The 70,874-nt window shown below is 32.2% G+C and overlaps 10 protein-coding genes across 10 annotated transcripts in view; 4 read left to right on the top strand and 6 right to left on the bottom strand.

Moving 5' to 3' along the window:
- Positions 1–4,670, top strand: part of LOC109351362 (probable chlorophyll(ide) b reductase NYC1, chloroplastic) — a 4,870-nt gene extending 200 nt beyond the window's left edge. The window contains exons 1-10 of the mRNA XM_019592844.1: positions 1–310; positions 732–810; positions 922–1,057; positions 1,585–1,659; positions 1,788–1,983; positions 2,527–2,595; positions 2,686–2,825; positions 3,232–3,354; positions 3,521–3,713; positions 4,116–4,670. The exon at positions 1–310 is cut by the window's left edge and continues 200 nt beyond it. Of these exons, the coding sequence (XP_019448389.1) occupies positions 1–310; positions 732–810; positions 922–1,057; positions 1,585–1,659; positions 1,788–1,983; positions 2,527–2,595; positions 2,686–2,825; positions 3,232–3,354; positions 3,521–3,713; positions 4,116–4,307 (1,513 nt within the window). The 3' untranslated portion in view covers positions 4,308–4,670. The remainder of the gene's footprint in view (positions 311–731; positions 811–921; positions 1,058–1,584; positions 1,660–1,787; positions 1,984–2,526; positions 2,596–2,685; positions 2,826–3,231; positions 3,355–3,520; positions 3,714–4,115) is intronic.
- LOC109351361 (proline-rich receptor-like protein kinase PERK1) lies at positions 7,236–14,330 on the top strand. The gene is made up of 8 exons (XM_019592843.1): positions 7,236–7,538; positions 11,421–11,987; positions 12,086–12,172; positions 12,271–12,341; positions 12,580–12,656; positions 13,116–13,260; positions 13,347–13,508; positions 13,652–14,330. Exons 1-8 carry the CDS (start codon positions 7,277–7,279, stop codon positions 13,958–13,960), a joined length of 1,680 nt encoding a protein of 559 aa, XP_019448388.1. The 5' UTR covers positions 7,236–7,276; the 3' UTR covers positions 13,961–14,330.
- LOC109351360 (protein LIKE COV 1-like) lies at positions 15,380–18,636 on the bottom strand. The gene is made up of 7 exons (XM_019592842.1): positions 18,362–18,636; positions 17,944–17,996; positions 17,040–17,149; positions 16,761–16,928; positions 16,566–16,663; positions 16,163–16,289; positions 15,380–15,819 (listed from the first exon to the last, which is right to left on the bottom strand). Exons 1-7 carry the CDS (start codon positions 18,509–18,511, stop codon positions 15,722–15,724), a joined length of 804 nt encoding a protein of 267 aa, XP_019448387.1. The 5' UTR covers positions 18,512–18,636; the 3' UTR covers positions 15,380–15,721.
- On the top strand, positions 20,592–24,409 carry LOC109351358 (rho guanine nucleotide exchange factor 8-like). Its single transcript, XM_019592840.1, has 7 exons — positions 20,592–20,844; positions 21,232–21,348; positions 21,496–21,650; positions 21,945–22,019; positions 22,110–22,385; positions 22,804–23,121; positions 23,666–24,409. Exons 1-7 carry the CDS (start codon positions 20,592–20,594, stop codon positions 24,125–24,127), a joined length of 1,656 nt encoding a protein of 551 aa, XP_019448385.1. The 3' UTR covers positions 24,128–24,409.
- LOC109351359 (probable protein ABIL5) lies at positions 24,673–27,534 on the bottom strand. The gene is made up of 8 exons (XM_019592841.1): positions 27,235–27,534; positions 27,045–27,127; positions 26,403–26,550; positions 26,049–26,148; positions 25,879–25,915; positions 25,124–25,281; positions 24,950–25,014; positions 24,673–24,846 (listed from the first exon to the last, which is right to left on the bottom strand). The coding sequence occupies exons 1-8, from the start codon at positions 27,301–27,303 to the stop codon at positions 24,757–24,759; spliced, it is 750 nt and encodes a 249-aa protein (XP_019448386.1). The 5' UTR covers positions 27,304–27,534; the 3' UTR covers positions 24,673–24,756.
- On the bottom strand, positions 29,807–37,027 carry LOC109351357 (protein tesmin/TSO1-like CXC 5). Its single transcript, XM_019592838.1, has 9 exons — positions 36,334–37,027; positions 34,811–34,918; positions 34,048–34,226; positions 32,908–33,266; positions 32,339–32,439; positions 32,172–32,266; positions 31,439–31,858; positions 30,539–30,709; positions 29,807–30,304 (listed from the first exon to the last, which is right to left on the bottom strand). The coding sequence occupies exons 1-9, from the start codon at positions 36,558–36,560 to the stop codon at positions 30,120–30,122; spliced, it is 1,845 nt and encodes a 614-aa protein (XP_019448383.1). The 5' UTR covers positions 36,561–37,027; the 3' UTR covers positions 29,807–30,119.
- Positions 38,388–40,148, bottom strand: LOC109351356 (probable xyloglucan endotransglucosylase/hydrolase protein 26). Its single transcript, XM_019592837.1, has 4 exons — positions 39,935–40,148; positions 39,676–39,776; positions 39,341–39,534; positions 38,388–39,135 (listed from the first exon to the last, which is right to left on the bottom strand). The coding sequence occupies exons 1-4, from the start codon at positions 40,098–40,100 to the stop codon at positions 38,727–38,729; spliced, it is 870 nt and encodes a 289-aa protein (XP_019448382.1). The 5' UTR covers positions 40,101–40,148; the 3' UTR covers positions 38,388–38,726.
- LOC109351355 (aldehyde oxidase GLOX1-like) lies at positions 47,438–50,531 on the bottom strand. The gene is made up of 4 exons (XM_019592836.1): positions 49,995–50,531; positions 49,204–49,367; positions 48,649–49,015; positions 47,438–48,555 (listed from the first exon to the last, which is right to left on the bottom strand). Exons 1-4 carry the CDS (start codon positions 50,412–50,414, stop codon positions 47,731–47,733), a joined length of 1,776 nt encoding a protein of 591 aa, XP_019448381.1. The 5' UTR covers positions 50,415–50,531; the 3' UTR covers positions 47,438–47,730.
- Positions 50,911–53,817, top strand: LOC109350626 (30S ribosomal protein S1-like). Its single transcript, XM_019591851.1, has 2 exons — positions 50,911–51,102; positions 52,230–53,817. Exon 2 carries the CDS (start codon positions 52,273–52,275, stop codon positions 53,815–53,817), a length of 1,545 nt encoding a protein of 514 aa, XP_019447396.1. The 5' UTR covers positions 50,911–51,102; positions 52,230–52,272.
- On the bottom strand, positions 54,311–57,681 carry LOC109351354 (auxin-responsive protein IAA27-like). Its single transcript, XM_019592835.1, has 5 exons — positions 57,003–57,681; positions 56,175–56,398; positions 55,491–55,614; positions 55,328–55,389; positions 54,311–54,675 (listed from the first exon to the last, which is right to left on the bottom strand). Exons 1-5 carry the CDS (start codon positions 57,491–57,493, stop codon positions 54,638–54,640), a joined length of 939 nt encoding a protein of 312 aa, XP_019448380.1. The 5' UTR covers positions 57,494–57,681; the 3' UTR covers positions 54,311–54,637.

The following is a 70,874-nucleotide window of genomic DNA, read 5'->3' as shown; positions in this document are numbered from 1 at the left end:
TGAGAGTTTCAACCAACACAGAACAAGGTTACTCAGGAGCAGTTTTTTTGGACCCTCTACTAGTTCACCACCTAGGGTGCTTGGTTTTGGTCATAATTGTGAAGGGTTGTCAGTGAAACAGTTTAGGGCGTTTCGGAGTGAAGATGGGGGTGATTTAAAGGAGAAAAAGATTCGAACTTTGAAGAAAAATGAGGTGAATTCCAAAAGGGAAAGTGGGTTTTGGAATTCTCTCAAGTATATTTTGTTGCGTTCTAAATCAGATGATGTTTATCGCCATGCTCTGGTGAAGGTGGAGGAAGTGCTATCAGTTGTAAGTGCTTAACTGTTTATCCTATTCTATCATAATAGTTATCTATATAAAAACTCATATTTATTATTAAAGCGGGAGAGAGGTAAGTTGTTATTTTTACACTTGGATCGAGGATAAAAATGTTATATTATTATATCTAAATGATAAAAATGTTATATTATTGTGTTATATTATTATATCTAAATGATACAAATGTTACCTGTGTTATTTCAAGTTGTTTGTAATGTCCTTGCCTCTAAGGAGGATCCTAACTCGTATAAAGCATTTTTTCCCTATCTTGAGTTGTGTTGTTCAATATTCAATGTAGGTGAATGTTTGGAAATTATTAGTTTTGTGAGAGTAATTGTTAAAAGTTGTTTTGAAAAATAAAACAAGCTGATCCAAACACATACTAACTGTGTTTCTCTCTTGATAAAACAAGATTGCTATTCAAATTGGAAGATATATTGTGACCATGATGAGCACTGGGGTCATTCTTGCAATTGGGTTTCAGATGTCAGGTTGGCTTATATGAAACTTTCCTAACTCAAAATTTTGTATGGAAATGTATTTGTTCATATAAGCATTGGTTCCTTATTGAGATGCTAAATTCTATGTAAATTTTGTTGAAGGTGGAGATAGTCAAATGGATGCACTGATATGGTATAGCTGGCTTGGGGGTATTATAATTGGGACAATGATAGGTGCTAACATGGTGTTGGAGGAACATTGTCGTGCTGGTCCACGTAATGTTGTCATAACAGGGAGGTATGGAATCTTAATGCTCTTCTTCAAGAGAGATTCTTAGGTTATTCCGCGGCAAAAACAAAGGACTTCTCTTGATTTTGTACCACTGGATTGGTTAAAAATGTAATTTAAATGAGACACTATGATGGTTCACGTGGAAATAGCCTCTCTGTTTGTGTACGTAAGGCTACGTACATCTATCCTCCCTAGACCTGACTAGGCTGCCCTTTTACTATGATGGTTCACAAAAGTTCCACATTCGATCGCACAAAGCAACTAAAATCTCTCGCTATAGCGCTACAAAGTTTTCCTTCATTAATTGACTCCCATCATTTTGGGTACTTAACTTCATTTTATTATATTGATTCCCATCATTTTGGGTACTTAACTTAATTTTATTATATGTCTGCCTTGTTGTGGACCTGGTATCCATCAAATTGTGTCCGGTAGGAGAGAAATCAAGAGATTTTTCTTACTCCATGAGCATTTAAGAATTAAGTTCTTATGTGTGTATAACATTGTTGTTTCTTCTGAATTGTTTGTTACAGTACAAGAGGATTGGGGAAAGCCTTAGCACGGGAGTTTCTTCTTTCCGGAGATCGTGTAGTTGTTACCTCTCGCAGGTGTTATTCTGAACTATGAGAACTATTTATCAAGATCAAAATACTATACATATGTGTGTGTGTTGCTTTGATCTACTACATATTACTCACATAATGTCATTGCTCCCACTCAACTTTGGTGATGGCAGCCCCGAGTCTGTAGAAGCAACCATCAAAGAGCTCGAGGAAAACCTAAAGGAAGGCATTAACAATGCAGTTGGCTCATCTCTATCAAAGCTTTCTCATGCAAAAGTTGTTGGCATTGCCAGTGATGTTTGCGAGCCTCATGATGTGCAAAGACTGGGAAAATTTGCTGTCAATGAGCTTGGTCACATCGACATTTGGGTAAGAGTTGCGATTATCTTGCTGGTTTGAATCTTTGAGTTTCACAAATCAAAATTAGTGAAAAATGTTGGAGATGGAAAGAAAAATGTCTATTGTATTCTAAATGTGTTGAATTATTGAAATGTAACAATGACTGACTGTATATTGGTACGTCACTTGTGTCCGTTACTTTGTGTGCACAACAAGCTAGTGCTATCTTAACAAAGAGACATAACCATGGTTGTCAAACTATTGAAGTTAATTCTTGAACTATTACGAGTTGACGATCTTTGGATACAGAACTGAGTTAACCTGCATGAAAACTCTCTTATGTCAGAATTGTTGGTGTTCAAGTAAACTCTTGATTCTACTAGCAGGTTTATGAGGCTGAATTTACATATGATTTTGGCCTCAGAACACAATGTTTCACCTATTTTTGCTGGGAACTCGAGTTTAATTGCATTATGACATGTTTTATGTGGTTTAAAAAGTTAATTTTATATCTTCTTTATTATCTGATGCTTTATGACATGCTTTGCATTTATTATTTAAACACTTCAACAGATAAACAATGCTGGAACTAATAAAGGTTTCAGACCACTGCTTCAATTTAGTGATGAAGATATTAAACAGGTATTTGTTAATAAGCTTATTTGTTTTGTTAACATAAAGTGTTGGCAAGTTTAATATTCACTCATTCTTGGTATGTTTCTAATGTTGTAGATTGTATCAACAAATTTGGTTGGATCGATACTTTGCACTCGAGAAGCCATGCATATTATGAGAAACCAAGCCAAGGCAGGTCACATATTTAATATGGATGGTAATGGTTCTGGAGGTTCTAGCACACCTTTGACAGCTGTGTAAGTTATTATCTTGAGACTGTAATTTCTTCTCCTATGGAAAAAACAATGAAAATTCCACTGAGCTTTTTTCCAACTTTATTTACTCAAAGATGTGTGTTCTTCAAAATTCATGGTGGGTTGTGATACATAATTGTCGGGAAGTAGGTCCCACGTCGTCTGTCTCATTCTCTTAGGCATGGTTTAAATATCTGTTGGGTTATTCCTCTCAATGCCAAAATACCCTTTAATCATCGGTCAAAATACATGTTGAGAAGTAAGTCCCGGATTGTTTGCCTCATTTTCTTAGGCATGGTTTAAATACATGTTGAGCTATTGTTCTAATTGTCAATTGGTTTTGAGATGAAACCTTAACACTAATGATGCTTACTTGCTTACCATTCTTCGGTTTTTATATGACATGTAGATATGGTTCTACGAAGTGCGGGCTTAGACAACTTCAAGGATCTCTCTTGAAAGAGTGCAAGAAATCAAACGTCGGTATCCATACTGCATCTCCGGGAATGGTTCTTACAGATCTGCTTTTAAGGTACATCTTACAAGCCTGTTATTGTTTTCTAAACTGCTTTTAAGGTTCATTCAAATGTGACATAACCATTATCCCTTTCCCTTACTAACTTCCTTGTATTTCATATTAAATTCTCCTATGAAATGTGTATTGGTTCATGATTGTGTTAACTATTGCTTGTGCCCAGTGGTTCAACCGTCCAAAACAGGCAAATGTTTAACATCATCTGTGAGCTTCCCGAAACTGTTGCTAGAACATTAGTTCCGCGAATGCGGGTTGTTAAGGGAACAGGCAAAGCCATCAGTTACTTGACTCCTCCCAGAATCTTACTTGCTCTTGTTACTGCATGGTTACGACGCGGTCGCTGGTTTGATGATAAGGTATTCTATCGCCTTCGATATTTAGAAGTCACATTAGACTCTAACTAATAGGTTACAATATATTATGTTATATTGTTATTGATATAACATTCATCGCTCGATATAATATGTTGGTCTTAAGATGAAACACTAACATGGTATCAGAATCTGAGCCGAACTAACAAAATTAAACCTATTGATTTTCTTAATTACAACCATAAGGGTTGATGATAAGGAAGCAAAAGTGCATTACTTTACTTGGAAAACTAAAGACATAAAACTTTTGATTCTTTTAATACATAATTTCCAAGAAATCATATTTGTGAATCTTTATCCTCAACCCTCATGGAAGACGTTAAGTACAAACCTTTTGCATGCTGCATCTTGTTTACAGATAAATCATAACCATGTGCATATTTTCAGGGTAGAGCATTGTATGCAGCTGAGGCAGATCGACTGCGAAACTGGGCCGAAAATCGAGCCCGGTTTTCTTTCACTGATGCAATGGAAATGTACACAGAGAACACATGGTTATCAGTCTTCTCACTCTCGGTTGTTTGTGCCTTCATAATCCTTTCCAGCACAGGCAACACCAATTTGCCTGGAACTTGGTGAAATGTTATGTTGCTGCAAAACTGAAAATCTGAAATGAAAATCATGAATACAAAAACTGAATCTACAACATAAACAAAGTGGGTCTGTTTTTCCTACCATGTCCACATGAACAAATTTCTAAAGAAAATGTTTTAACACACTTAGTTATATGCAATCATGTGCTTAGACATTTGGTTATATATGCTCCAAAGTCTTATGTGTTCTTGTCTGGGCTCTTTGTATATGTTGTAAACTTGTAATGTAAAAGCATTCTCCATTCAGATGCTTAAAGCCATAGGATGTGTATTATTAATTTGTTGACCCTACAGAAAACAATGTCACATTCTTGTGCTATATATTTATTTAAACGGCTATGTTTCCAAGAAGAAGCAAATCTTGAACTAATCTAGTTCAGAGGGCGATAATAGTTAATAGTACATGAACATTAAAAAATTAAAAAACTCAGGTGCTCCAAGTAGTTAATAGTACATGAACATTTTTTATGTACCTTAAACAATTGTCTTTGGTTACTTACTACTTAAATAGTATCTAATATTTATACACAATCATTATAAATATTCATCATTCATGTGTATTGTTTTTCTCTAAAAAATCAATAATAATTAAACATATATAGTATATAATGTATAATATTGTATAAAATTTATATACTGATATATATATTTTGAAGATGATCATATAGAGGAGCATAATTTAATAATTGGCACGATAAAACTCGAACTCATACAATGAATTTCCCAAAAAGAACTCTTGGCATGCCAATTATTATCATAATACCCCTCAAGAAAGATAAAATACTACATAGTATATGGAGAAGGAAAGAACAAGACTACAAAATCATAATTATTGGGGAAAAATTCAAGACAACATTTATAGAGAAGATAGGAACATGAGATAGCCTATGATTATCATGATTTACTAGTTATTAAAATTACATGCTTCAAATTTTTATAAACATAAAATACATTAACCCTAACAATTAGAAATATCATGTTATACCTCTACTAGGAAATCAAGGGAAATTGTATTCTTACCTGTTGAAAGGAGAAGATAGATGTACTACAAAAGTTATGGTTATACCCTAAAAAAGTCTTCCACATAAAAGATAGTATAGTTTATTGTAAAACTTCATAATTTGTATCCAATAATACCCCACATATCTATTATATGTTTTATTTATAAACTCTACATACATTGTGGTGAAACAAGTTAGACTCGTTTTCAGTACTTGGGGTAAAAGTATTATGAAAAAACAAAATAAAATGTAATAACATTTATATCTTTTTATTTATGATAAGATTTCATTTTTACTCTTAAAAATAAAATTTCTATATCTAACACTGAAAATGAGTCTGATTCAATGTTAAATAGCTAATGTTTCCCACTTATTATGTGACTTTCTCTTGTGGAGTTTAGGGTGTGCTTAATGACTAATAGCTCATCAGTATTTAATTTTATTACTTTTAATTTTTAACTTTTTAAGTGGTTTTAATTTGTTTATGATATATGTGTCTAAAGTTATCTACTGGGAAGAAATACAAATTTGGAAGTGAATCATTTAATTCCAATCACTAAAAATAGTTTGACTATAATAAAAAATTATTTTAGGAACATCACCTCTTATCAAGTAAAATTTACTTTATAGATTTGCCATAATTATAAAGTAAATCTGAGAAATCTGATATAGAATATTATATTTTATATTATATATTTTTTATTTTTTAGTTATAATACTTTTACAAAAATACTACGTTGTTTAGAATGAAATAGTACAGGCTGGCAATGAAATAAAAATAAAATGTTAACCTCCAATTAATTATTACTGCAAACTTAAATTGGTAAAACTAGATGTAATAACTAATTGCAAATAAATACCTCAATAGTCCTCATAATCATCCAAATTGAACGACTCAATAAAATAAGGAAAGAATTATGTGTTTTGGTATATATTATATTTTTAGATTTACTGAAAAAATAATTTAATTAATCTCTTTGATCATGTTACTTTTTACTATTTTCCCTTATAATTTTTTTGACGTAACATACATAACAACAAAATACCACAATGTTCCAAAACTAGTGATTGGACAATGAGTTAGAATCACACCTATTAATATTCTATCATAACATTGGTTAATTGGAAAACTGACCAATTAGTTCTCATATTAGTATAATAATTATATTGAATATGCAATCAAGTTAATCAAAAATATTCATATTGGTTTATGTATAGAATACATCATAGATTAAAACCTTGAATGTTTTAATAGTTTATAACATGGTCAATAATTGCACCACTGCAACAATTATATAATTATAAATCTATATATTACAAAGAATAATATTTTACATATAAATTTATTATATTAATTACAATATATATAGTTTAACTGATATATGATTTAATTAGCGAATAGTCAATTAACGATCGTATTACTATGTCAGTCCTTCTATCGGCTTCATAACAGATTATATTAATAACATTACATTGAATAAAATATACACCTATAATTTAATTTATTATTTATCACTTAATTTATTACTTTAGCATAAAAGGTGATCTTTAATTGAATGAGCCACTCATGTATTTGTATTTGGTATAAATTATTTATAAATTGTGAAATTATAATATGAAAATAAATCAATTATCAAACTTAAATGAATGACGAAAGTAACACTTATTAAAAAAAACAATCACATATTTAAAAATAGATTAATTCCTTACTTATAGGTTAAAATATATAATACTTTTGTTATACAAAAAAATTAAATGTTTGGTATTTTTTTTATAGCTTTTGTATACGAAGATGTGTGGCTAGGTGAGGCCTTTTGTCCTTGCTGGTTCGGTGGTTGCATTGCTCTCTCTCTTTCTCTCTTCTTTCTAACACACAAATATACATCATATACTTTTCTACTCACACTTCTTAGTTCTTTTCATTATTATTATATTATTATTCATTTTAATAATAATGCCATTAGCTCCGGCTCACTCTTCTCCGCCACCGCCCGCCTCGACCACTCATCCGTCAAAACCTCCGCCATCTCCGTCATATACCCTACCGGCGGCCAGCGCGAGCGTATCCACCGGATTGGTGGTGGGAGTCCTGGTTGGGTCGGTGGTGTTGTTGTTGGCGTTGAGCACTATTATGTGCATTTGTTGCATGAAAAGGAAGAGAACACGCGATGAAGGGCAACACTATCCTCCTCTTACTCCACAATCCCAACACAAAGGTACTACATATATTTTTGTCATTTTATTTCATTCATTTTGAAAATGGGATTCTATTTTCACAATATTTTCTGCTTTTGTTGGGTTTTAAGTCTCATCATGCATGATCAACATGACTTTTTTTGTCCTTCCATGAATTAAGATTATCAAACTTCTAGTTTCCAATTCTTCACTTTCAAATCTTAATCTAGATGCAAGGACCATACTTTTTGGTCACTTGAAAGGGTTCTAGTTCATACTCTTAATGGAATGAGAGTTCAATAGCTTTGAAAGATAAAATTCCAGTCCAAAAGAAAAGAAAGTACTTCAATTTTTCTACCTGGTGATGACAATCAGACGGGACAGATACATGTAGTGTTTTCCCGTACCAAAAATCAGGGTAGCCGATTTTGGTGGATACCCAACATACTATAAGGTTAATTATATCTATATTGGTGGATGCATGTAGTGTTTCCCGTGCTTAAAATCATATTTATTTACGGTACTCATATGAGTAGCCCATATGGGTGAATACCCAATAGTCTTTTTAGGTTAATTATATTTATATATTTTGTAATAACTAATATATATAAAAATAATTATTACAACGAATAATAATATATGTATATGATAAATTTATACCATAGTTCCTTATTAAATGATAATAAAATAAATAATATATAACATTAAAGTAGTACAAAATTATAATATATATGAAATATATAATTAAAAAATAATTTTATAATTATGTGGGCGAGTATCATGATATCCATAAGTTATCGGTGTGAGTTTCTTTCACAAGTATTTTTGTGTTCATCCACAAAAATATTTTTGGCGTCCCTAATTCTACCCAATATAACTATACATGATCATGCATGCATTTATAATGATAATTATTAACTATACATAATGTATTTATAATGACAATTTTAACTATGTATAATTACGGATGTATTTATACTTATAATTATTAATTAGATATAATTTTATATTTATAAATAATTATTAATTATATATGATATCATTCAATCTGATTAAATGTTTTTATCGGTTAAACTCATTTAACCTCATATGGAACTGGTGATGGCAAAAATATTATTCTCATGAGTAGTGATAAAAATACTAGTAATTACTATCCAAAAAATAACTTATGGGTGAGAATGAGTACTAAAATACTTGCTTTGTGACTACCCGCTTATTTATAAATTTATTTTATAATTATATTATATATATATATATTATTTTATAATTATATTATCTATTTTATTATTTTATAATGAATTCTAATGATTGAAATATAATAATTAATTTAACATATACATAAAATTTATTACTCATGCAATACTTATTTTTATATATTTATTATTACAAAAAATATATAAATATATACTTAAACTTAGAAATTCAATAATACAAATATGGGCATGCAAAGGAGTAAATTCACCCTAACATGTTTCCCTCCCTATATGGAACCTCTTTTAGTATATTGTTTTTTTAAACATTGCTTAATACACGTTAAATAGAGTTATGGGTGAATATGTGCCTAGTTGGACCAAATAAGACATGTCATTTACTTAGTCTTAAACCTTTATTTGGATAATGAAAGAAAATAGAGGAGAACATGGAATGAACTAAAGTTGGAAGAAAGAAAATCATTAGAAAATGAAGTGATTTTTCAGCTATTTGGTTTGAAAGAAAAGTGAAAGAAAATGAGTGGAAGGAAAAATTTTGAATATATCAAATGAAGTATATACACTTATTACACATGATATAAAATATTTTTTAATAATTTGATTTGATATAATAAATATATTTTTATTAGTCATTATGTAAATATAAATTTTAATAAATTAATGAATATAATATTTTTATAATATCGATATAAAGATTTATAAACATTTAGTACATGATCCACAATTCATTTGTATTACTTTTATTTAATAGAGTCAGTGATAATTAAAAATAAATGGTAGATGATATAATAATAATGTTACTGTTATATTGCCAGTATATATATTTTCTCTAAATTAATTTACTTTTAAGTAATAAATTTTGAATAATGAACTTAATTTTTTTTTAAAATAGTCATAAAATACCTTAAAAAATATATTTAAAAAAATGAGTTTTCTCTCTAATAGTGGAGAAAAAAGTTTTATGTGGGTTTCATACACTTTTTTTTTTCCTTCTACTTTTTCTCCATAACCAAATAGAGAAAATTCTATAATCTCCCCATTTTCTCTCCCCTATTTTCTTTTCATCTATTTTCACTCAAACCAAACATTGTTAAATATATAAAACTATTTTTGGAACCTAAACCTTACCCTAGAGTTGAAGGCTAACCCTACTAAAAATGTCAATCGGACTAACTTTTGAATCCGATCTTAGACTCGATTAAATATATTATATTCCAATTTTAGATAAAGTTTTATCAATATTACTTATTATTATGGACATATAATTTGACATTAAATGATATATTTATGCATATATTTTGTTAATAATTTACACACATATATATATTCTCATATCAAGAGATAATTTATCTCATTCCGCCAGTAAAAGTATGAAATGTGTATTATTTTGTTTAATTTTAGAAATATTTTTATAGAAAATGATTAAATAGGACATATGTCATACTTTTACTGGCGGGATGAGATAATGTATCTACTTACACCAGGAGATACTTTATTCTTTATTTATATAATGAAAAAGTTAGAAAATCAATGACATATAAATGACACACATTATGATAATAGCAATAAATCATTTGTACAAAAAAGTCAATAATAACTAGCAAAAATAATTAAAAAGCAATATTAAAAATACGAGATTACGAATAGATATATTGTTGCAACAAAATGCACTTTTAGTTTAGGGTCAAAGAGATATCATTATCGTTACTCTATGACCATGTGATAGGTTGGACCGGCTCATGATTGCCCCTTACCTGATTAAACAATGAAACATCATGCTCACACCTAGATAGAGTAAGGGCCTTAATCTGTCTATGAAAAAAGACAGTGGATTTTTCCTTCAAAATTTTCAAATTTTGGTCCAAAACATTTCATACACGTTCAATAAAAAAAATTCAGTATAAACTATAGGACAGTTTAGTACCTATGAAGACAATTTCTACATGCATGAGATTTTGAGGAGAGCCTAGATGTTTCATTTTTCCAAAACGAAATGTGTCCCTTGTCTTAAAGGACCAACTTAGGCCTTTTAGTCTGCATGTTATGTTATGTGTGTGTATTCTTTTTTTTCGGATGAATCCCAATGATTCTTATGGTCTGTTAAAGGTGACATAACCATTGTCACCTGATACGTGGTTCTCTTTAGTACGAGTGCGAGTACGTAGTACATGGTATGTTACCCTGCCTAATACTGGTACACTTGGCGTATATTCAGTACGGTTTCTATAACTCTATGCGCAGTCATTTCTAGTGTTGCTTCATGTAGGTTTGAATCAACTTTTAGTTCACCATAAGAGAAATACCCAAGGATAAAATCATTTCTTGTTTGTTGTAACTTATTCATGTAAGTGAGTGTACATTACCAATTATTCTTCTTTTCTTTTACTTAGACCGTAGGAAAAAATCCGGCTCATTCCTTAAAGGGAACCAATTTGCAAAAGAACCACGAATTGGTACGAGAGAACCAATTTGTGGTTCTCTACCAAAATGATAGAATTGTGTTTGAATGGACAAAACTATCACCTATAATGAATCCAATTTTAATATAACTACTTGTTTTAGTTCATTCTCAGAAATTAAGTTACTCTTCATTTATTTTTATGGAGAAATGAATCCTTACTTTGTGTTTTGCTGCTAATGTTCATAGGTATTGGACTCTAATCCTGTTAGTATTATGATTCTTCTGATGCTGACTTTTTCCACAATTTATAGTTGATCAATTAGGCGTTCCCCTGCATCAATTGCAACGTAATGCTTCCGCTCTGTCAGATCATGGAATCCACCCGATGATGCCTAAGCCATCTCCTCTGACGTCTATTGCACCGAGTAGACAATCGTCCCTATCGTCACAATATAATTATGCGCAGCCTCCACCACCTCTACCCTTTATTCACAGCATCGGCTCTGGATCGAACTTTTCGGCTGCCGAATCACTCTCAAAGTCTTCTCAAGCTCTTTCATTGGGCTTTGTGAAGAGCACATTTTCATTTGAGGAGTTGATGTGTGCGACTGATGGCTTCTCTGATGCCAACCTCCTTGGATCGGGTGGGTTCGGGTATGTGCACAGAGGACTTCTTGCCAATGGCAAGGAGGTGGCTGTCAAGCAGCTTAAGTCTGGAAGCAGGCAAGGGGAGCGCGAATTTCAAGCCGAACTTGAGATAATTAGCCGCGTTCATCACAAACATCTTGTTTCTTTGGTGGGATACTGCATCACTGGGACTCAGAGGCTGCTTGTTTATGAATTCATTCCCAACAATACATTGGAATTCCATTTACATGGTAAATTTCTGGTTTTAGCTTTCAGTTGGCAAAAGTCATTCTAAAATTCAATGTACTTGGATTATTGGAACATTTTTTGATGGATCTTTGAATTGTAGGAAAAGGAAGACCTACAATGGATTGGCTTACGAGAATGCGAATTGCATTAGGATCTGCAAAAGGATTGGCCTATCTTCATGAGGATTGTATGTTCTGTTCATCCGATTTTGTTATTACTCCAGCTGTAAGTTTGTAACCAAATACTATCGACTTAAAAGTTCATCGTAATTGTCATTACTTCCAGGTCATCCTAAGATCATCCATCGCGATATCAAAGCTGCTAACATCCTTCTGGACTTCAAGTTTGAAGCAAAGGTATGTTCTGTTGTGTTGTGTGTCTTCTTATTATCATTTGCTGAGGTAATAAAAACAACCTGTCATCGTGTACTCGGTTTAGTCTGGCTAATGTTTTTAATCTGTCCGACCTCTACTATCCTTCGATGGTGTCCACGGTAGTGGTGGTAAAACCAATAGAATGTTATGAAAAGTTGTGACAGGTCAATGCATTTTCGAATTTAAGATTAATTCGGTATCAATTGTTCAATGTTGACAGGTTGCGGATTTTGGGCTTGCAAAGATTTCTTCTGAATCCAATACTCATGTTTCCACTCGAGTGATGGGGAATTTTGGGTAGGAAGAAACTTCCTTCTATCTATCTTCTCAAGAACCTTAGATATCTAAACAAAAGATAGTTCCTTCATTCCATTTTTAATAGATTAAGTCCTTAAGTGTGACTAAGCTATTCTTTAATGATATCTCCTGACCCAGAGAGATAGTACATCATAGCTCAGCCTCAAATATTCAAGTGAACTTTTGTGTTTTTTTGCTATGCGATTTGTTATTGTCGTCATTTTTTATGGGAGGTATTTCTGTCGACTAAGGTTGATAAGCAAAACAAGAACTATTTTGTTGTTTGGCACTTTATACATAGCTTCAATTTTAGCCTCATCAGTAATGCATCAATTGGTGCTTACAGGTATCTTTTCAGCTAAGGTTGATAAGCAAAACAAGAACTCTTTTGTTGTGTGGCACTATTTATATATAACTTCAGTTTTAGCCTCATCAGTCATGCATCAATTGCTCTTACAGGTATCTTGCTCCAGAATATGCTTCTACTGGAAAACTTACAGACAAATCTGATGTGTTTTCCTACGGAATCATGCTACTCGAGTTAATAACTGGAAAACGCCCGGTTGATAAAAATTATTCTTTCACAGACAGTTTGGTAGACTGGGTAAGGTTTATATGTTTCTTTTATTGAGATTAAACAAGTTGTTGTGGAGCAGCTATAATTAACTATATCCATCTTTATCATGACAGGCTAGACCTTTGCTCACACATTCTTTGGAAGAGAATGATTTCGATTCGCTGGTTGACCCAAGGCTCCAGAACGAGTTTGATCGTCACGAGATGGCTCGCATGGTGGCATGTGCTGCAGCTTGCGTATGTCATTCAGCGAAACGTCGACCAAGGATGAGCCAGGTAAAATAAAGCAGTTTGCTGTATGCTGTCAAGTATTAGCATGCCAAGCTCATATTTGATTCACTGGTTTACACAGGGCATTTTATTTTCCGGGTATGTTTGGAATGTAAAACATTTTTCGGATAAATAATGAAACAATGCAGGTTGTTCGTGCTCTGGAAGGAGACGTGTCTCTATCAGATCTTAGTGAAAAAATTGTACCTGGGAACACCACTCCATACAGTTCATATGATAGCTCAGATTATGACCCCTCACAATACAAGGAGGACATGAAAAAGTTCCGAAAAACAGCCCTCGAGGGAACTCATGAGTATGGTGCCAGCAGTGGGTACAGTGGGACAAGTGATTATGGTTTATATCCATCTGGATCAAGCAGTGAAGCGCAGAGCCGGCGAAACACTATGGAAATGAATAAATTGAATAGAAAAGGTTTCAGTCCTGGAAAATCTTGAACCCTGTCAACTTTTTACTTTATATAAAATCTATCTTTGGTTACTTTAACTGTCACATTGATTATTTGACTGACATGTTTGGAGTAACTTAGCAATTATTTTTTGTCACAATTGATCATCTTTTTAATTGTATTTATCAGGATCTACAACAAAATTATGAAGTTGGATTCTGTCATGTTTTGCTTACTTGCTTAAGCATTTGAAAGTGAATACATCCACATTGTTGTCCATTATTGCTCATGTGTCAATTTGCTAGTTGGAAATCAAAGATATGTTGGTTTTGTTAGTTTGTTAATATCACTATTCTTGCAAGACTTTCAATGTGTGAATCTCAAAAACAAACTTTCTTTTTTTTACCAAGTTATTTGTCAAAGAAGACAAGGGGCTGCACTTCATAAATACAGTATGTCCATTGTATCAGTTTTAAGGTAATGTTTGAAACACAGACACAACATGATATCCTATTGTGCTATCAAGTTCTAATGGATTCAAAATATTGTATTTTTTAATCTAGTATCTTCCTTACTGATCATGAAGTCAATGTGTTCGAATCTTAGAAATAATCTCTCCACTTATATAGGTATACATTTACTCTCTTCAAATTCCGCTAAATGGGAGACTCGTGCATTGGATAGTCTGTTATTTTGTTTTAAAATGCATCAAACACATAACATAACTCTATTTTGCCTTATTCTGATGTGTCTGAGACTCTATCAAAAGCAAGTTGTTATTCAATGTACATGGAACAAAAAAATTAAGATAATAAATTTGAAGTAAATGATTATACCATCATAATACAAATTATACTATTATGAATAAAGATGGTGGTTGAATAGATAAATTAGAATGAAGAAATGGTACAATAGTTCAAAAGGAAGGTTAGAGAATACCAGTATTTTACAGATTGGAATTCAATTTCTTGACTATTTACCCCCATTTTGGAGTAGCTGGAGTTTAGTAATGATTTTGGCATGTAGCAAAAATTTAACACCCAATATTAATGATAATTTAAGCAACCACTCTTACTCTCTAACATGGAACATTATTAAAAAAAATGAATCCAACGTAACAGCTTGATATTCTAGTAGTTGGGCCAATCATCAAAGTTGATAGGGATTTTTTCATTAAAATATATGATTATGAAAACAAGAATGTTTGGAAACTATAAGGTAAAGTTGGAACATTTTTAAAAAATATCCAAAACTTACCGATATATAGGAGTAGAAACGAGTCGAGTTCAATACCAAACTATTTTTACAGAAAAACAATATTATTCTTCCATAAGCTTTCTTAATGAACATAAGAAATCATGTAGAAGAACATAAAAAGACATTCAATATTTTCTTAAGATCTTTGGGATTAATTTAATTATCTGAGTGGTTAGCTGTTAATCATAACCACATACAATGATGCAAACACTAATCAATTGGCAATTAGTGGGTAACAACAAAATTGAATTGCTATATAACAAGTGGAGGAATCACTACATTACCAAAGGTAAAATAATTGAAACTCCAACGCAGATAAAAAGAATTTTGAATGCTTGTCATCACCCAAACTATATTTCCAAAAGAATGCTAAATTCTACCTTCTATTACAAATAAACCAATGTTACACATGCCATCAGAATCTAACTTTTCCAGCAAGCAAAATGTACATTCATTACTTGCATTCTCAACACACAGTGATTGCATTTTCATTCTGACAGCTCCATATGATACCAAGGTATATAGCAAGAACAACTGCTATAACCCTTCACTCTCAGCTTCTGTTCTGTCTGCTTATATCCCCAGGCGTGATGCGTGAATCAATCGTTTGTAGGGTCTGTGGCATTGACATGCCTCCAGAAACGACAATTTCTGCAAATTTTCAAAAAAAAAATTAAACTTGGCACATGTTAAAAGGACAAGATTTAGGTACAACTCCTTAGTACTTTTCTCCAAATATAATATGTGTCAAGTGTATATGCAACTAATATTACTAATTAGCCCCTAACCTTTCAATAGTCAACCACCAATTTGGAAGATCAAAAACATGTTTTTCCAATTTGACTGCACCGTTAGTCGAGGGAGCGACAGAGAAAGGAGACTTATAAAACAAACTACTTCCATAATATAACCATGGTGCAAACTAAATAAATAAGCCTCTTTGACTTCTCTATAATTGAAGAGTATGAATTACTGTAAAAACAGAATCACTCACCAATTCCTTCACGAACTGATAAGTTAGGCCTAATGACATCCTTGGTGTTGACAAGAAATATATCACCGATATAAAGATGGTTAGTTGGAACATAGACACAGCATAGCTCCTCACCTCCAGAATAGTTCTGTAAAATTTTAATTTTTTTTTAACTTCAGCATGTAATGTTTGGCGAAACATCAATAAACACAGATAACTACCCAATTATGTAACACAAGCAAGTATAGATTAGCATAATATCAACAAGCATGAAGCAATAATAGTGAAAAGTATTCCTGGCCAGATTGAGACAGCTCCATCAGAATGATAAACTAATAAAGTAGCGAACACCATTGGCATGTTTAAAATGAAACTCCAATTAAAGCAATCTCAAAAGCCACAAACACCGAAGTTTATTATAAACCTGAAGGACAACAGATGAGGTGATGAATCCAAATGCATATTCACCAATACGTGGATGCCGAATGATGGCTACTTCTTTAAAGGCATGTGTATTTTGATCTGTTAAAATGCACATGTCAGCATAAACTGTTATCACCCAATATTAAATTCATGCTGATATCACAATTAAGAGTGAGATGTTGGGAAACGCACACACCTGGTGAGATAGCAGCACTAATCTGCTTGGAGGCATTATAAATATGGCGAACAAGTGGCATTCGCTTGATAAACCACTCCCCAAGGCCCAGGACAGAGGCACCCAACCACGAAGACATGAAAACCCCGACCAAGAAGATGAAAGTTATGGAAGTTATGAATCCAAGACCTGACCAAGAAGTATTAGCAGATAATGTCAGAATGTTGAATGTCAACATGTTATACACAATTTGCACAAGTAAAGGTTAATAGTGAAATACCATAAAATAGAAGCCCTTACCAAAAATATCAATTCCGAGCTGAGCATAAATAGGGGAAAAGAATCCATCCACAAAATGAACGAACCACCATGTTATATAGAAGGTGATTGCAATTGGGAAGAGAATAACACTGCAAAAGAACAAGCAGCAAACAATCACCGTTTCACCATAGCAGATAAACAAAGGATCTCATAAAATTGAAAAGGCGAAAGCAACAATTGGTCCTAATAAATACAGGTAGGTAACCATGAAGCAGAAATGTAATTCTGCAAGCTTAGGAACGTACAAGCAGAGCCATAAAGATAAGTATAGGACATGAATAAGCATTCTTTGCAGCAAGTATTCTGCATAGAATGATCTTAAAGTTTATCTATTTCTAAATCGCCTTATCATTTTAAAACAAGTGATATGATAGCAATGACATCATTACATATTTTTTTGTCATAATTATGTATGAAATAGTCATAAACGGACTACAAATTAGTTAACTAGCTTCATCAAGTGATTTGAAGATTTATGTTCCAGATTCTAGAATCCAGGTTTTTTAAGCAACTATAATTTCCAAATAAATTAATAGTATTACTTTGAATATTAATTACTAGGGATATATCTCCTATCCAAAAACAGATAGGAAATAAAACCTTTCCATTATATAGTAACTATTATGCATTGTCCCTTTCAGGTCGTGACACATACACCATCCACCATCCATTTGTATTACGATGCAGTGACGGTGTAAAAATCTTACATTGTCATATTGTTCTCAATGTTTTTTTAAGAAAAATGTTGATATTTTAAGGAACATAAAGCATGTAAAAGATATATTTCTTCGGCAAACAAAAAAGCAAGACAATAAAATGACATAGTGTAGTAAAATCCATGGCTTGAATAGCAAAATATTTGATTGGGGAAAGAATAACACACCATCCTGTCATAAACTTTTTCGACGCCCAGCTCCTAACAACTTTGTAAAAAGTCTGCAAAATTAACAGAAACAAGAAATAGAAATTTGTCAGATAAATAATTACAAGGCAGAGATAATACTCATATGCAACTAAAAGAGTGAGATAAATTTTATTTGCTACACAAAATCAAGCAAACAGAAAGAAAAAGAACATTCACTTCCAAAAAGAAAAATTACCTAATTGGTTTATCTAGTCAAAAAGAAAACAAAAAAGTTCAATCCAGGTAAAAAAGGAAACATTGAAGTAAATCACTAAAACCAACACAACCCAATTCATATTAATCAAATTGGAAAAAAAGCGAAAACAAATTTAGAATGAGAATTGGCTTTCGTTACTCAATCAAAACCCTAATTTAGTTGAAGCAAGAGATGAGTCACCTCGTGGCCGGAATGGTGCGAGGAAGAGGGAGAAGACGAGTGATTAGAAGAGGTGGCCCCGCCGTCGACGGCGGAATCAGCGACGGAGATGAGAAGCTCTCGATCTCTGTCTATAGTGGCCATTGAGATTTGGGATTTTTCATCGCCCATTAAGCGACGTCGTTTTAAGATTCGAAACGCAAAGCTAACGTTTTTTTGCTTCTGCAACTGTGTTCTTTTGCTCCCTTCCAGAAACTGAAACTGCAATGTACTCTTCAAACTTCAATTTGTCTACTCTTTTCTTATTATTAATTAATTAATTAATTTGTTGTTTATTAATTGTTAATAATTGGTTTTATTTAAATCTTACCAAGTTATTTTTGCAAAAATAGTTATTATGGTACAAAGAATATAGTTATACATATTATTTCTAAACGGAAAGAAATTATTTATTAGATTTGACAATCAATTTTTATATTGAAGCTCACCGATAAAAGGGAGTCCAATGCTCGAAGATTTACTTAACATGGCATGACGAGTAGACATTCACAATCTTATCCTTACAAATGAAAAAAACTATTTTTAGAATTTAAACTCGTAATTTTTAAGTTGTAAGATAAACAATCTTAATGTTGTACATACACTAAATTATAGTTCAACTATGATAATATAACAAAATAATCACTATAATCAATAAAACATGTGTGGAGTGCAATAATTAATATCATACACTAAATTTGAAATGGAATAAAAGCTATAGTAGATCTATTTCATGAGAGTAAGTTTTTTTTTTGTATGAGAACAAAAACTATATAAGTGAAAATTAGTTGTGTAATTAAAAAAAACTTGAGGTGGCCATTAACTATAGGCTTTACTTAGCTGTTATCATCTTCATTAGAATAGTCCATTCTTTTTTACTCATATCTAACACTTAATTATTATTGTCCTTATCATCCCCACATTAATGTCATTGTTATCTTATGTTCATTAAATACTAAACATGATAAGAGTATATTATCCTCATATTATTTACTCTTTATCATTTTCATTATGATATCTTATCTTTATTCTATTATAATCATCAATCTAACCTAAAAAGTATTTAAAAACTCTTTTATGGATGTAAAGGATATTGAGCATTAATCATGACACATATGATCCACCTAGCAAAAAATAAATAAAAATAAGCTAGTTGTTGTTTTTATTTTTGTACCCATGGATTAATCTTAAATTGTATTTCAAAATTTGTTTCTTCTTTATATTCCTTAAATTATGTTGTTAGGATAATCATGAACAGAATTCAAATCTTAATATAATTTTAAAATAGGTGGAATAAGAAATTGTTCTCTTTTAATTTTTTTACAGATTTAATTAATTATGACTATAGAGATCGTATCACTATAAACATTTTCGAAAATAATTTTAGTTTTTAAATTGAGTTAGGGTATGTTCTCCTGAGATGGTGGTATATTAGTATTTGATAGTTAACATAATTTTAACTACATTCACTTGATATTATTATGATACTTCATTTATAATTTGAGTTTCGTGTACTTGATCGTCGATAAGGAGTTGCTTGTAACTCCTTAGCTAACCATGCTCTATTCTAATTATAGTCCAGCTCATTATGTGGCTCTCCACCAATTAATCCAAATTCCATGTCAACTTAACAAAAGAAACCATAACTATTCAAAGACAATTGTCTAAACTATAGTCTATGCTATTTTCTGCATGCATGCATTCATTCATTCTTCTTTTTTTCTTCATTCTGTTTTTATATTTTTGGCATCAAAACAGAAGTTTCTAAACTCAAGCAAATAGATGGTAGAGAAATAGAGTGAGAAAATCTATTGCTATAGTTAGAGGTGTAATGCCAAGGTATTAGTCTCACACCCATTCATTCATAAAACTAACATAACAGATTAACTACCCTTCCTTTTCTTTCAACCATTTTTTCTTCAAACTTCCATAATATTAAGAAACAACATTAAACTATTCTTGTTCTCTTAGACATCTATTCTAACATTCTTAAAAATCTCATTTTGATTAAAGGAGTTCTCTTTTCTTGTCCTTATTTCTGTTCTTTCTCTCATTGATCACATAGTACTTTTATTTGTTAACAAATCAATAAGAAGGGACATAACAAACATTGCTTCAAGGCCTGGTTCAATATCAAGGGTTATATATATATTTTTTTTTCCTTTGTTTTTATGTAAAACAAAGGTGGTACTGAAAGAAGGTATAATCAACAATGGTTAGAGCTTTTAATCACCAAATAAGCATGCAGAAGTCTAGGTCCTTTCATTTCAGGAAAATGTTTGAGATACCAGGGAAACATATTCAAGGTTTATTTGATAGGGATCATGAAGAAGGTGGTGAACCTGATAAGATTTACTCAAAAAGCTTTGAGTCAAGACATACAAGTGATTCTACATCAGAAGTTCAGCAAATTGGATATTCTCTTACTAATGAAATTCCTAGAATTCCTCCTAAGCCACCATCTGGTATGTCTCTCTTTTAAGTATTTATTTGGATTACATACATAATAGCTTATTGTTTAATAGATTATAATTGAATCAATTGTACTTTTCAATATTTGTTAAAGCTCGATTTCTGGAGGTAGGCCAGGAAAAATCACAAGGAAAACAATTAGGAAAGATTTAGAAATCAATGTTACTCAATAAATATGATTTACGATAGAACAATATGATATCGTTCGATCTATGTACAAACATGCTCTAACTCAAGTCAAGATTGTGCACGGAATTTAAAATGGCGATTAAATAAATATGATTACCTGGAAAATGATGAGATAAGATCATGATTAGGAGCTAGCAGTATATCATTGATAAAATTGAGTTGCTTAAAATTCTTTTTCTGCTTTTATGAAGAAATGGACATGATGAAGGATAGGTTTGCCAAGCTACTTTTAGGAGAAGACATGTCAGGTGCAGGGAATGGTGTTTCTTCAGCATTAGCTTTGTCAAATGCCATAACAAACTTAGCTGGTATGTACTATTTTTCAGAACTAGTGTTACAAGGGGTTTAATTTATGAAACAATAAGTGATTTTGCAGCCATATTAAGTCAAATATAAGCATAAAATTTCATAGTGTGAGTAACTGAAATATATATATTATGTGTGATTCAATGCAGCATCTGTTTTTGGAGAACAATCAAAGTTGGAGCCAATGACTTCAGAAAGGAAGGCCAGGTGGAGAAAAGAAATTGAGTGGCTTCTATCTGTGACTGATCACATTGTTGAATTTGTTCCATCACAACAGTTAGGGAAGGATGGAACAACTATGGAGGTGTGTAGGCTCATTATGTCTGGACCACATCTTCTGTCCTACGATGTGTGTCACTCCATGTGCCATAAGTTACGATTAGTTGAGAAAAATGTATATAAGTTTAAAGTTTAATTATTAAGTATTTTTCTGATCAATCACAACCTATGACACGTGGAGTAACACATACTCTGGGACAGAAGATGTGCTCCTCATTATGTCTCTCTTCCATATTTATAGCATTTCCATGATATAAGATAAAGTTTCAAAATTTTGTTTCATTTTGATCATACAATATAATGTTTTGACTTTATATAGATCATGACTACTCGGCAACGAAGTGATCTTCTAATGAACATCCCTGCGTTGCGCAAGCTCGATGCAATGCTCATTGTAAGTAGCTAAATCTTTTCTGAATCATTGTTCAAATGGCTTCATTTCAGCAACTTTGGAGTTTGGACTAACTATGTAGCAATGGAACAGGACACATTGGATAACTTTAGAGACCAGAATGAGTTTTGGTATGTCTCTAAAAATGATGAGGGTTCTGAGGGTAACACCAACACTCAAAGGAAGAGTGACAAGTGGTGGTTGCCGATCGTTAAAGTTCCACCAGCAGGGCTATCAGATGTAGCTGGAAAATGGATACAGTTTCAAAAGGATTCTGTTAACCAAGTACTTAAAGCAGCAATGGCAATAAATGCTCAAGTACTATCAGAGATGGAAATCCCTGAAAACTACATTGAGTCACTCCCTAAGGTAACATCATTAGACAAACAAAACCTTAGTTAGCATTTGGCAAACATGTCAAAACAGGATGGACCAAAAGTTATAGTTTTAGTCTGCGCTTCACGAGTTATATACACACGATGGAACAAAAACTAAAAAGTAGAACCATTAGGATCCGTTTGCGAGTTTAACTTTGGAGGGGAAGTAAATGAAATGGAAGGTTTCAGAGCTGTTACAAGTGTATTTCATGACTCTGAAACCTTTCATTTCCATTCCTTCTTATCCAAAACTCATCTCGCAAACATACCCTTAATGGAACCAATCAAACTATTTTGTTTGGTTCCATCTGTCCTATTTGTGTGCCAAAATCTACCTGATTGGCTTATTTATTTCATCAGAACACAAAACTTATAACTTGGGTTAATCTTGTTTTTCATGTCTTTGACAGAATGGTAGAGAAAGCCTTGGTGAACTAATATATAAGAACATTACTGTGGAATACTTTGATCCTGGGCAGTTTCTTTTAACAATGGACTTGTCCACAGAGCATAAGGTGCTTGACCTCAAGAACAGGATTGAAGCTTCCATAATGATATGGAAAAGGAAGATGAACAAGGATTGTAAGTCTACTTGGGGTTCAGCAGTGAGCTTGGAGAAGAGGGAGCTCTTTGAGGAGAGAGCTGAGACAATATTGCTCATGATCAAACACCAGTTCCCAGGGCTTCCACAATCTTCACTTGACATCAGCAAAATCCAATTTAACAAGGTGAAAACAGTATTGCATTGCAACTACTTTTTCAATAAATCTTGTATAGACAACACCAACTAAGCCTTATCCCACTAGCTGAGGATGTAATAGATATTTAGCTGTCGACTACCTAACACAACCTTCACCAATTATCCGAACTTAGGACTAGCTATGTATAACATCAAGCACAAATGCGCATGTTTTAAATGATACAATAAGCATTTGAACCTTGAACTTCATAGTTGTTTGTAACATGGTAGAAAGGGCGGCCCAATGCATAAGGCTCCCACTTAGTGGGGTCTAGGGAGGGTAGATGTACGTAACTTTAGGTCCAGAAGCGGAGAAACTGTTTTCAGGATTTGAACCCATGATCTTATGATCACTAAACAACAACCTTACCGTTGTGCCAATTTAGTAATAACAATTTAGAAATACAATAAAGTCCTTTCAATAGATATTTTAAAGTTATGTTAAGATTTTGATCATTAAGCAACAACCTTACCGTTGCTCATGCACGATTATGTGACTAATGAAATTTGATGGCTTCCAAAAATGTGCACAGGATGTAGGACAAGCCATTCTAGAGAGTTATTCAAGAGTAATAGAAAGTCTGGCTTACACAGTTATGTCAAGGATTGAGGATGTCTTATATGCTGATACAATGACTAAGAATCCATCACTGACAGTATCTAGTAGGATGTCATCATTGGATTCCTTACCGGCGGCCGAGGAGAGTTCTCCAACCTCTTCAGGGGAAGAGAAGGATAACTCATGTTCTCCAGAAGCACCTCCCTCAATGACTCTCTCAGATTTCATGGGTTGGAGTGAAACAACAACAACAACAACCAAGGGAGGGGGTGATTTAAAGAAGACTAACTCTACAGGAGACATAGATGATCACTTGAAAGAAAAAGATGAAAAGAGTATAAATAAATCACCTAAGTTCTCAACACCAAAGAAAGCTTACTATTTGGAGAAGCTTGAGTACTTGAATGCTTTAAAAAGTCCCATAGCTAGACATTAATATCAGACAACAAAACACAGATTTGAACATAGTTACAATGCAGATGTAAACTCTTGAGTACTCTTCTTCCTTCCTTCGACGGAAAGGGAAGTTTGTATGTAAGTATTTGGTCTTAAATGTTTCATAGCGAAACCGGCATGTGCATTATGTCACCCAGTCTCAGACTCTTAGGTTGTGACATTGCTGCACTGGTTGTAAATTCTTCAATCCTTTACTTTTGAAAATAGTGTAAGTTGATACTTCTGTCCAAATATCATTGTTGAAATCTTCACTCCTTTCATTTAGTGTTTACTTTGATGTTGGTTGCACTTGGAAGTTGGAACTTAGTCTTCAAAGTTTTCAAGTTCTATATGAACTTTCATATATGCTAAACCTGAATCCTTATGTCATAAAACATGATGATCTTTCCTACCAAATTAAAAAACAACTACTTCCAAAGTGCTTCAAAATACAAATGTTAGCTGATAACATTTGGTTCTAGAATTATACAATTAACATTGAACTTACAGCCGAAGGTCCCGCTTTTCGGTTACGCGCCCATGAGTAACAGAATGTGAGAATACTTATAGTAGTTAAAACCACAATGAGTGCTTAAGATTAGTATATGAAGCAATAGTCTCTCCAATTTTTCATTTGGTTCTTTTCGTACGCCGAATGAGCCATAAGATGTCACTGCCTTGCAACAAGGATCTTCTATGGTGTGTAACCTTCTGTGTACCCTACAATTACAAACAAATTGAGCCATCCACAATAAGAAATCTATGAAATATGCAGTGTGTATCAAGAATATGAAACAGGTTGAGTAGAGAAGACAAAACTCACTTGGAAATAAAATGTGGGATTTGAAACTTTTGTTAAGACTGATAAACCATCCCTAACAGGTAACACTATAGTTTAGGGTGGAAAGAAAATTATGTTAGAGATGCAATACAAAAGAAAGTTAAGCAGAAGAAAATAACATAATATTTTTTGTATTAGAAGAACATAATATGCTACCTTTGGCTAAATTGTTATGCTGGTAAATTGTATCAGTGGTTGGCTTGAAATTCTTAGCTAGATGTGGCTTCAGGGTGTCAATAAGAAGTGGCAATTCCTCGTGTGTTTCCACTACAGTTTTATCTTCTATTTTTGAAGGAGATTCAGCTTCAGAACCTCTGCATTGGATAAAAAATAATATGCACCAAACTTATTTCTAGAATGTCTTTCATTTTCTTATTCAAAATGCCAATATTAAGCATGGTCTTTCAAAGTGTTACTGAGTTTATGAGTGAACCATTCGTTATGTCCCACACGGGCACAAGTACCACTTAACAATAACAACCAAGCCTTTATTTCACTAGTTGGGGTCGACTACATGGACCGAACATGCTACAATGTTCTATAAGAAATCATGTTCATTGACAAAACATTAAGCTCCAAGTCTTTCTTTTTCATTTCCCATACGATTTTTCTGAGTCTGTCTCTTCCTCTAGGAATTGGACTATCTTCCATTTGATCTACTCTCCTAATGGGGTTTCTATGGTCTTTTCCATACATGTCCAAACCACCTAAATCACAGTTTTACTATCTTTTCTACAATAGGAGCTACTCCAACTTTCTCTCTGATGCATTCATTTCTAAGTATATGTTGTCTAGTGCCCATCATTCAACGCAACATTCTCACTTCACATCTTCTATCTATTATCTTATGGTTATTATAAATTTTGGCTTTATTAGATTCATGAGGGTATTAAGGATAATGAATGAAGTACCTTAATTTTTGACTGCTTGATCTCTCAAGGATTGGTGCTGATCATGGAAAGCAATTGAAAAATCAAATAAACAAGTTAGATAAATAGAAAAAAGTGTAATAGTACAATGTAAATGATTGCAAAATTGTTGCCCCTAACAAAAGAATGAAGGGGAGACATGAAATAGTTACGTGATGATAAATATCTTGCATGGAATCTTGGAAATTTCTCTTTCCATCTCATTTTTGTGAGGGCTAGCTTATCAGCATATTGTTCACATGACAGAGATCTCTGTCAAAAAGCACAATCTTTAGTAACTTTACAATTTGGCTAAAGCTTTTTTTAATAAGGTATACATTCACTTCACATTTTTTATGGTAGCTAATAATTTCTTATATTGTTACAAAATATGTCACTATGTCACTAACAAGATACTTTTTAAATAAAGATAAACTAATCAACATAATGTAAGAATTTAGAATAAAGGTATGTTGTCACAGATCCTATCTCATAGGTTGTCTCGTGCCAATGAAAATGATACTAACTAGCTTTAGGCACTGGATTCGTGACTGAGCCTCAGAAAATGCATTTGTTTGAGAAATAAGGCCTTCAAGGTTGGCTGAGACATTTCCAAGATGATCAACCACAGTTACCAATGCCCTGCATATGTATTCTTTTGTGTTCTCCATAACTCTGCATCATGCACCAAATTCCATTCTCTGTCATGATTTAACATGTCTAGAAACCAAACAAAATAAACAGGATAGAATCTAGGAAAACAATGAGGGATTAAAAAACAACAATAATTTATTGTTAGTATTTCACATTATATTTTGTTTGGCCAAAAGAAAACAATTTATTTCACTTCTTGGTATTGGTATTGTTCATCTTCCTTGCAACTACAGGCACACCAGTGACCTTAATCTAATGTAAGAAATAGTGAAAAAGGTAGTGTGAGGTGAGAACTTTTGCCATTTGCTGTGATAGAAAGTTTAAAGTTCTGTTTATGGAATCCGTAGAGGCTAAATGTATGTAGACTTACCCTATAAGCAAAGAGACTGTTTCCATAATTTGAACGCAGACAAAAACTATTTGATCAATACTTATAAAGTATGTGTAAGTAAAGGTGTGCAGAAAATAATGTTCATGAAATTGGTACAAGAGTGTGATGAGATTAGAAGACTTACTCTTTCTTCTCTTGGCTTTTCAAAAATGTTGTTTCACAGTAATCTGCAGCATAGTGAAGCTGAGACCTTAATTCTCTTAACTCCTACAAACACCATGAACAAAAAGATGGAACCTTTTTTCTCTGAAAAAACAATAGAATAGAATCCTAGAATAGTAGAAAGAGTACAACAACAAAGTATGGATATGAACCTGAAGAGAGTTGAGAAATCTCATGCTTTCTGGTTTTTCAAGTGAAGAAGACTCCACAATTACCTCCATGAAACAAGAATTCTTGTGAAGAAAGGGTTAGAGTTAGATTCTACAAAAGGTTTCTTTTGTACACTGTTTTATGAATGAGACTTTTTGGATGTATATGCTTTGTTTATAAGAGAGTGATGAAGAGGTTTTATGTTATGCCATTTTTAACATGTTAGTACAAACAAAACTCAACAAAAGCTGATTCTATAGTCCATAGTCCATGCCATAGCACACAAGATATAGTGGAAGATGACAAATTACAGTTTAAGTCCTGTGACAGTCTTGTACTCTTTGGTTGAGGTAAATGGTTTCGTCACATTTTACATTAATTTTATAAGACATTCTTTATGACCCGTTCAGATGATGAATTTGGTATGCAGTATATAAGGTAAATGAGAGAATTATGTAACTGAATCTTTTTTGTAAAAAAAATGATGATAATGGCTGACATTGATAGTAATATTACAACCATTTAAACATCGATAGAATGAATCCAAATCATCTATACCAAAAATTAAGTTTTTGACGTCTCTGTATCAACCTAATAGGATTTTGCCTAGTAATAAATAACACATCTCATTTAATTTTTCATTATTTTTTATACTAATACATTTTGATATTTAGCAAAACATCATTGGTCTTGGTGCAGAGGATTTGGATTCACAGAATTTAATGGTGTGTGGCTTAGAACAATGCTGAGTGAGATTATCATTTGAAACTCTTCTGATTAAGACAGAATATAGTTGATATTACTCTTGTTGTGTCTCAATCTGTCTCCAAAATAATTATGAGATAAAAACAAAATTAATAATGTAGAGCTTGTTTGGTTTGGTTTTATATAAACAGCACATACACATGTGACACAAAAGCTCACTTCTAAAGGATATCACACATTGAAGAAAATGATTATTTTAACTATGTAACTAAGTTGATAATGAATATCATGTTAGAGAAATAAAACATGTAATACTTGGTAGGTAGAGAATGATACATATCAGAATATGAGTTTTTTTCTATATTGAACATATTTTGTAGATAGAGCAAAATATGTTACAAGTTAAAAATGATGACATTTTAATACTGAAATAAAAGAAAACATAATAGAAACTCTCTATCTAAAATTTGGATAATTGTAATCGTGGTTACATTGTGTTTACTATAATTGTAGAAAATTGTCAGAAAATACTACTAATATAATTGTAATTGTGATTGTGATGTTGTTGTAAGGACTTCTAAAAATACAATATCTTGGTTAAAATTGTAATTGAAGAGTATAATTTAAAACATAAGAAAATTTAGAATATATCCGAACAATATTAATATATATGATTGAAAGATTAAGTAGGAGATGTGGGCTAGAAGGAAAGAAAGGAAAAATTGTAATCATACTTGCTTCTCACTACATTGACCAATATCAACTGAAAATTAGCAATGCATATGGGGTGCTTGGAAATGCTATTCTTAGAATACATCCAAATAGCATACTTGCTTCTCACTTATTTTATACCATTAATAATGCTTCATGTAGAACCTTTTTCTTTAATTTAGGATTTAATTATGAGTATACATGTAGAAGAGAAATTTCGAATTGGTCCGTACAATAAACTTTTAATTGCAATAATTAAATCATTTAAATGTCAAATGTTCAAATCTTGATATTGCCAATTTAGAGTTAGAGAGAACTCAATGGTGTTAAGCTTGACCCCGGACCTCATAGTTAATTCAGTTGTCTAGAAAAGTTACTTAACATTACAAAGTGAATAATTTAAAGAGAATCTAATGACATCTATTGCTAAAACTTTTTTCCTTAGATTGTGCATCAACCAACAACCAATACAACGCACGAATTAATGAGAAGGGCATGATCAAGACAAGAAGTTATTACATAATTAGATGTTACTATATGTAAGCTGAGCCCATTTGCAAAAGACAATACACATTGTGTTCAAAAAAAATTTGAAACTAGTAACTGTATCTCTTTACCATTTGTGTAAGGAACTAATCCTTTCGGGTTGCATGACTATCCCTCCTAACAAGTGTTGTTTACATGAGTTGAACTTTTGACATCTTAGTCATCCTGAGGATCTAACATAACCTTATACCACTAGACCAATACATTGTTCATTAAGATTTTATTCAAGTGTTGTTTACATGAGTAGAATTTACTTGTTTGCTTATATAACAAGCACTCAATAGCTATTTGTTCTCTTCTCATTAATGGATAACACAATGTGTTCATAAAATGTTAAAAGGCCTAGCCAGATTTGTTAATAAGATTGTGATTTAGTAAAATGCTTAAACTTCAATGCTTCATAGACCACTGACAATAAAAACCATGGAACATTTCATGTATAGTTTCCTAAATGAAGAATGTAATTAATGAGTATATAAATAAAGTATACAAAAGATCAGCTAAATCAGTGAAGAAAATTGTGAGGAATTTCAAGTCATGCTGTAAAATTGCAATTCATAAGAATATATTAATTAACAAAACCAAAAGATAAAGGAAATAAGGAAAATTTCCTGACTAAAAAAGGAATAGATTTTATATAAATTATTACAAGCAATGAAGCTGTTGATGAAATTACAACTCAACAATTTGAAAGCTTCGCAATCCCAAACATTAATTTATATGGGTATATATAATTACCATAGAACAAGAAAATCCATACAAGAAAAATTGAGCCTAGATGGATTAATGGTGAAGCCAATATGCTTGAAAGCCCCTTCATCAGAGAAGGGAAGAAAATGAAGAACTACAATGTTTTTAAATTAAATTGAAGTTCTAGCATAGCTTAAAAACCTTCTATTTATGTTTTTTTTATATCTTATGATTCTTATCTCTGCACATCCTTCTTAGTTTTGAACTTCAGGTCATCAATCATAGATGGTGAAGTTGCGGCCACAGGTGGAACAATAGCTTTGTTATCACCATTATGAGTGAGTGTCTCCCCATTCACCACTATGAGTGGGTCCTTTTGACTCTCTAATTCACTTCTACCAAATGAAGAATTCTTCATTTCTGAAATTGAGATAAAATAGAAATTGTACATTTTTAATAATAAAGTAGGCACAAAATACATGAGACATTGTTTGATGGGAGCTGAACAGAGACTGGTAATACTGATAAGGAAAACAACTGGTGCTCCATATAGTAAAAAGAGACAGCAAATTTTTGGATGCAAAGAAAAGCAGAAAAATAAGACTCTAATTGTTTTAGCTTATTGACTTAATTTTCACTAAGCCTTAATATTACCAGGGATAATAGATGCTGAAGTTGCGGCCACATGTGGAACAGCTTTGTCAACACCATTGCATCCGGCTCGCTGCTGATGCACTGTCTCAGTACTGGCAATTCTAGTGCTATTGTTGATTGAGTCTTTTTGACTCTCTGATTCACTTATGGCAAATGAAGAACACTTTGTCTCTGAAATTGGGAATATAAATTATAAATTAGATAAAGCACAAAATAAATGTGATATAGCTATACAATAATACATTTTCCACCGGAAAAAGAACTTCCCAACAGAGAAATTTTAATAACATTTCGGACTATGGCAATCACAAATTCCAGAACCAATTGAAATGATATAGACAAGCAAGGCATGCCAGACAATGCATTAGCAATTTAACGTCTGCTGGCTATCTACACTTTCTTAAATGAGAAAATCATTTATTTTCTTTCAGTGTGAAACTATCTTTAGACCATGCTCCATACAGCTCATCCATCCATTTTAGCAGTTAATAAAAAAGATTAGAACATTGGCAATCAACACCCTAAACTTCCATCAAATAAAAAAGATCAGAACTACCATCACTTCAACTTTTAACTTATTAACTTTGGCAATTAAGACCCTAAACTTTCACGAAGTCTTAAACTCTTAATAGCTACCGTGTTTGTGGGAAATAGATAGTTTTGGTATATGTTGTTTAAGCTCAAATTCTTGATAAGGAATCAATGGCAATTGAAAATTCATGTGTGGGGATGGTAACAAAGACATAAACCAATAGAAAGAAAAAGAAGCATTTTAGATGTTGAAAGCTAAGGCAAATAAATGACAAAATGGAAAGTTGAGTCTTTTTGACAAAGCCCCAACATTCAACAATGCTAATATGAATGTTTCCATATGTAAACTAGAGGAAAAAATTAACTTGCCATTTATTTCTCCCATATTGATAACCCCATTGAGAAAATCTCTGAACTTTGTTAATACGGTTCTTTCTTGCTCAGCATAGACCAATGTCATTCCTTGACCATAGGGAAATTGCGAAGATGTGCTGCAGGCATGGGACATTGACCCAACAGGGGAAGCAGCTGTCATGGACATTGTATCTTGCTCATCGCACATCAAAGCTAACGTCCCAGGAGACATTGGCCTCCCTTTCGAGATATCAGTGCCATCTGAACTGGAATTATCTGGGCTGATTTTATCTGTTTTGTTTGCACTCAAACAATCATCAGCCGAAGTTTTTCCAACTTCACCATCCATTTGACTTGGTAACTGCTCTTGAGTGGAAGAAGTAAGGGAAGTTTCTATTTGATCTTCTGTATGCCTCTCCATTGAAATTTTATGATCTGATCATATTTACAACAAAACTGGTATGAGAAAATTAATCATTGTACATTAACAAGGCAGAAATCACTTTGCACATAATTATAAACATCAAGTGAAGATTGGACTATTTATAATGCACACTCATTAAATGGAATTACTCAAATTTTGGGCCTGTTTGGGAAAACAAGAAAAGCAGAAAAGTTAGGGAAACAGAGAAAAAACTTTCTAGGTTAATACCAGTACATTCATAAAAGGAAAAGAATAAAAAAACATAATGAATCTTCAGAAACCAAAAACACAATTTATGATTGGCGATTTATGCTGTCGGTGTACCTGTAACCAGCTTTGCAGCTTGCCCAGATACTAGCACCAGAGCTGAGCAAAGCTCCTTCAGGTGCTGTTGTTGTATGATGTCTGCTAAAGGAGATCTTCAACAATAATCAAGTCAGTAACAAAATGTAATGAACTTTATTTCATTTCATGTATATAACAAACATTACCTGTACATAAATTTTGAAGGACCTAACATTGCGGTTCCAACATGAGCTCTTTGGATAGAAGACAAGGATGAGCTAGGTACTGGACCCCTGACATGGTTTACCTAGTGAAAATAAAAAAATGGATCATGATGATAGTCAGAAAGTGTATAAGCCAAGCCGTGAAAATGCTCATGCTATCATTTAATATAAAGTAGAAAACTGCAGCTACCAATGTGAACGACCTAGTTTACAGTGGAGCTACTAGACTAGTTATTAAGTCATGATGGTATTAAATATTAAAACAGAAATTCAGCCTCAGACTTAATTTGTCAATCTGTTGCCAATATAAAATTACAAAGTTGATACATAGGACCAAACCATAGAGAGCTAATTTAAATTCAGTAAACACTTAATTCAAAGTCAAATGAACTTTTTAACAAAGCATAATAATGCCAACTCCTAACAGGAAACTTGTTACGTGACTATGAATTAATTGCTATGTTAACTGGGATAACTGTTCTTCATTTTTCTGATTCCAGTAATTACCCAGCTCTAAATAAATCATGCTATGGCTTATGAGCAAGTTTTACCTGTTGTCCCAACTGGCTAATGGATGGATCCTTGGTTGTTGGTCCAACGAAGGGTCCCTGACGTCTTCTTTTCTTGACGGATCCTGGAGGCGATGAATAACCAGAAGGACCAATAGCTTCTGTTATGGCAGCAGCATTTGCTGACTGCTGAATATATGCCATGTTTTTATTTTGATCACCATGAAACAAAGCCTGTCTCTCTTCACTTCCTTCGAAATTCTTGCAGTCAATGCATTTACAATTTTCAGAACAAAGAACGTTGGCTTGGAAGCATTCACAGTACTTCTTGAGGCACCCAGATTTTTTGCAATGGCAACCCTTATTATGCTTTCCTAATATTAAAACTTCCCCAGCCTCCTACATTTATTTACAAATTCAGGAAGTCAACAATAGAAGGCCAGACATTTTTGCAGGGAATATTACCAAATCCAGAAACTTCTGCTTCTCATTAATATAGAGCACATACAATTTTACAAATGTGCTTCCCAGATATTCTAATAACAATCTCCTGTCCTTCCAGGATTTTATACCATGCAAGGAACAACTACTTAGGAAAACATTTATTATTGCATAGGCAAGAGATTACTTATCTGAGTTGCTTCTAATTAAAATTTAGCATTTATACTAGCTATCTATCCTTAAGTTGATAAATAAAAGCACATGTAAGACTCTAAAAAAAAAAGTTGGTTGCATCAACAAGAAAATTATTTTAGAAGTTAGAACATTCACAAAAGGAATAGTGATCAAATTTCAAAAAGAACAACCTTGTTTCTAGAAGAAGAAAAATCAGTTGTAAGAAAAACGGCCTAAATGCGTGAGTATTGAATGAAGCACTTAACTGAATAGGCAGTTCTTAATTGTGGAGACAAAATCATATGGAAAAAAGTGGCCACCAATTAATACTGAAAACATCACTTTACTTATGCATGAAGTCCCACAATTAACTGAGAAAAAATAATAGGACCAAATCTTGCATCATCGGCACAGAACTTACAATGAAACAAACTTGATATGCCCCAACAGATAAACAAACTAAAACTACTTTTAATCAATATAGGCATTATGTCTTAAACCATTCTCATCACCGACAAAATAAAAGACGATATATAACAACCTGTCACAAATTTTTTGATCTACATACCCTTGTATCATGTATCCCATGAGGGCTGCTCGCAACTTTTGGCCTAAATGCATTTGGATTGCGCTCTAAAGTAGCTTCAACAGCTTCTCGTCTAGCAGCTTCATTTTCAACATTGTTAAAACAATTTATGCAGTTGCAACCATCACAATATATTCCAGATGCAAAACATTCACAATATCTGCTCAAGATATTTTGGAAGTTAGCTTCATATAGCAGCAAATAAGTTGGAGACAATGACCTTTGCTTAAGGAAAACTATAACCCAGAGTAAAATATTTTCAAAGGATTCCCATTTAAATCTGGTTCGGAGAAAAATAAATTTTTGCACTCCCCTAATTTAGATAAAACTGAGCAAACTTTGGTCATAGGAACCAATGACTATCTTAAAACTGCTCACTAAAAATATAATAAGGAGAATGGTGATGGAGCCAGAATGAAAAGACTTTCTAATTTGTTTCCTGGTCAATAGAGTTATCTCATCTTCCAAACTATTTCCATTTTCCTTACAATTTCAGAAGCATTTGTACCCGAAAGTTAATCCCTTAAAAATGGAAGTCATCCCTAAAACATGTTAGTAGTATATTATGAAGAGCAATAAGACCATATAGTATGAAATCAAAGAAGGCTACTGGGGAAACAGTTTTACATTTCATGGTTGCAAATGTGAGAACAAATGTGCACACACATATGTGCTAAACTAATACATCTACAACACTTGTTCATGGAAACATGCACATGCAGAGAGTGAGAGATTTTTGCTTACAGCTTTAAGCATTTAGAGTGTTTACAATTGCACTGCTTTTTTTTCTTAGGAGTAATGTCTTTCACTTCGAAGTTAGGTCTCGATCTTGATTTTGGAGAATCTGGTTTCCTGGAAAAGAAAAAGAAAGTTGTTAGCTGAAGACCATAATGTAGCTTGAGCTTCTGCACGAAGACAATTGCAAGATGCCATACAGTCAAAGTGGATTTTTTTGTATGGTTAATTTGTGTGCAGATCCATAAACTCAAGTTTGTCAAAACATAAACATACTCAATATCACTTTACAAAGTTATAGTGTATCATTAATTATCAATAAAAAATATAAAGAATTGTCCTATCAGCAGTGACTTATGAAATGTCTGCTTTACTTCAAGCAGTGACTTATGAAATTCTATAAGCATTAGAATTGTTAAAAAATATAAAGAATACAGTGATGATCATTCAGATCATATGACAAAATTTTGTGTAAAAAAGCCAGACATAGCTTGATGTACAAGAAAGGGAAAATGTTAGTGATGTGAGCGTAGTATAAAGTATAAACTAGTAACAAAAAAGGGAAGTCTGATCTTGCAATTATATAACGGTACAACATAGAGTGAAGTAAACAGTATGCATAATAATCCTTGCTCCAAAAAGTAAATACGGTTAAAATAGCAATTTAATTGACAAATAGTTTAGTTTCAAAAGTAAATACAATTTAAAAGCTACTAAGTTAATCAGAATGCAAGAGCAAATTAAGAATCCTCACCCTACAATACATGAACATATCCCAACCACTGAAAGCTCAACCCAGAATGGAAATTACCATAAACAATCTTTTTACTTGTCTTTGCAAGAAAACTTTCAATAGTAAAGTTTCTAACTAATGTAAGCCTCGAAAAAATCATTTTAGAACTCCCGCATCTTTATCCCACATGAAGGCAATATTACAGCAGACTGAATAAGCCAATAACAAACATGTTCATCAGAGTGGAAGCCAAAAGGAAACAGAAATAATGATGTGCATGGAAAAATCATTAATTGCAAACCAATGCATCTTTTGTCCAAGACCTTGGACCTCAACTAACTTGAGTTGATTCAGGAAAAACCATTTAAAAGAGCAAATATTCTCAGAGCCTATGTTTTCCATTCACAAAGACTCAAACCCAAGACCTTGTTTAAAAGGGAACCGAGCTCCTTGTCACTCATACCAAAGCATTGGTTGCAAATCAATACATTGCACATGCACTCTAATATCACACATAAAAAAATCAAATCTTCCACACAAAACCATGATTATTATTTATTAGGATAAAGCCATATATATTAACAAAAATAATTAAAAGCAAGAAAAGGAAAAGGGGAACTTCACACGAACTTCCAACAATCTAAAAAGTCTAACTTTTGCATAGAAAATGAAGTATCTCCAATTCTCCATTCAGTACACGATCATGACAATCACTTCATAAATTAAAAATTCAAATCTACAAGCACGCAATAAATCATTTCAATTGAATAACTACAGTCACAAATTTTCAACAACTCACCCAACCCTCACAGAAGGATGAGGTAGCGGCCGCAGCACTGGCATCACATCCACCGGTTGCAGCATCAAAGACTGCAGCTGCGGTTGCGATTGGGAGGCTGTGAAATCAAGCTGCCTTGCCAGCTTCTTGGCCGGAACATCCAACGGCGTCGTTGCTGCCTCTGAAGCAACAACTTCAGATGGAATCACATTATTTGAAGTGCAATCACCCTCCTCACTCTCTTCCATCAGAGACAAAATTCAAAAATGGCAAATTGGAAGAACCGAATTTGAAAAACAAAAAATCCAACTTTCTCTTTCTCCTTTAAAACAATTCACTTCAAATTCGATGTGAATTCCAAGTCCCGCTTTCTCCTTCAAATTTATTTGAAGAATCCACTTCACACACGATTTTGATTATTCACGGGGAAAAAACAACCGCAACAATTTCACCAAAAAAAACCCCCTCAAACTCATTGAATCTCTTCTCCAAAACCCTAAAATGCAAACACAACACAGATATTATGATTTGCGAAGCTCAGAATACAAACACCGAGTTCAGAGAACATTCCACAGAATTCGAAGGTTCTAGAAACTTCTATCATAACACGGTGAAAATAGAGAATGAGAATGCAACAAGAAGGTCCTAGAAAAATAGAAGAAAAAAAAGAAGAAAGTGCGATTTGAGGAAGAAGAAGAAGAGTGAGACATTCACTCCCTCTTTATTCTAAGTTTTTTTGAAAATTCAATTCTGTGTGAATATTCAACGGTTGGATTTCGATGTTCTTCGATTGGATGGTAAGTGGTTAGAGAATCGATCGGACGGTCCTAATTCATTGAAGGGTTCACTGTTTTTCGGTTTGGGCAGTAGGATTGAAAGTGTAATTTGTCTAAGCACTTCTGTCTCAAAAAATGTATCACTTTGTCTGATTAATTAAAAAATATTTTATTATTAAATTTTAAACTTAAATATATATTTTTCAATCCATAAAATGAAGTATCATATAGAATAATACATTTAAGGTGTTTGAGGTTGAGTGTGTGATTAGTTGGGACTTGGGTGAACTTAGGCTATTTGAGACTGTTTTTCAGTTTGGGCCGTACGATTGAAAGTGTAATTTGTTTGAGCATTTCTGTCTCAAAAATATATTTTATTATTAAATTTTAAACTTAAATATATGTTCTTTAACCCATCAAATGAAGTATCGCACACAGTGTTTGAGGTTGAGTGTGTGATTAGTTGGGACTTGGTTGAATAGTGCTTAATTTGAATTCAGTTTGATAGTTTGTTAATAAGGGGCAAATTGATTAGTACAATATCAAATTGGGTGGTTACAAAAAGTATACAAAAATTAAAATGTAATATTTATGTATTATCAATATAAAGATTTACACATAATGGATATATTATTAACTATTTATTTATATATTTTTTGAAATATTAATGATAATTAGTTACGAATGGTAGATTATATAGTGACAATATATAAAACTCATATAATATCGATACATAGATCTTTTATCAAAGAATGATTGTATGCACATGGACCACTTGAGTGATATTTAGTCATCCGACAATAATTATGGTCTTAAGTTAAGATTTTATTAAAAGAGTTTTTTATATATTGAAACTAAATAGTAGATACTAGAAACAAAATTGAGAAATGTTATAAAATTGCTACTCAACCTTCTAATATCTGAATGATATAACTCATAAGTTAAAATATTTAGACTAATTTTCTAAACATCATTTCTATCTAACATTATTAGTATGCTAATGAGAAGATCAATACCTTAAGGTTTGTTTGTAGGAGAAGGGAATGTATGACCTTGGAAAGTGACATCCTCTTTGAAAGTTGGGTGAGAGAGAAGAATATATATAGAGAATAAAGTATTTCATGTAGCCACTAAAATCATGATATGTGTTCTATTTAAACATATTCTACAAAAATATTTCTAAAAATTAAAAAAATATTATACATGTCATAATTTTAGTCAATATATAAAAGATAACTTATCTAGATAGAATATTTTATTCATATATATATATATAACAGCCAACATTGGTAAAAAGTTAAGAACACAAGGATAAGGAATGGATATTAAAATAATTTAATGGCAATACACAAACAGTATTATTCAGTTCTTATAAGCAAGAATGAAATCACAAAATGACTGAAAGACCAACAAATGTGTGACAAAATCAATATAAAGAACAAAAAAAAAAATTTCTCACTTTTAAATCGAATTCTTCTCGTGTTGTTGGAAAACAGGATCGAATCTGAACCTTACATCTATATAAAACAAACATATGTTGAGATAAATGTAAGGTTGGGATTCGTTCAACACGACTCTCCTATTTTCCACGACCGGAGAGGATCCTTATCCGATTCAGTTTGCTTGCCATCCTTATATCTAGAATTGTTGCTTATAACATTCAGGAGGCAATTGTCCATTGAACCTTTTGGTATCTTTACAATAATCATAGATCATGTAATTGCTTCTAACCCAATTCAACTGTCCCAATGAGGCATACCCTAGTTGCTTGTACAAAGGAGAAGTCCACCAATTTGAAGGGATATTGGCAGCACATTGGTTAATGCTAGCTGGTCCATTAAATGGGCAAGCCCTTGCTCTAAATTGATTATATCTGGCTATGAATGGTGCACCACTCCAATTGATCTTAACTAATCCACCTCTAGTTGCCCAACCATCAGCATTCCACAAGCTTGTATAAAGACTCATTCCTTGTTGGTTAGGGTAAGCAATGCCGGCACTTTGGTAATTACGGAAAACTCGGATTGGAATGCTATCGACATACCACCTGATGTGAAAATAATAGAGTTTAATTTTCATACATTGTCGTCATTGTAAAGTTTAATTACATGTATAACGACTTTTTAGGTAGGTAATAGAAAAATCAAATATTTTTAACCATATGGCAATTACCATGGTATGATTCTTTGTTATGGAAGAATGAAAAATGAATGATTTTGTGGTGGTTGAGAATAATAGTTTTATGAACTTACACAATTTCAGTGGGGTTCCAATGGATGGTGTAATTGTGAAAATCAGCAGTTGGATCAAACCAGGGGTAAAATTGTTGCTCTCTACTTCCATTTCCTTGAGTAAAAACGTTTGTATGAATAATGTATGGTTGTCCTGAAATGTTGCCTAAGAACTCAAAATCTATCTCATCATGTTTGTTCCCTGTGGAGGATAGCTGCATACACATTTTGTGTATTGAAACATTAGCAAATTCCCTTATATATGGTGTCATTTTATATACTTATATACTCATATAAAGTTATTAATGAAAAAAATGTACTCTAATATAATGTTAATTGTTATGCATGGAACTTACATAGTAGGCTGTGACTGTTCCTGCAGAATTACCAGGTACTAGCTTGATTCGTGATTCGAAACTTCCGAATAGGTATGGTATCTTTGTTTGCGCTGCGGATCCTGAAATATAAAGGCAATACCATATGTAAGTTGTTAAATGCGAATTCTGGTGTAGTGAACTAATACATTGTTTAGATTAGTTATAAATCTTGTCCAAAACTACTAGTACATGAACATATATATCAATACATGCATGTTAAAGAATATAGATGTTGTACCTGAGTTTTGATCCAACACAAGAGAGAGATTATCAGCCTGAAGTGATGCATGTTGAAGACCCCATGTGAGGTACATGCTATCAGAAAAGGTAGCATCAACTAGGACAATGCTAGGTGCAATTGCAAAGATGAAAAATGCTACCAACATTTTTTCAAAATTTGCCATGTTAACAACTATGAACAACTTCTGCTTGTGTTTGATGTTGTATGGAATGGAAAACTTGGATGTTTTACCTCTTGGTTCTTGATGTCTTTATATAGCAGCAATATAATGTGACATTCTAAAGTTGAATTTTTTTTATATGATTTAAAATTTTAATTGGTTTCCTAGTGCATTGACCTTTTCATAGCATTTGACATCATCATGAAACTGGTTCTTAAAATTGAGAGCCTAAAGAAATTTGTATCTAATGTTAAAATATTTAGCTCCTAGATTACAAGAATTAGAATAATGACAGCATTTAATATGTCTTTCTTTCTCATCACCATATTTCAAATAACTCATACAGATCCCTTGTATTTATTAGTGTTGTACTAAATTAATCAAAATGTGTCACTTGATTGTGATTTTTTTTTTATAAAAACATAAATTAATATTTTATATTATTTTGAGAAATATTATCGGTTAGGGACATGAGGACAATCTCTTTTTGAAACAGAAGATCCTTATCCTCTTATAACAAGTAATTATAGTTTGTTGCGGTTTTGTTTTTCTTCAACTATTTATTCATTTGTTTTGGTTCTTTGACGAAATACAAACAAAGAGTCAACAAACAAGTTATATTAAAAAATGTATATATATGATTTTATACATCGTTGCTATCTCATCTATCATTTATATTTAGTTATCATTGACTCTCCAAAATAAACAAAAAATGTTGGACCATACTATAACCAGAGACCCTCAAACTATCACGGTATGGGAAGAGTGAGGACCACGAGTGAGACACCAAGTCTTGAACAAAAACTTTAAAACTTCAATTTTATGAGCATTCTCTACTTATAAACTTTTTTGCTTCTCCTCGCATATCTAATGTGAGACTTCAAACTTGAATAAATCCAATAAAAAGTAAGATGAATAAATGACATATAAATTTTTATACCGATAACGCCATTTACATACTTTATTAATACAATATTGATAAAAATAGTGTCTCTATCATTTTTGTTATTTATGATAAGTGATGTATACGTGGGGAAAATGGTGTAGGGCATGAAAGAAAATAAGGTTAATGTCATGACATAGCTGTAACGCGGAGAAGATAGTGTCGTGCATAAGAGTAGTCAATAGTAGCAGGAGTTCCGTGGAGGCATGAACAATCAAAGAACTAGTGTTCAGTGATTAACTTACCTTAAGAAATATGACTATTTTTATATTGTAGGAACGTGCAAGTCTTATCAAGGAAAATTATAAAATAAAGTTATCAAGGAAAATTAACAACACTTTCTTTTTTGTTTAACCTGCTCAGTTTGTACTTGCAATTCCACATCTAAATTAAAAGAAGAGCCACCAACGAAATTCATAACCTTCAAGTCCTAAAAAGTACCCTATTATATTAGTTTAGTATTAAAATGAAGTAAAATAATTAATGGTATATATTAGATTTAAATCTCTTGTATTAGTTACATCGTATCAATTATAATAAGTATCGATTAGAAACACATTATGGGTATGCTAGAACTTGTAATCATTGTTCTTAGCACTTTCGGTGATTGTAGACACAAATTGACAAAATCATGTTAACAATTTTTTTGTTATCTTCTCTTTTATTATATTTATTCTTGCCCTTCATACGATTGATTGTGGTTAACACTGCACAACGATTGCTTCCATGCACAACAACTAGTATTAGAGTCAATCACTATATGACTCTTAGCCCATAAGCCATATTATGGCAAAGGAGGGCGAAAGACGTATTGGCTAGACAAACTCTACCAAAGGCACTACATGAGAATAAACTAGATGAGTTTAAGGAGAAGGATACATGACAGAACCATGATGGGGACTACAATTGTATTGGATCCAAAACCCCAAAACCCCATTTATTGGATTGAGATCAAGGTGAAGATAGAGACTCATGTGTTGAGTGAGGTTGTGAGACAAGTTGTGACAATATCTTTCTAAATGTTGGAGAGGATGGTCTCATTTAAGATGAGAAGTTGAATATCCTTATGCTGTGTCCACGGCGTCATGGTGAATGATATTAATTGTTACCAGATCAACAAGAGTGTTGAACGACTTTGATGTAGGGTGTAATGCAGATATTGACTTAGATGCAAGGTGTAACACACAATATTGTGAAACCCGAGTCGTATATCAAACTGAAAGAGGTCTCATATTAGGTTTAATTGATTTAAATAGTTAAACAGTCTGGTTGGACCAGATGATTTTATATATTTTATCATTTTTATCTCTAAATATATAGTTATATATAAATACAAAATTTTATACAATTAATGATTATGTATGATTATCTTGAAATAATATCTTTCCATCTTTTCTGGACCGAAGTAAAACAAAACATTAGAGAAATTTATATCTTTTAAAATTTTAAGTGAACCATCCGATTCACTTCTCGGGTTATTCCGGTTCAACCGGTTTAACACAGTTGGAAGGGAATTTCTCCAGTTCAAAGCGGTTCAACCCCACATTCGGTTAAGACTACAAACCAGAGTCGTTTTCAAGTCCGGTCGAACCGATCGGACGGCCCGGTCTGGTTATCACTATACTGGTAAAACATGTATTGATAGAGATGAAGGGTGTGAAATTGATATTGGTTTAGATGCAAGAGTGTGACGTGAGCATTGGTTGTCACTGATGTAAGGTGTATGATATGAATATATTCCTTATGGTAAAGTATGAAAGTTCTTTTAATATATGATCGTTCAAGTAGATAATGGTGATATCGGTTGAGAATCTCTAAGGAAGCTCCAAGATTCAGTTTGACTGACTATTGAAGAGGGTGATTGTTAGTGAACTTTGGTGTAGACGTTCCATAATATAGAAAGGCATCCTAGTAACCGAGAGTTATATGACGTGTTCTATTAGATGACGGTATGTGAAGTTGCACTACAAGTTTGGAGAGTTGGGTTTTTGATAAGATTGAATACTTATGTTGAATGGGAGAAGACTCTTATGTGGAAGAGTTGTTAAAGAGAATTAGGAATTGCACAAAGTAGAGTGTGATATTCGCTAAGGTTGAGATTTTTGCGTAAATTTCATAAAAAACGAGATATTCGTTTATTTCAATCAAGATAGAGATTATCGAAGATGTTTGAAATATTTTATTATATTAGTCTTACATTGCCTAATATTGCAATGGAGCAAAGTAACAAATGTTATATATTGAACTCAAGGTTCTTGTTATTACTTGCACCAAACCAGTTATAAGTACCAATTAGTAACTGAAAGTGCAAAGTGTCAAGGATAGCACTAACAATTTTTTGCCTATGTTTTGATGAAGACAATGTTCTATTAAAGCTTGAATATGGCTCAATAATCAACATGTCTTATACTCATTTGGTCATATCTAGACTAGGATATAATTTGAGTCAATATTCTAAGTAGTTTGGGATGCGTGCCGTAATAAGTGGGTATAGATTAGGTAAACCTAGGTGCTAGTCTCTCAAGCCATCTTAATTGTCATATCAGATCCTTGAGACATATCATCTAGTTAATTGTATGTTCATGCATTAATCATACATGTTATATGTGCATATTAAGCATAATATAATTGCTAGAACATGTATATATGTTGTGCATAAAGTGCGAGAAGTTTACCTTTTGAAACAAGTACTTTAATGTGCCAATTAATCGATTAACGTGGTGACTTAATCGATTAATTCAAGTGCTTTTCTGTTAAATCAGTGCTTTCTGTTACAATTGTTTTCTGTGTCATTCTGTTGCACGGTTAATCGATTAACGGGTAGCATTAATCGATTAACAGGTCTGTTATTTGTTATAACTAATTTCTGTTTTAATCGTTTAAATGTTTGCAATGAATCTAGCTACCAAAACTACTTGCTATAAATAAGAGGCAACTTTCAGAAAACCGTAGCATTGCATTATATTGTATAGGGCTGATTTTAGAGAGCATTTTATATTTTGTTTACTGTTTTTGCAAGAAAGTTGCATGTGTGATAAGAGAGTTTTTATGCTGAATTGAGTTCTGAATTCTTGCATACTGTTTTACATATGCTCATTTTTATCTTGCTCACATGTTCATGCATTATATAGATTGACAGAGAGATTATTTGATTTCTGTTTGATTAACTCACATGATTCTTGATGGCTTGAGTGACTAGTGAATGAGTTAGTCTTTATATCTTTTCTTGTTATATTCCAAGCATTATTGTGCTTAGTATACCTTACTGTTTAATCTTTTTTCGTGTATTTTGGATTAATCTCTTGGTGTCATATCACCATAGAGATTGAGGTTCTTCACCAAGACTGAGAGGTCTTGATTTGAGGACAAGAATCTTGGCTAAGGTTGTTTCATGAGAAAGGTTTTCTCAGGCGAAGGGTAGAGTCAAACCAAAGATTTAGGGGTCCTAGATTTCAAAAAAGAAGTGTCCTATGTGCTTGTAATTGAATTGGTGTGTGTATTCATACTTTAAATCAATATTACCTGAACCCATTTAGGGGATTTGGCAGCTTGATTATAAGTTTTTGGTTCAATAGCAGTGGTGACAGAAAGAGTATGGTGTAGGTGTGTAGGTGAAAGGGAGTTATAGGACAAGACAATATGAAGGGTATGTTTAATGTTGGTGGGTGTGGTGGTTGGTGTAGCAGTCAGGAGTGCACAATGATAGTATTTGAGATAGTTAGGTGGGTGAAAAGCTCTATGTGGCCTTCTAATAGGAATGGGATTAGCATGGATGATAGTGGTGGATGGAATAGGTTGGACAAGTGTAGCTATGGGAATGTGTGGTGTAGTTGTAGGATTATGAATAATTTGTTGGGATGAGTCAGGTTCTGTCAAGAGTAGAGGAATAGTGTTGTCATGTATGGTAGGATGAGGTGGACTTATGGTTTGAACATTTTTGCAAAGGAAAATATGCTCATGAATCATTACATTTCTGGAAATAAAAATGTTTCTGGATGAGATTGCATATAATATAAATCCTTTTGACCCTACTTTATAGCCAAGAAAGATGCATTTTTGTGCTCTTGGGTCTACTTTGCTTCTATGATTCACAAGGGTGGAAGCATAAGCAAGGCACCCAAAGACTCTAAGATAGGTAAGGTTAGGTTAGGTTGCTTTCCAAGCAAGGCTTCATGAGAGGACTGCAAATGCAGAATATGAGTAGGCAATCTGTTAATCAGATGAACAGAATGCTTGATTGCATACCCCCAAAAAGAGTTAGGTAAGCCAATTTAGAAGATGAAGAATCTTGTTGTGTTTAGAATATGTCTATGCTTTCTTTCTACAATAGAGTTTTGTTGTGGTGTTTCTAGACAAGATTTTTGATGGATGACTCCGAGTTGGTCATAGAAGTTAGGCATAATAAATTCAGTGGTGTTTCCAGGTTGATCATCACTAGTAAGTTCATGGTTGATCTGATTGATCATGTACTCATAGGTACTGTCTATTTGAAGTGGTTGTTCTTGTTCATTGTAGTTCTTCTCTACAAGTCCTCATGTAGTCCTTCTTTATTTCACTTCTTGGTCTGCAAACATGCCGTTGATGGAGCCATTTTCTTGTTTTGACTTAAATTTGAAGTTGGGGGGAAACCATGTTTAAAATAATAGGTTTCTTTTCCACAAAAGCTACACATTTTATTGTTGTTGCTTGAGGCCGGTGCCTTCCCAATAATTCATGTCCAAGTATTTCCTTGGTATGCCTTTGTCATTTTGTTATTGTAGCCAAAATTACCTCTGTCTGGATTTTTATTTCCTTGGTTTCTCCAAGATTGACTTAAATTAATGGAACTAATAGTGTTCTCGCTGTCTCTATAGGGCATTCCATCATGTTGTCTCTCCTATTGCAGAACCATAGAAAACACTTTATTCATAGATGGTAGTGGCTCCATTTGGAGAATTTGTGTCTTTACTGTCATAGTGGTCATTGAGCCCCTTAAGAAAACACATTACATATTTAGATTCTCTATATCTCTTGATTATCATCATCAAATTGCAGCAGCATTTTATAGTGCAAGTGCATTTTATATTGAAAGTGCATCATGGCAATGGTTAAAGATTGTATATAGCAAATACAACAATTATCTATTTCCAAAATGGACACAAGACCAAAGACATCGGTTTTCTTGTATACATAGACAATATGAACAGTTTCAAAGTTGTTGTCTATATACACAATGGTCATAAATGACCATGGTTTTTAAACATTATCTTTATACAACAAAGTGGTAACGTTTCAAAACCGTTGCCTATGAAAACAACGGCCACATTTTTCTACTTTCCTTTTCGACCGTGGTTTTTAACCGTTACTGTTAACATTGAATATAAATCGTTGCCTATTTAAATATTAGACAATGGATTTAAAAAGGTGTTGCCAAACATAAAAAAATTATGACCTAAACAAAAGGCAACGCCTCGGACTAGCACAGTTAAAAAATCATTGCCTTTGACAAAGAGAACGATTTTCTGACTTTTAGCCACGGTTTTCAACAGTTGCTAATGGTAAAAAATGTTATAGTGACATATAACAAAATAGTATAAATATGCAATATAATCAATAAATGGAAATTATAATATAGAAATATTTTTAAAAGAAATTAACTTAATAAGATTTAATAATATATATTGACATCAAATGAATATTAATTTTTAACCATTCATACCTTCTTACCTTATTATAAAACTCAATGACTTTTCTAAAAACTACTAAAATATGTTTTTGTCCCTACAAATAGTAGTTGTTTTAAAATTCATCCATATAATTTATTTATTTTTTGAGTTTAGTCCCCAACATTAAGTTTTGGTCCTCGACATCAAGTTTGAATGGAAAACTCTAACATGCCTTAGATAGATCAAAAGATTTGATCCATGCTAGTGATATTTGATAGAATGGACAATCATATACTTGAATATATTATTTCCTTAATTATAAGATGATAAATAACATTAATTATATATAAAAAGGTGTACAAGTAGTAATAGCCATGTCACATAACTTTTGTTACTTTTAGAGGGCCAAAGGAATTAAAGGTGCTAAATTTATAAAACTCAGGGATGAAATTCTTTCAAAAAAAGGGATTAAAATTGCACATCTAGTAAAGGTAAGGGATTAGTATATATTTTTCAATCTAGTTAAGAAAGTACTACAAAAGTGATTATAAACTGTTAATAAGTTATAATATTTAAAAAAAGTATAGATTTAATGTATAGTTTGGGAAATGAGTCTTTCATTCCTTTTCTTACTTTATCTTTAATGTTATTTATGATCTTGCATAATGTTTCTCCTCCAAGATTGGACCAAAATTCTTTAGCAGTAAGAAGTAGAACAACTTAACATTTCCATTATAAACAAGGGTGTGACAAGAACAACATTCTTGTCCTATACATTTTTAAGATTAAAAATACAAGAAAAAAACATGTACAAAGAAAACTACTAAAAAAACCTATGTAACTAGAAATATCATATGTTGCAAATATGGTATTTCTCTCTCATCATATTGTATGGTATAATCATCATTATACATCCATGGATACTCCCAACAACATGTGATGTCTCTTCACTATTAGTATGAAAAACATTTTCCTCAAAATAGCTAATTATTGGGTGCGACAGGGTTAGAGACACCGATTTAAGACAATTGATCTTTATTCTTGACTAAGCCGCATTTTGAATGTTTACCCACATTCCTTGGCTTGGTACACCACGATGAACAACAAATAGTATGTAATACCCCGGTGGTGCAACCCCAGGGAACCTTGGGGCCATTGAACCAACCTTATAAATCCCTTTTATAGCTTGAGCAACATTACCACTATTAAGAACCACAAGCCTTTGATTCATAGAGAATCCATGAGTGGTGAAAGGTGGAGCATATATAGTTATCTTGATATCATTCTTGGTTATTTGACCCCCACTTGGTACTGAAAAATGTATCTCAAATCTTGCTTTGTATCTCAAATTCTTATCTGATGAGTCTTGTAGGATTTGGGGTCTGTAGTTATTAAGATTAGGGTCTAGATATGGAGGATAGAATGCTTCAACCCTAGTTTCAGTTGGGAACTTATCCACATCTCTGTAGGTGTTATGAGTGTTACTACCAGCAACCCAAATCTTACCACTAGGAAGCAATGCTGAGGTTGAATGATACATTCTCGCAATTCCGCTAGGGTTTAGAACCTTAAACCTTTGACCTTTCGGCTTATCTGGGTTATATAGAGCTGGTTCGAGGTTTGGTTCTTCAGCATCCCACCATCCAGCTGTACCTTTTTTTGCACCATTGATGAGCAAGATTTGTCCATCAGGAAGGTTCAAAGCATCACCCATGGTTCTCCTAGAAGGCATTACTTCAGTGTCCCAAACAGGTTTAGGGTCAGTGATAACCATTCTGGCACAATCTTGAAGGGCTGGTAGGTAAACTTTCTGACCCTCAGCTGTAATGAAAGCATCAGGAGTGTTACCACCACAAATTATCACCTCCACCTATTAGAACAAAAATAAGATTTCTATTACTTAATATAAAAAATATAATACAGGTATGCAGAACTTTAGGGTTATAATACTTTATAACACCACCTTGATGGTTTCAAGGGAAGTAGCCTTGTCGTCGTCAAGTCTTATAGGGAGGAGAGCGGATGAGCCAGACGCCGGATAGTTGCGCGAGCCGCCGGTTAAGACGGGGAAGGTGCGGACAATCTTGTTGGTGTTAGGGTTGAGGAGAAGAGAGCGATTGTTGGCGAACACAAAAACATTTTCATCAGGCATAAGGTGAGTAAAAGGGTAAAGATTATTCTCATCAAGGTCTGATGTCTCATACAAAAATGGGAAGAAGTAGGCTTTTGTAGATTTTTGACCTTCCTTCGGTATAAATTCATAGCTAAAAGCTCTTCTGCCTCCTATCATAATGAACTCTCCATTAGCAAGAATTTGTTGAGTTCCATACCTAAGACATACAAAAGAACAAATGAATGATGCATGGTTTTGAATATAAATACAATATTTATACAATGTCAGGATAAAGATTTACGGACAATCACTACATCATCTATCGTTCATTTAGATTATTATTTTTTGTGAAGAATCAATTATGATTAAATATGAATGACGAATGATGCAATGATAAGCCGTTACCATCTTGGTTCTTGCAATGCATCAATAGATTCTCTAAAATCACAATCTGGGCAACTATCACGAATGTATCTAAGTGATTTTGATCCATCATTCCAACCACCAGAAGATATAAGGGTACCATCAGGGGCAAGCCCTCCAGATGAACACCATGGGTCTACCGTAACCTGTACAAAATGGTTTTATTAATGTCATGACTCATGCATGCATTTAATCAATTCTTCATCACAATCTTGCACCCTTATGAGATGCCAAAAGAAGAAGAATAACACTACAATGACCAGCTAATAAGGAAAATCTTGTGTTTAATTACTCTTTTGAGACAACAAGGAGTACATACAACTTTTCACAATTCATATTATCACTACGCCAAAATTGCTAAACAATAGTACTTAAAATTGTCATCCAATCGTGTTTTAAGACGCTATTTATGTGAGCAAAGTAGAATGTAGGGTTAGATTTAACAACGCTTCATAAGCACTATAGAAAGTAGGCATTCAACCGCATGAGTGTGTGCTGAAGAAAATAGGCTTTAACAGCTCACACTTTAAGCCTTAATCATCATAATTTGGAGGATGACGACATTTGTCATATTTAATTTTTTCATCATCATGTCGTATCAAATGTTTTGTGTCTTTTGCATGGCTGAACATGTACTTAAATCTTAATTGGATGGGAAAATAACATTCAACCTTTCTTAAAGTTGAATCTTCTTTCTTATATTGGGAAACATTACATAACTTATTCAAAAAGAAAAAGAAAAACTATTGTTTGTGTAAAAAGATGACACAAACCTTGAGCGGTCTAACTTGATTTGTCTCAATATCATATTCCATTGCATGTGCAAAACAATCCTCTAATTGTTGTTTACTATTTGGATCTATATATGGAACACAAGGTACCCCTTCTGGATATCTCAGCCTAGAAGTTCGATAAACTGTGGCATCATACACAATAATCTTATTTGTAGGCATCAAAGTGATTTGCATGGCTGATACACCAGAATCAGGATTAATCACTTCCCATTCCCCTTTGAAATCTGTTTCAAAATCTGTGTTTTTGATCCCTAGAAAAGGGTTCTTTTGATCAAAAGCTCCAAAGATAGGGAATGGTACTGCCACTCTAGGAGATTTTATGTACCTTTTTCTTTTGGCATCTACAGAAACTAGGAATAAGAGGGTGAGAATCAAAAGAACCTTTTGCAAAGGTGACATTATTGTTTTTTTGATGAGGAAACCTTAAAGAAAAGACTTGATAAAATGACCAGACAACACACACAAACACTTAAGGATATTGTGTGTTCTTTTTGCTGTTCTTAGAAGAAGAGGTGAAGTTTCTGTCCAATGCTAGTCTTCACGTTTATGGCCATTGGTTGGTTAAGGTAATTTGCCAAAATAGTAAATGGTTTTAAGCCAAAGAAACATGGTAGTTTCTGTTTAGTGAATGAGCTTTGACAAGCCACTTCTTTCTTATTTCTCATAAAATATCAACCTCAATTTTCATGTACTGAAATGTATAACCATTTATATATTGAATAGGCAAAATATAATAATATTTTTATCTTTATTATTTATATTGAGATGATATTTTTACCTTTAAAATTAAAAGAGAAAAGAAATTCTCTTTTCTTTTTTCCCCTTCAAATTTAATTCCCAAACTCATATAATTAAATATGAGGGTCGAATTCATAAAAATAACTTGGTAAACAAGACAAGATAAGGACAAATAACAGTGCACATAGCACACAAGATAAGGATTTAAAGCCTTGCCATTCATTTCTCTCCCTCTATCTTCATGACCCATTTCCTGTTTTCCCATAAAGACTTCATTTTTACAATTCTACCGAACTTCTAAGACCAAAGTGTTCCTCTGCATTATTTTTGGCATTTTGAAGCTTCTGAGGTACCTATTATGCTTCAAACAATGATGAACTTTTTTGTTTTTCTATTCTACTTATCCCAGTAATCTGTTAAAATTGCTTATTTGAACCTTGGACTCGCTTTTTACTGTTATAAAACCTCCTCAAAATATTCTTTATTCCACTCTTGCAGCTTAATTTATTAATTTTGGAAAATGACTCTTGGGGTTTCATGTTCTCCTCAATTATCTGTATGAGTGTGGTGTTTCCATGAAATCAACTTTAAAAACTTCTTTTTTTGTTCATTCTGTAAGCTTAATTTGCATTTTAGATTATTTCATTTTCTGTGGGGTGGTTTAAAAATTTATTTAGTGGTTCATAGTATCATGTTATGTTACATTTTGTTGGATTACCAAAACCAAATATTGAAATTCAACAATTCTAAGATATGTAGATTTTAAGTAAGGTGAAAGAATTTGAGATTGTGCTCCAAACCCTTCTTCTTGAAATGTGCTAAACTTTTCTAGGGAATTGTATATGCATGTAGCAAGAACAATAATATGTATCTTGTATATAGAGAGTTTTAGCTAAGTATATATAACTTGTACACTATAGGAACTTCATGAAACATTTAGAACAAATAGAATCGGCATTAGAATGAAGGCAGTAAATAGGCATTAAGAAGCTATTGTGTAAAGTGTGGTAGTGAAGGGTGTTTTACTATGTACACATATCTTATGTCTAACTATGTTTCGATCTTTTCGAAAATAAACAGCACTTCTAAACACCATACATGAATGAAATGATGAGATGAAAAAGAACCAATTTTTTTATAAACGGTTTAAAAGGAAGATTATATCACCATAAACAGTTTTAATCAAGTTAGTTACCATTGACTTTCTTTGTCTTAGTAAAATTCGTGCATGATAGTTTTTCATTGAGTCAGGAGAATTGCAATGTAAGGAGGATGAATATTTAGTTATGATTAGCAAAAGGATGTGGCTATGCTAGATGTGCTTGTGCAGATATTGATGCTGATATATGGAGCATGTTACATAATTTGATTCATTTATTTGTAAAATTTATTAGTAAAATTATGCTTTTTAAACCAATCATGTGATTTATATCTGAAACTTACTTTTCACTGTATGTTATGTGAAAATGACACCAGATGAGCCATTCTGAAATATAACAGTTTCACAATTCAAGCCAACATGAACCCTGTAATTCCATGCTCTGTCAGCAACGTTTCACTTATTCCTGGAATCGCCTTTCCGACAAGGATGAATAATTCTTTAACAACACTCGGTTTATCAAAGAGCTCTGTAAAGTCTGTATCATCAACTCAGAGATGTCTCTTACCTTCATTTGTTGCCAGTGGAGTGTTTCCGAAGAACGAAAGGAGATTCTCTTTTCATAAAAAATCTAGGACCAGCATATCAGCCACAGGAACTGAAGTAGCAGTAGAGGAACCAGGTTCCACTGATGCGGGTGAAGTTTCTGGTGAAACTCCTTCAGATGATGTTGGAACAAGCGAGGATTCATCTCTGAAGTCTGATGCCAAATCTGCTCCAGCTAAAACCAACCGTTCAAGACCTGCAAGTGCAAGGAGAAGTGACATGCCTCCGGTAAAGAATGAGGATTTGATTCCTGGGGCAACTTTTGCCGGCAAAGTTAAATCTATCCAACCATTTGGTGCCTTCATTGATTTTGGAGCTTTCACAGATGGGCTTGTTCATGTTTCAATGTTGAGTGATGACTATGTTAAGGATGTTTCGACGGTTGTTTCTGTCGGACAAGAAGTGAAGGTGAAGCTGATTGAAGTGAACACTGAAACTCGGCGTATTTCTCTATCTATGCGTGAAAATGCAGACACTGGTAAGCAACGTACAGAGGCATCCACCAATGCAGAGAAAGGTGGACCTGGGAAGAGGAACACTTCAAAACCAGGTCCAAGGAAAGATGGTGGGAGGAAAAGCTCAAAATTTGTCATAGGGCAGGACCTGCAAGGTACAGTGAAGAATATGACTAGGAGTGGTGCCTTTATTTCTCTTCCCGATGGGGAGGAAGGATTTCTACCTATATCCGAGGAACCGGATGATGGATTTGGGAATGTTATGGGCAACACTTCGCTAGAGGTCGGTCAAGAAGTCAGTGTGCGTGTTTTGCGTATCTCAAGAGGACAAGCAACATTGACTATGAAGAAAGCGGAAGATGTTCCGAAAGTGGACTCAGTTGTTGGCCAAGGTGTTGTTCATGTTGCAACGAACCCTTTTTTATTGGCTTTTCGTAAGAATAAGGATATTGCTGAGTTTTTGGATGAGAGGGAGATAATTCAGAAAACAGTTGAAAAATCTTCAACCGCAGAAACTTTAGAAGTGACCAAGGGAACTGTCAAGGAAGATGAAACAGTATCGGATGTTCCTGATGCGAAAGATGGACCAGAAAGCACCGAGAACTTGGTAGATGATGCTCCTTCTTCAGTAAAACATACTGATGCAGATGATATTTCTGAGGAACATGCGGAAGCCAGTGCATTTGATGATTCCTCGACAGGCATTGTCGATGGTGAAAAAGCTTCAATCGGCAATCTCTCTAGCCCAATAGCAGCTATAGACGATGCTGCCGAGAAGGAAACAAAAGAGGTAGCTCCTGGAAGTTTGGCTCCTGAAGAGGATCTATCTACTGTGAATCCAATTATTGAGGAAGCCACTCAGACAGATGTGACAACAAGCTCTTTAGAAACAATAGTTTCTTGACAAATTAGTTGATGCATTTTTTGAATTACCAGTTTCATTAAGTTTTGAATCACAAGTTTCAGTAATTCTTGAACCATTGTTTCTGATTTAGATTATCATTCTGTGTTATAACAGTTGATGGGATAAGCTTCAATCTTTGCATATAGTATGCCAGGTATAATTAGAGTAATTCAATGGTGACTTGGTGTTATTCTTCCTGAAAATTCTGAAGATTTAAGTATTCTTAGTATCCATTTTTTAAGCATATGTAGAAAACTCTTACAATAACTTTTTTTTTATTAACACTTGGTTTAAGAAAGGATTAAATTGAGACAAATTATGGAAGAATATTGTATCAAAAAAAAGTTGTAAGAACTTATGAATGAACAAAATGACTTATGCTACTTTCATTGAACAAGCATTAATATGACATGTTTCTAAAAAGTGTGGAACACCAAACTTTTTTAAGAAACAACAAACTGCAAAGTATGGTATTAATTTCTTTTCCTTGACATGAAAATTAAAATGCTCACTCACATTAAATTTTAGAGATAAAGCATATTAGTAAAGAAATACAACATTCACATACAAACATAGCTTTAGCCTTATGAAGTCAACAATAACATTGTTTAAGAAAAGTGATGAGGAGACAAATCTAAGAAAACCTTAAATGTTTGCAACAATATATGTTGTGCCTAGTAAAACGTTTAGGACTCTCAAATCCCATATGTAGAAAATTATACATAAGCAAGGAAGAGATGCCCCAACTCCTACCCTGCTTTTGGTATCATATGATGTGCTTAAATGTGAGTATGGATCTTTCTGTATCAGCAGCATTGTGCTAGTTCCGACTTCTGCTCTTTTCCATGGCTCTTGGTGCTGCAAGAATCAGATTGAATATAAGATGCTAAATATTTCGACGTCTCCCGTATCCCGTAACTATCGATAGTATTCGGGACAAAAGTTAGTTACTAATCTTCAGGGGTGTGTTTTGTGATAGTTCGTCAATAAAAATATAACATGTGTAACATCAATTACGCCATCTTGTATTTTTATAAAGACCTTCAAAAGATGATATACATTTCTATTATTTTCATAAGATATTACGAAATCGTTTAGACAAAATGGAATTCTATATAGTGTAATACTATAATCATACGGGAGGAAAGAGGTGAAGGTTAGAGATAATCAATTCCATAAATAGCTCATGTAATGGCTATATAAACAATACTTTACACATAAAAACTCCTTACTCATTTCTACATCATCAGATTCATCTTCTGATTTAAACATTTTTTTTTGCTCAAACTTGCATGCAATCCAATGCCTTTACGCAATTCTTCTGTTGATCTCTTTAAGTGTTGTTTGACATTATCACATAGCATAATTCGAACAATTATGATGTTATAATCTATGCTTTATTTTATATCTAGTCCTTGAATTGAGAAAACACATCAATAGCCGAATAGGAAAACATAATCCCAGTTTGATAAAACTCGGTAGTAGAGGTTATAATAAGTGTTAGCCATACCTAGTCCAATTGCTTCAGAACTCTTCATTATCCTCAATCTCTTGCAAGAGTCGATGAACATCCTAATAAACCAATAAAAATAAGATCATTTCAGAATTAAATACTAATCAAAGAAATAAAACTAGAAAATGCACAACACGATGATGTATTAGAAAGCACTTACTCCCATGGAACATCTCCAACTAGCATCCAATCACCATCCTTGTCTTCATAGGTGAGCACATATTCCGAACCGTGGAGTAGATCCATCAATCTACTTTCACTCAACTTATGAGAGTCACATTGACCTGCACTCGTCGTTGATAAAAACATTAGAATCTATGTTAAAGTCACTCGTGTCCTTTCACCCTACACCTTAAGCTTTAAGCCAAGTTAGTTCACGAGTCATGACATGATATCAAGTTAACGAGCCTCTATGACCATGTGGTCTAGTGTTTGATCATTGATGCGCAAAGTTGATTTTCATTACATGGTAAAGATGGGATCGTGTGCGTTGTCCACGCTTCAAGCTCGATAGTCTCTTGCGTGTGGAGCATGTTGGACATAATAAGGCTATTTGTGTAATTTCATCTAAAAACTTAAACTTTCGGGAGAGGTCGCTTATGGCAATCTTTGTAACACAGAATGTTCCACTGGTAAGGAACTAATAGACCTATTCATATCACTCATATATATTTCCTCAGCTGATGGAACCGACTAACCTGAGCCTGTAATATTCAAAGACTTAGGATCTGGATTTAATCGTGACATAGATTTAAAAGTATGCCAGTTCTGTTCAGGATAAATTCTTTAATATGTCTCATCAAAATCACTTACTGCAATTTTCAAGTAGAAAAAAGAAACTCACTGATTGTAAAACAACTAAACATCTTTTCCAGTGCTGAAGATAGTTCCCTGTAAGTGCCGAAGTTTTTGAGATCCACTTTCCTCAAATAAGGAGCACCATCCATGCTAACTTTTACATAAAGGCAACCAGACTTGGTTTCTACATCATCATCATTCTTTTGAGGCTGAGTCGTCATTGAATTCTTCCGGAAAGAACAGATTGGTGGCCATCCTACAACTTGTTCCCTGATTCACATAAGAAGGCGCAATTAACAACATAATAGGGAACTTTATAGGAAACAAAATGAGATATAAAAATACAAGGTCTTAAACTAATACAGGTTCTTATCCTGGTGTATAGCAGAATCAAGAGAAAAACATGGCATCAGGGAGAACAAAAAAAGAACATTCAACAAGGAAATCGAGTTGTTACAAATTACAATAGCTTGAAGGAGTTCAATCCAAGTAAATTTTGGAGAACAAAAAAATAAATTCACCAAGGAAATTTTGGAGAACATTCACCATATATATTATGTTCACCCACATGACAAAAAAAAATTCACAGAACTCAAGAACCAACAACACAAGTAGACAAATAATTTATCAGGGAAAAACATAACATAGCAAAAACATTAGCACTATAATTTTCTTTTAACTTCCATCATTTTGTTAACATGCACACACATAAATAATAAAACTATAAAATGGGTGACAATAACAAAAAATTCAACCAACATCAACAACAAAATTAGACAAATAATTTGACAAGTAAAACATAATATGGCAATAAATAAATCAACACTACAAGCAAGAATAGAAAACTGATAAGGATAAAGGAAGAAGAATCAACTTTGCAGCAATAGCAGATATCTGAGGCTTCTTCTCATTCAATGGTTTTGAAGTATGAGAAACTTGATCTTTCAAAACAGATACTTTTTGTTGGTTACTACACTCAGCTCCAACAAGAACCTTAGCAGCAGTAACACTAACACCCCTAGGAGAAAACAAGTTACTATCTTTACCCAAACCCATTTCAGATCCACCATTTCCAGAGAGAACCCACTTGCCAGAACCACTATCAATGGCATCAGAGAAACCCCTTTTGGCACCAGACACAAAACACTTGTTGTGCATGGCTAAAGGGTACACAACAACATTATTCTCATCTCTCTCTGGTGACTCAGAACCAGGCAAGCCTAGTCTCAGTTCAGTTGCCTTAAGGTTTAAGCCACTGCTACATGTTGTGGTTTTAGCTCTTTGAGAAAATGTTTCAGAGGTTTTTTCCATTGTTAGAATCTCTGATGATAAGGCTGCATAGTTTTGCTCTAATGGCACAGACATCAAACTTTGCTACCTAACACTAGTACTGTTATACTCACTTATTATTCTCAAAAATGGAAAGAAAAAAAGGAAGAGAAGGACAAGATAGAGAGAGATTGAAGAATCAGAATTTAACAGTGGGAGAAAGGGTAAGTTGATGAAGTAAGAGAAGTTTCTGAGGTTTTGAGTTCAGTTTGTTCTGTTTTTCTATATAAACTATAAACTTACTAACAGCCACATCCTGTATTGGATTAGGAGTATGATACGAGTTAAGTATACAAGTAAAAAAGTCGAACTTAAAAGACTAGTTATTAAGGGAGATTCTTATCGTTTAAATATCATATTGAGTTTGTGTTTTCTCTGTTTTGCAATATATATGTTCTTAATATATCCTTTATGTAGTTCTTTCCATGACACAACTTTCAATAAAAGCATTTAAACACATGATGAAAGTATTTAAACACTTAAACACATGAAGAAAGCATAAATCAAAAATTAGTCTATTAGTTGGGACAACCACACCTTTTTGAAAAAATAAACTTAAAATCAAGATTTTAGATTTTTTTTTGTCACATATCATAATATTCATCCAACAAAAACTGAATTTAGTATAAGTTACACTTTATATTTAAACGTGTAAAATATCGATATTATAAGAGTTTTTTACACTAACTTCATATTTCATATTTATGATTAAGCTGAAACATTTACATGTTAACAACTTATCTATGCTTTTGGCCATGATAATGAAAATATAAGTGAGTGGATTAAGAAAAAATAAATAAGGGAATGTTAATTAAATGGAAAGTGATAATAGTAGTATGTTCTTGTGATTTGCAAAAGAGAATATGGAATTGTGTTTTTGCTTTATTCTTTACTTTTTTATTACAATAATGAAATTCTTTGAAGATTTTGTTATTCAGATTTTAAAAATGGTGTGAATCTTTTTTTGTTGGCAACCACTCCGACAAAACCACAGAAAGTCCCTGCCAAACTTTACTCATTTTATCATTTGTTTTTTTCTACTTTTATTTATGAAGAATATTGCATTCTTTTCAAGGGATTGTTTTCTTTATAACAATTTTGAATATCTAACATTAAACAATTAATATGTGTGTTAAGATTTATACTATTTTTTTTATTTAGGGTATGGTTCTAAACTCAACTACTATTCTAATAACACCTTAGATGGATATATAGATACACAAGGATTACAATAACATCCATGCTCTAGCCAACTTAAATAAGAGTGTAATCTATCAGTATAAGAATTTATCTATAATCAATATATTATTTATTATTCATTTTTATTATTTTTTAAAGTCAATAATGATTAAATATGAATGGTGGATGATGTAATGAGAATGTATAAAACTCTTACACATACATTTTTTCTCCTTAAATAATTGATTTTTTTTGTATAATAAATAGTATTATCTAATCTTTAGATAAGGAACTAATCTCTTTTAAAGTGTATGAATATTCCCTTCAATAAGTCTGGTTTTCAAGAATCGAACATTGACATTTTAGTACATATGAGAATCTACTTGCGTCTTATATCAGTATAACAACATCTTATTCCTTTTAAATAATTGATGTGATAAATGTTTATCAATTGTTACATCAATTTTTAGCTATATATGTATATATTTATTTTTTTTATTTTTTATTTTTGTGGCATAATTTATTTTTTAGAAGAAGAAAACACAACTCTAAAAGCATTTACCATCAAAAGTATTGCATATTTACATTTATAAATTGTAGCATGAATTGCATCAATTTTTTTTTATAAAGCTAACACATGGCATATGTACACATGCTTATAATGGAAGTGTATGTTAAAATCAGGGTTTAGTTGTGTACAAAATGAGTGAAATTAAATCAAAATAACATTATTATTAGAAAGGAAAAATGGTCCACCATTATATAATTTACTTACTTTTTTCCTTTTTCCTTTTTTATTTTGTACAATGTGCGCCAAAAGCTAAGATGCGCTGACAGTGTCTGGACAAAAGGTAACTGAGGCTAGAAAAAAGTATGCAAAGAATCACAGAAAATGATGGGACAAAAACAAACAGTGTCTCTCAAAAAGCCAAAATTTTCATTCCCCTTAGAATATAAAGTTTAATTTTTTCCTATACTCAACCTTATAAATAGGAAATTAATCTTGAGTGTGTGACTTCCAAGTTCTAACAAGTATTACTCATAAAAGTCGACTTTTAATGATATAATTAGGGATTTAGTAAGATTTTATATTACTATATCAACGTCTTGTTAGTTTAGTAGAACAATTAAAAATAAACACTCCTGATGATATTATTAATGTATATGCTGTTTTGCTTGGATTCAAGGGGGGAATTAAATCAAAGAAGATTTATGATAAGGGAAAAGATTTACCAAGAAAATAAAATAAATCACAAAATGAGGAGTGAAAAAAAGGATAAAAGGAAGAAATCTTTTTCTTGGGTGAAAAAGAAGTAACTATGGAAATTAGTTTTAGTATTTGATGCCTTGATTTGTTCTATGCATTTTTTCAGAAATTTGCACGATCATTTTGCTAAAGCCACTCACATGGAAAGGGATAGAACAAAAATGAAACGTAAATGTAAGAACTTTTATGTCACTATCACCAATTTAAAGGTTCAAAAAACACCAATCTTAAGTTTTTTAGAATACCAAGGTTAAGTTCTTTAGTACAAAGTGAACAAGTATTTATGTTAGATAAAGTGGTATGCAAAATACAAGGATGTGGGGTTTTAGGACTTGGATTATGATTTACTGCATTAATTTATACTGTCAACACATTATTCACCACTGATTTATCTTCAAAATGCATTATATCACTTAGTACATATATTTAGACCATAGTAGGTCACAAATAATGAGAGCATTTCAAAATTGTCTCCGAACCTAGTGACAGTGAACTTCCACTTGCAATTTTTAACACAAAAATGTAGATAATGTAGTTAGGCAAAGTGTAAACACCAACAAAATAAAAAAAAAATCTTGAACTTCCTATATGTTAGAATCTTATGATATACTATTTAGATGTGTGTATATTGTGTGCGTAAAAGATAAAAAAATAAGATATAATTTCTTTTTATTTGTTGTAAATATTTGATATAGGTGAAAGAGTGACTTGAACTATACTAGAGTTAACCTTGAACCAATGAAAATAAGTATCTAAAATGAGACTGTAATATTAAAGTCACGATATGTATAAGGAGAGAATAAATAATTAAGAGTAGTAGTGTGAGATAGAATGTGTTACTTCATATTATATCCTCTCAATATTTAGGGTAGGGAAGTGAGCTTCATACAAGGTGAAGGAAAGGGTGTGGGTATCATAAATGACATAATTTCCCTGCTAGCTATCTTTGGTTAGCCTTTTAATAGAGCGGGCGGATGTAAGGAATGGCAACAGGGTAGGTCGGGTTCGATTTTTATTGTCATCTCTATTACGTCCTACTAATGATCTTTAGGTGCCTCATATGGGTGCCTTAGCTTAACCTAAAAGCTTCCTTATGTAAAGGTGGGTTCCCATTGACTTGATGCTTGGATCTATTTTGGCGTTGAGTCATTTAGTCATGAGCATAAATTCCCACCTTTGGCCTTAGATGGGTCGGTTTGTGGGGTGTTCAAATTCAAATTGATCCAAAAATAAAATTAAAAATTTGTCTAACATAAACTGAAATCGAATGTTATTAGATCGACTTTTTAAAACTTAATGGGTCTGATTTAGTTTTGGTTCCAACTGTAGGAACTGAACCGATTCAAAGCAGACTATATATATAATACAATCACAATGAATGGAGAAATCAATACTAATTTTCTAGTATGTCCAATTGTTTCTTTCTTTTAATGAGAAAATCTTTTTACTAACATAATGTCTTTATTCATTACCTTGACCTTAATTATATTGTGGTCTTTGATATAGATTTTTTTTTTTAAATACTATAGTTGTTTGTTTGTTTACATTTAACATGGTGCTATTATAAAGTTGTGGACTTGTGACATTATTTCTTTATAGTGTATGTAGATAATATTGTGACAAAGTTGTGGCAATATTAACATAAATACATGTAAATCTGTGACTTTAAAGTGTATTAAACATAATAATTTAGTCATGTATATGAGTTTTAAAGTAGGTGTAATACCATTTTTGATATAAAAAACTAATCCAAAACCACATATAATTAATATTTGATGTAAACAAATCAAACTAGGTCAAACCGCAAGTTAATTATACGTTAGATCTGGTGATTTTTTGCCTAAAAATTTATCCGACAACAAAAATCCCAATTTTGGTTCAACGGGATAAAACACAAAATACTCAAATTATGAAACTCAATTGCACTTATTCTCTTTTCTTTTCTTACAGTTAGTGTCTGCCATTTATAGCAATAGTTTTAGATTAGAGAAAGAAGTTGTTTTGGTAAATTACATTTGTCTTTCTTTACTGAAAAAACAAGAGCACGAGGTTAATACTTCTTTCCATCTTCAAAGATTGATGCTTAATGTTATCTACAAAAATTAAGAAAGAAATAAATGGTATAAAATTTTGGGATGTTTTACTAAAATATTCATATTATTTTCCATAATTAATCACATTAATCATTTTCCAACATAAATTATATATCAAATTCTCATAAACTATTCGTCAATGAATATGTATTAGAATTCATGATATTGAAATCATTGAACTCAAGATTAATACTTTAATTAATGATATTTGAGAACTAATTTGGATGTAAAAATATGATAAGATAAATAAATGGTATAGTTAGAAAAATATAATTGAGTATTGAATTTTGAAAATATAAAATATATGAAACAAAAAGAAAAGATAAAAAATGTATATATCGACAGTTCAATAAGTTTTTACATTGTTGTTGCATTATCTATTATTTATACTTAATTATTATTGATATTTAAATAAAAGTTATATAAATGAACAATCGATGATATATTGAGTGTGTATAAATTTTTACACTGACAGTATATAAATATTACATTCAAGATAAAATGCAAAAACATATGGAAAGAAAGAAATATATTTTTCTCGTTAAACACAGTGTTATGAGGATCGAACGTGATCGAGCAGTCCGAACTCTGACCAGACTTGAAAATGACTTTTGTTTGAAATCTTAACCAAATGAAGGGTTGAACCGCTTTGAACCAAAGAAATTACAGTCTGACAGTGTTAAACCTGGTTAAATTATATTAACTTGGAAAGTGAACTGATTTACTTAAAAAAGTGGAACACTAGTCTAATGTTTTCTTTTACTTTAGTTCAAAAAAGATGAAGACATATTACATCAATGTAGTTATACATAATCATTAATTATATGAAACTTTACATGTATAGCTAATTATTAATTAATTATATATAAAATCATCCCGTTCACTTACAATTTAATTGTTTAAATCGATTAAACCTAATAATACGATAAATATCTTCTCATTTAATGTTCACTTCAAACTTGGTTAAAGGACTTAACTATCATGAAAACACTGAAGAAGAGAATCCCAAGAAAGGAGCCACATCCTCAAGTGATTCCCACTATTAAAATTAATTGTTTCTTAATTGAAGTTGGTGGCCCCAAGAACATAGTAGTGGTAACAGCATTGATATTGAGCAGTGCATCAACCTCTATTTTTATTCCCTTCCTCAAAGCAAGATTATGATGGCCACTCCACTATCTTTAATATATTGTATTTAAGACCCTTTCTTCAACTATCCCAATCAATATGTCCTATGTTTGATGGTTCTGTGTGGGAAATTTATGGTTTAATGTGGCAATTTGTGGGCCAAATATGCTATGTACTTTTGCTACATTTATGCTACATTTATGCTACACTGCTCACTAGATAATAAGATAAGCCTCAGCTTTTAACACCCCACTTATGAGGATCCTAATCTTTTTTCTCTATACTCAAAGCATGGCATCAATTTTGTGCATCAAGTAGTGGGCTTAACTACTAGTCTTCATCAATCATTATTATGATGTACCTTTTATTTGCTAGTGCTAATGGTTATTTTCTATTTAGGCCTTGTTCGAATCTCTACAACCTTCAGCACTTTCAAATACCATACTATTATTTACAACATATATTGTATATAAGTAAAGTATGTTGATCCTAGTAGAAATGTATATATAAAATGGATTTTACTTCGATTTTTTTTATCATAAGAAATATAACCTTACTCCATGAGATACTAGTGGTTAGGAGTGAGCAGGACCTGACCCTACTCGATCACCTGGTATAGCCCGATCATGATCGGACCTGAGTAGGGTCGCATCTCATCGAGTCTAGAGTTGGCTTCATGTTCAAAAATTAGACCTGGACAATATTTAGGTCGGATAGTGACCAAACATAACTTGACGCGACCTGTTTGATGATCACTCAATCATCATGTTTGTATTTGTCTCTATTCAAATGTGTACATAATATTGACACATTTTTTTCCGAAAGTATTATCGATTCTCTAATGTTTTCATCATATATACATGATTAATAATATATATATATATATGTATCATTTTATATGTCAAATTATATAATCATAATAACAAATACTATTGAGAAGACTTTATCAAAAATGAGTATAAGGATTATATTTAATCCGGTCTACGGTCAAGATCACGTTTAAAGACTGACTTAATCGATGTTTAAGGTTGGGTTAACTTTCAATCTATGTCCAGTTTCAAAAATGATCCGATCAATATTTAAGATCGTGTAAGAGACTCATGCTCAACCCGTACCAACCGGACTCATGCTCAACCCGTACCAACCGGACTCATGCTCAACACTACAAGTGGTACATCAAATAAGAACAAACTCAGTCCTCCAATTTTACCCAAGATCTAATATATCTAAGTTTGATTATCTAAGTTATTATATCAGAAAAAATATCTAATGTCCACCCTTAAATTGTTATATACAAGTGAAATGTTTATGTCATTATCGGAAATCTTAGGTATATGTTGTTGCATCACAATTCTTTCTGTTTCACATATTAAGAATTACTAATGAAACATGTTTCTCAGTTTATCAGAGGTTCAGAATATGGTACATGATTGTAGTATTTGTGGGGTAATAAAAGTTCTCATTCAGTACACTAATTTACAATAATTAAATATCTTTCAACTCCATCAAAATCTTTCAATCCTCATTTGGCTTTTCTTCAATAAAATTAACCGCTGTGAAACATAACTCTCAAGAGAAAATGATTAAGGAGACTAATGATCAATATTTTGCATGTTTGATCACTCTTTTACCTTTCAAATTCAACCATATATCTTACAAAATACTGATCAAGTGGTGTAAGGTCTCAGTGGATCTTCAGGTAGATTTAAATATCAAATATTTGATTCCTAGAAACGACACTTGTTGAAAGAAATAAACACGTACCTCATAAATAATTAGTTTCTTAATCATAACATGAGAGATATCTTTGGTTATACAAAAAAAATTGACGGATAGTTTAAGTTTAATTTTATATTATAAGTAACATTGGGGCAAAATCCAACCAAAAAGAGTAGTGAGGAAAGGACAAGACATGGCAACACCAAAAAAGTAAGTGAAAAAAGAATTACAGTCACAAAACAGGGACTTTAATAATGTCTAACTCCAACATGTGAAATGGGTGTCATAATCAGACCAAAGACTTTATGGTAAGGGAAAGTGTAGGAGACAACATGAATCTTCAAAACAATCTAAGATTGGATTATACATGAAGTGGAGTACCAACCACTTTTTTATATATATTATTATATAGTCCTAAATGGACAATTATAGTCCTGTTTGAATAATACCACAGTCTGCAAATTTGACACACTTGATCAGAGAAACATGGACCTACCATTTCAGTTGCTTGTACTAGATTCTCCACATTGAAACAACCAAAGAAGAAAAAATATCATACATAGTCATGTATATATATATAGTTACATACATGGATTAAGATTTAATGAATGTGAGATTAGATTCGACCAAATTTGAATTTGAGTTGTCCAATCTTTACCCAATAATTCTAATTTGATAAGAACATCTATTGGTTTATAATCACACCAAATTCATTTACTTAAATTCGATCTCAGTAAAATTGGTTCAAAATATGATTCTGAATCTGAGTCTCCAATCTTATTCAAATGACTTAAATTTGTTAATCACACCTACTGGTTGTTGCGTTTATTAAGTGTGTCTAATCCATTTTCTGTGTATCGCCGGCCTTAAATATAGTAACATTATTATTATTATAAACATTTGATAGTGTTGTCGACTGCCTAATGCAAACTTCATCTTTTATCCGAACTTATGAACTAATTATGTATAGCATCAAACACAAGTATGCAGGTTTGAACATATTAACATTCATGCTCACAAATTTTCAACTTAGTTGCTTGTGTGAAAATACAATGGTAATCCAGGTTAATTGAGCTTAAGGTAGGTAGAGTAAACCATTTTCTCTCCATGTTCAATCAGTGATCACATCCATACTTTTCATTTGCCTAATCTTATTTTCAATCAGATGAGAGGGGTGTGCTGAATCATCATATTCTTAACTAAGTTAAAAGAATAATAATGTAAAAAAAATGTAGAAATTTGCAGTGAAAGGATGATAAGACTGCATACATACATATACATATACATGCATATTCATATACATATACATGCATATTCATATACATATATATATATATAGTGAGAGAGAGAGAGAGGTTATATAAAGACTACTACTACAAAGTAACAAAATCAACAGCCATGATTGTCAAACCTTTTTGCAGAAACTAGATGCAACCATATATTGCATTTGCATGATTACTACAAAAGGAACTAGGACTAAGAAAATGTTACAAATAAGGTCACTTATGGGTAGATATGGATCAGTCATTATAGTAATGAACCATAGCATGCATATTTAACTAGCTGTGAGGAAATCAAAATCACTTTTTGGAGCTGAAATCAACAATGATTCCAATTTTGAAATCATTGTTTCAACACAAGGGAGCTTATAAGTTATAATTTTTTAGTGCAATCCAAGCACACCACTACAAAATGGAAAGCCTATTCATGCTCTTTTTTTTCCTATAGAAGAGAGTCATATCAAAGGTTCATAAGACAAGGATTGAAGCTTTTTCATGTAGCAAAGCTATGCAGTAGTGGGATACTAATGCAAAAAGCTTGCAAGTAATTTAATGCATTCCAACTTGCATAGCATTGCAACCATTAAGGGGCCCTTCATCAAAGATGCATTATTGATACTCAAGGGGACCTGCACCTAACCCCCATGTACTATGATTCAACTTCAAACTTATATAATGCCATAAGTTCAGCTCTTTTTTCTCAGAAAAAGAAGGCATTTTTTATCAGTAACAAAATTTAGTAATGATTTGGTTGTTTGTTCTTGTTTTTATAGGATCTTCTCTTGAATATTATAATATGTGAATGACATGTTGATGTGACAATCAAAGTAGTAAAATATCTATTTACTAGGGAGTGAGTGTATGTAGGAGAAGACTTTAACCTCAAATTTACTTATGTACTGTACTTTGACTAAAATATTACAGTTTTGATGTATCTTAAAAATTCGTCAATGATATTGTCGAGTATCTTTCTTTTTTTCCTGAAAAATACAACATTCGTTAACTCCATTGAAGTTTTTACTAGATACAAATATTTTAATAAAGTCGTCTATGTTATTTAAGTTTTTCATTTTATTTTTTTAATTTATTTATGTGTCTTAAAAACTCGTGAATGACATTGTCGAGTATCTTTCTTTTTTTTCCCGAAAAATGAATTTTTATTATATAGAAATATTTTAATAAAGTCGTCTATGTTATTGGAGATTTTCATTTTATTTTTTTAATTTCTCCAAGCAAACTCGGGTACAAGAGAGACGTTTTTCCACTTTATCATATTTTAATAAACTCGTCTACTGCAATAGAATTTTTCATTTTTTTACTTCCCCTAAAGCTCAGGAGTTTTTGATTTACACTAAAATCGGCAATGTAATTGTTGAGTTTTTAAAATAAAATGGAGTTGACAAGTGTTGTATTTTTTATGAAAAAAAAAAAGAAAGATACACGGCAATGTCATTGCCGAGTTTTTAAAAACTATACATCAAGACTGTAATATTTCAGTAAAGATGTACCATATTGGTAAATTTGTCCGACTTTAACTAATGATAAAATTTTAATTAGTCAGGTTGATATAAATTTTAGAATATAGGTTGGTGGAAATTGACTTTGGGGACAAGAACTGATAATGTGCATAGAAAATTACAAATGCATATGGTTCCTACCATACTCATCACACAAAATGTTATCTATATAACAATATACAAGGAAAAAGGAGTGGAAAAAAGAGTAACAAGTGGAACTAATCATTTTATCATTTAAAATATGATATCTGGAAAAGAAGTGGGAGAGAAACATGCTTCCACTACAATTATCTAAACAAGGATAAATACATGTTTCAAAATATTGGTCAAACAACACACTCAGTAGTTTTAATTACATGTATAATTTATATTGATGTATACCATTTCTATGTCTCTATCACTTAAGTTCACTTTTACATATTTATCATCTTATGATGGGTATACTTTGAAGATAATTTATTCTTACAACTATCTTTAATAATATTGAGAACAAATAATTAAGACTTGTGAAGCACATGTCCCCACTAAACCCAACATGTGTCAGGTTATTAATCTTGAACCCTTAATTATGTTTAAGAAACTAAATTGTGTACTACACACCAATTATGCTAAATTTCACCTCATAACAAAGGTGATAGTTTTAAGGCCTAAAAAGGTACTCAAAGGAGCCTCAATTTGTTCAAAGTTTAATGTTTTATTTGGCTTGACAAGAGAAAATAAGAAGTGAGAAAGAAAAAGGTGAGAAAGAAAAAGGTGAGAAAGAGAAAGAAGTGAGAAAGAAAAAGGTGAGAAAGAGAAAGATAAGAAATAAAGTAGATTTTTGTGATATTTGCTATAAGAGAATACGAAGAGAAAATGAATATAATGTATTTTCTTTTTTTGTCTTTTGTTTGGTTAGATAGAAAATGAGAAGAGATGGACGATGTTATAGTTCAAATGACAAAAATACTTGTAAAATAAAGAAGAGAGAGGAAAATGTTGTTTTGTTATTAATTAAAAATAAATGTTATAATTTTAAATTATAGATTTGATTATATACTATACTATACTTTTATTATTATTAATTATTAATAAACTTGAATGTTAATTTATAGTTAATTATTTCAACAACTCTTTTAATTATTCTAACTTTTTATCATATATATATATATATATATGTATGAAGTACATTAAATTAAGTATATATAATGTGCGATAACCCAAATATATATACCGTCAATTTAAGTTTATTAATTTTTGTAAGTTTTATAGATTGAATATTATATAGAATATAATTTTTTGAAGGTGATGTTATATATGTATTTTTACTTTTAATTTAGTAATATATATTGCCAATGACAAATGAGATAGCCTCAAATTTGTAAAAATGACATAATGAGTGTCATTTCTCCTTACTTTCTTTTCAAAGTTGATGAGAAATTTTTTTGAGTAGGACCCACTAGTTTTTCTTCTATCTACTCTATTTCTCTCATCAACCAAATGAAGTAAAATATGAATTTCTCTCTTCTTTCTTTCCTATGTTAAAACCTCAGTGGATCGTGATATTAAATTGTTCTATTTAGGAATGGGAAAAAACTAATACTTGTAGGTAAAATCTACACGAGTACACACGGGTCACAAACGGATATCACAGGCTTCATAAATGGGTTTTTAAAATACTCATAGTACATATGGGCAATCACATATGTTATGGTACTCGTGCAGATGGATATCCGCTATATTTGTAATTACAGTATTATCCTTAATTAAAATATATTATCTAACTGCACTTACTTAGTCATTGACTTACAAGACTATTCCCTTTCCTAAAATCCCTAATCCTTCCTTTTCCCATCCATCAACACCCTTTCTTATTCCTTCCCTAATCCTTAATCTCTCACTTAAGCACAAGTATCTAGCTCACAGATATTATAAGTGAGCATGTACCTAAAGACAACCCAAATTTATATCAACAACTAAATTTTCATTAGAAAATTTGTTGGTAAGAGATGTTGAATTTGAATTTTTTAATTATTGTTATAAAAAAATATATACTTTTTCTTGTAGTATATCACTCCACCAATGAATCTTTTCTAACATAGCAGTACAACATCATTATATGTAGAAAATATGATTTATATCAACAATATCAGTACAATATCATTTATTTTTTGTGATAAAATAATAGTAACAAAGATATTTACAATTTCATATCTTGTAAAGAAAATATGTCGATTAAAAGTAGGAAATTATAAATCCAATAATATAAGAAATCTGTGGATATTTATTGTATTTGTAGATACTCAGAAATACGCGCCAAAAAACTCATTCATGGACAACCACACGGTAGCTAGTACTTGTGTCTACCTGTACCCATTTTCATGGTAAATATCTTTGTTACTATTATTTTATCGCAAAAAATAAATGATATTTGTAATGGCAAGCATTGGTAAATGCTTTAACCTTTACACACCCAAGTGTGTACAAAAAACTGTCAAGCAAATTATGAAATGGCAACAACAATAATATTTTAACAATTATATTTGCTTCACTACTTATTATCATCATAACTTCTATTGCAATAAATAAAAAAGTTTAATGTTTACATATTGTTAGTATAAAGATTTATACACATCCAATATATTATTTGAATCATTTTTTTCATGAAAAACATCTTCAACTTTGGTTGGGGGTACCCATGATTTACATATCTTCTTTAACATGTTTATTTAATAAGTACTGTTTTGGAGATCTTCAAGCTTCACTTTATCTAATTTATCACAGAAATGATAGAGGTTCAAAAGAATGTAAATGTGGCATTGCCTTTTTTTCTCTGATCAAAGGTTTGTCCTTATTTTAACTTCATGTTTGGATATGTTTGTGATTATTGTCCGAACCATGAAATAATTTCTTATGATAAAAACTCACGTGGTCTTTTAAAATGTTCAAGTTGGTCTTTCAATAATAGTTGTTATTCATTTTACACTTAAATAACTAAAAGTGTAATATATATGTAATGATAGTGTAAAGATTTTGATAACATCGTTGGAACAAATGGCCCAACTCGGTCCAAAAAGAACAAAAAAAAGTCTAAGTGGCTTGCATATTATGTTGAAGAAATTTAATTGTATTTTAAGTTAGTTTATTCCCTAGATGTCTAACCTCTAATCTACAGAAATTCCAAACAGATTTATACACAGTCAGTGCATAATCTACATTCATTTGTATTACTTTTATTTGAGAATCAATAATGAT

The sequence above is a fragment of the Lupinus angustifolius genome, chromosome LG06, assembly GCF_001865875.1.
Source record: "Lupinus angustifolius cultivar Tanjil chromosome LG06, LupAngTanjil_v1.0, whole genome shotgun sequence".
Lineage (NCBI taxonomy): Eukaryota > Viridiplantae > Streptophyta > Magnoliopsida > Fabales > Fabaceae > Lupinus > Lupinus angustifolius.
The sequence above is the reverse complement of the archived record's forward strand: the minus strand, read 5'-3'. Positions and strand labels throughout refer to the sequence as shown.

Bases quoted from the DNA above. Each gene is read 5' to 3' on its own strand.
- LOC109351361 (XM_019592843.1), top strand. From the start codon at position 7,277: ATGCCATTAGCTCCGGCTCACTCTTCTCCGCCACCGCCCGCCTCGACC. The intron at 11,988-12,085 runs GTAAATTTCTGG...TTTGAATTGTAG, and splicing joins ATTGGAATTCCATTTACATG to GAAAAGGAAGACCTACAATG. The intron at 12,173-12,270 runs GTATGTTCTGTT...CATTACTTCCAG, and splicing joins GGCCTATCTTCATGAGGATT to GTCATCCTAAGATCATCCAT.
- LOC109351360 (XM_019592842.1), bottom strand. From the start codon at position 18,511: ATGGGCGATGAAAAATCCCAAATCTCAATGGCCACTATAGACAGAGAT. The intron at 17,997-18,361 runs GTGACTCATCTC...TTAATTTTGCAG, and splicing joins CGCACCATTCCGGCCACGAG to ACTTTTTACAAAGTTGTTAG. The intron at 17,150-17,943 runs GTGTGTTATTCT...GTTCTTTTGCAG, and splicing joins AAAAAGTTTATGACAGGATG to TGTTATTCTCTTCCCAATTG.
- LOC109351358 (XM_019592840.1), top strand. From the start codon at position 20,592: ATGGTTAGAGCTTTTAATCACCAAATAAGCATGCAGAAGTCTAGGTCC. The intron at 21,651-21,944 runs GTGTGTAGGCTC...GACTTTATATAG, and splicing joins AGGATGGAACAACTATGGAG to ATCATGACTACTCGGCAACG. The intron at 23,122-23,665 runs GTGAAAACAGTA...AAATGTGCACAG, and splicing joins GCAAAATCCAATTTAACAAG to GATGTAGGACAAGCCATTCT.
- LOC109351359 (XM_019592841.1), bottom strand. From the start codon at position 27,303: ATGGAGGTAATTGTGGAGTCTTCTTCACTTGAAAAACCAGAAAGCATG. The intron at 26,551-27,044 runs GTAAGTCTTCTA...TGCATGATGCAG, and splicing joins AAAAGCCAAGAGAAGAAAGA to AGTTATGGAGAACACAAAAG. The intron at 26,149-26,402 runs GTTAGTATCATT...GCTTTTTGACAG, and splicing joins GAATCCAGTGCCTAAAGCTA to AGATCTCTGTCATGTGAACA.
- LOC109351357 (XM_019592838.1), bottom strand. From the start codon at position 36,560: ATGGAAGAGAGTGAGGAGGGTGATTGCACTTCAAATAATGTGATTCCA. The intron at 33,267-34,047 runs TATGTAGATCAA...GTAAATAAATGT, and splicing joins TGGGATACATGATACAAGGG to AGGAGGCTGGGGAAGTTTTA. The intron at 31,859-32,171 runs GTACACCGACAG...AAATATGATCAG, and splicing joins AGCTGCAAAGCTGGTTACAG to ATCATAAAATTTCAATGGAG.
- LOC109351356 (XM_019592837.1), bottom strand. From the start codon at position 40,100: ATGGCAAATTTTGAAAAAATGTTGGTAGCATTTTTCATCTTTGCAATT. The intron at 39,777-39,934 runs GTACAACATCTA...TTTATATTTCAG, and splicing joins TGTGTTGGATCAAAACTCAG to GATCCGCAGCGCAAACAAAG. The intron at 39,535-39,675 runs GTAAGTTCCATG...ATGTGTATGCAG, and splicing joins GAACAGTCACAGCCTACTAT to CTATCCTCCACAGGGAACAA.
- LOC109351355 (XM_019592836.1), bottom strand. From the start codon at position 50,414: ATGTCACCTTTGCAAAAGGTTCTTTTGATTCTCACCCTCTTATTCCTA. The intron at 49,368-49,994 runs GTTTGTGTCATC...CATTTTGTACAG, and splicing joins ATCAAGTTAGACCGCTCAAG to GTTACGGTAGACCCATGGTG. The intron at 48,556-48,648 runs GTGGTGTTATAA...TTGTTCTAATAG, and splicing joins CTTCCCTTGAAACCATCAAG to GTGGAGGTGATAATTTGTGG.
- LOC109350626 (XM_019591851.1), top strand. From the start codon at position 52,273: ATGAACCCTGTAATTCCATGCTCTGTCAGCAACGTTTCACTTATTCCT.
- LOC109351354 (XM_019592835.1), bottom strand. From the start codon at position 57,493: ATGTCTGTGCCATTAGAGCAAAACTATGCAGCCTTATCATCAGAGATT. The intron at 55,390-55,490 runs GTAAGTGCTTTC...TTGGTTTATTAG, and splicing joins GTTGGAGATGTTCCATGGGA to GATGTTCATCGACTCTTGCA. The intron at 54,676-55,327 runs GTATGGCTAACA...TGATTCTTGCAG, and splicing joins TTCTGAAGCAATTGGACTAG to CACCAAGAGCCATGGAAAAG.